This window comes from Ptychodera flava, unplaced genomic scaffold (assembly GCF_041260155.1).
Source record: "Ptychodera flava strain L36383 unplaced genomic scaffold, AS_Pfla_20210202 Scaffold_133__1_contigs__length_143213_pilon, whole genome shotgun sequence".
Lineage (NCBI taxonomy): Eukaryota > Metazoa > Hemichordata > Enteropneusta > Ptychoderidae > Ptychodera > Ptychodera flava.
Window position 1 is genome coordinate 40,625 of NW_027248315.1, and position 72,089 is coordinate 112,713.

General features: G+C 36.4%; 1 protein-coding gene across 1 annotated transcript; it reads right to left on the bottom strand.

Annotated features, from left to right (window-relative positions):
- Positions 1–13,766: 13,766 nt before the first annotated feature.
- Positions 13,767–23,137, bottom strand: LOC139126837 (prominin-1-A-like). Its single transcript, XM_070692769.1, has 9 exons — positions 23,055–23,137; positions 22,237–22,357; positions 21,441–21,507; positions 21,146–21,235; positions 20,533–20,750; positions 20,339–20,440; positions 15,773–15,836; positions 14,097–14,173; positions 13,767–13,847 (listed from the first exon to the last, which is right to left on the bottom strand). The coding sequence occupies exons 1-9, from the start codon at positions 23,135–23,137 to the stop codon at positions 13,767–13,769; spliced, it is 903 nt and encodes a 300-aa protein (XP_070548870.1).
- Positions 23,138–72,089: the final 48,952 nt, after the last annotated feature.

Consider the following 72,089-nt stretch of genomic DNA (forward strand, 5'->3'; position numbering starts at 1 on the left):
AACTTCTTAAATGATTTCACTAATCTACTTTCTGAGAATCCTTGCCTCACTAACTTTTGAGCTAATAGGCTGTGGCTTACTCGAAAGTCTTCATGTGAATTGCATGCTCTACTGTATCAAAGGAGTTGTGAAACATACACATCATAAGCTGGAGATGATGATATATTGCTTGACAAAAAGGGAAGTCTATGATTTCAAAATTGAAATCGTCTCTTTTGTCATACAGCTAAGTATATAATGTATTTGTCTAATTTCAAAAATACGTCTAGGTATGATGCCGAGTCTACACTTTCAGTTGTTTCTTTTATTTCTAAATCATCTGGGTAGATGTGGTGTAGATAATTGGATATACCAGGATTGTTTAAACTGATGAGATCATCAATATATCTGTGGGTGTTGTTAAATCGCTTGGCAATCCTTTTACACGCAGATTTCTGAAGTGATTGTATGAACTCTGCTTCATATGAATACAAAAATAAGTCTGCAAGAATGGGGCGCAGTTTGTGCCCATGGGAATGCCTGGTTTGCCTGAATGTCATGCCAGCAAACTTGATAAATATGTTGTCAATTAGGAAATATAGCATTTGAACATATCATTTCAACATCACTGTATTTGAGTTTGGCATCAATGTGTACGCCTTTAAGGTATAAGGCATTTAATTAGTCCAAACTTGACACTTTTCTAATGGAAAAAAGAATATAGAAATCTAAACTAACTGGGTCGACATTATCTCTGACGTAGTCTTCTATTTCTTCAGCTAGTGTAATGATACTGTCCCCATATGTAGCGTGTAAAACATCTTTTGCAAGCTGTAAAGAAGGAGAAAGGGGTCATGAATTTACAACTTCAACTTTTCATTAAAATGTAAGTATTGATGAAAGTGAGGTAACTGGTGTTTAAGGCATAAACTTGGAAATCATCAATATGATTGACTGGTCGTGAAGTAAATAAATAACAACTTGATTTTTAAGGACTGACCCTACTCAAGAAGTATTGTCATTGCCGCATGTAGCAGTCCAAATTAAAAAGTGAATAAATATCGGGAAATTTGGTTATACGACCGAGGTTACTTTTTACAATTTACAGCCTTCAACAATGAAAATTAACGTATCGACATTGTGTAAGAATCAAACGAAAATAACAATCATCAAATAGTATTTACTTGAATTTTATATGAAAATGGCATAAGCTGACACTGCACTGCGCATGACTACTCCATCTTAAACGTGTTCAGATAATTTATTTTTGTACCTGACTTTGTCGCAGAGATTAAGATATTCTACGTAAACTTTGAAAATGCTAAAGGAATTTGACAATTGAAATACCTCTGCTTCATAGGGTCCCCAGTTATACTATCCACACCGCAGCCTTAAAATCATTCAGACTGGACTCTGTGTTCTGATGACATGATTTCGATGTCGCTTAGGTCAATATCACTTGTCAAATCATCGAATTCATCGTCCTTTAAATACTGAAAAGGAGTCCATAATAAACAATAAATATGTCGACATAGCGACAGAAACAACAAAGATGTTCTCTCTCTCTCTCTCTCTCTCTCTCTCTCTCCTTCTCTCTCTCTCTCTGTATATATATATATATATATATATAATATATTCTGTTACTCATATATAATCTTAAAACATATACATATATAACGTGTTTTAAGATTATATATGAGTAACAAAGAATATATATATAATATATATATATATATATATATATATATATATATATATATCACTTGTCAAATCATCGAATTCATCGTCCTTTAAATACTGAAAAGGAGTCCATAATAAACAATAAATATGTCTACATAGCGACAGAAACAACAAAGATGCTCTCTCTCTCTCTCTCTCTCTCTCTCTCTCTCTGTATATATATATATATTATATATATTTAAAAACTATCTACTGTTGATTGACCAATCAGAGTGCTCAATTCAGGTGTTTTATTTACTCATAAAGCCTTGGTCACCAAATTCCAGAAACGAATGACAGCGCCATAGTAAGTACTGTCCAATCAAAAGTGACATGTCATATTCTGTAGACATTCTGGTACGTTTTAATATTCAAATTTGGTAACACAGCGGGAAACCAGCTGCAACACAAAATCTGCTGTGCCCAAGGGCATTTATATAATGTGCCCTAGGGCATTTATAGGATGTTCCATTACATTGGAAGGCTATTTCACAAATAAAAGTTTTAATTCATATCCTAAACATGTTATATTGACAAAGGGGGACGGTTGACGTAAACACATTGAAACGAAAATATATCAGTTAGGGGCGATAGTTTTTAAGTCGGATAAAACCCTCGTACTCGGGCTCTTCTGGTATATAAAGTCCAACCCTACGATAAAATGTCTCGGCCTGCGGCCTCGACATTTTATCGTTGGGTTGGACTTTATATACCAGAAGAGCCCTCGTACTTGGGCTTTATCCTATACATATATATATATATATATTCTGTTACTCATATATAATCTTAAAACATATACATATATAATGTGTTTTAAGATTATATATTAGTAACAAAGAATATATAAGATATATATATATATATATATATATATATATATATATATGTTTCAGATTATATATGAGTAACAAAGAATATATAAGAAATATATAAAATATCTATCTATCTATGTATATTCTTTGTTACTCATTATAATCTTAAAACACATATATGTATATGTTTTAAGATTATATATGAGTAATATATATATATATATATATATATATATATATATATATATATATATATATATATATTTCAGTTTTAAGAAATGGTATCCTTTCATATTCTGATAACTTGTAAAGGAGTTACAAACATACCTGGTCAAAGTCAGTGTATTGACTGATGTCGAAAAAGCTCTGCAGATGGAATGCTGTGTACGATGTAGCACCGTTTTCACAGTCCCTGTGAACAGTTTTGAAAATATGATGTATATAAGCTTTTGGCAGTGGTAAATACAATCTTGAGTGACTTTTATGCTGATATCGAACTGAAATAAATATGTGGAATAAAAGCGGCTTTCCTGTAGCCTATTGACCTTTCAGTGACTTTAAAATGATCGCATTATCGAGCGGGTCAAAAGGCCTACAGCAGGACTGTATTTTTTTTAAGTCTAGAGACGTGCTTACTTTCAGATAACAGTTGTTATGCATTTATACGACAAGCGGTGCATGGCTAAACTGGTCATGCATAAAGGTACGAAAACCTTGATTTCAAAACAGTTAGAGTGACTCGACATGTCTAAGGTCTTATTCAGTAATATAAGGCCTTCGGCCCATCATACTTTACATAGTATCAAATGAAATAAGTGACAGGAAAGTAGAATATCACACCTATAACATTTTTACATATCATTCAACTCCTTTCTCAGTCGCATTGAATGAAAAACATATGCAGATAAACATTGCAAAGTAGCTATATCATCAGTTGTCATCAATTGAATAAATTTCCTTTCAGAAGGTGGATTAAAATATCTTACAGGAATGTATTTCCTTCTCTGATTTTCAAAAAAAGGACAAATTAAAAGGAAGTGGTATTCGTCCTCAATTTCTGTTCTATCACATAGTAAGCAAAATCTTAAATCTCGGTCTATTCCGAATTTACGATCCACCTCAATCCGTAAATAATGGGAAGAAGTGCGAAACCTTGCAAGCATTCGCGCATGTGCGAGGATCTTCACAGAAAAAAGATACTTTTCCGGCTCAATGGATGATTTCAATTGTCTGTACCATGTCAACTTTTCGAGTGAACAAACTTCACTATACCACTTATCATACAGGTATTTTTAAATCTCTGACAAAAGTTTGCATAAAAGAATTTACATCATCTATTTCTTGTTTTTTCCCATACATCATGTAAATTACATAACTGCAACAATTTTTAATATGCTGTACCCATGTTGGTTTGGATCTAACACCTGATTGTTCAATAGTATATAGCATGTTGTAGCATTTCTTTGGGTATCTACTTGAAGGCATTTTCAGAAGTTTTGTCCAATATTTAATGCAACGTTTTGCCGTATATAAAAAGATTTGATGTCTACCACATTCCCCTAAAACTACGACATTTGGTGCATTTCCAGCAACTCCTAAAAAATAACGACAGGCATAATAGTGAATTCTCTCTAGACTGTCATGTCTTTCAAAACCCCAAACCTCTGACCCATATGTCAAAATAGGTAAAATCATAGTGTCGAATAATTTAAAGAATGTGTTATAAGGAAGCATACCAATTTTTCTGCTAACCTTACAAATACCCATTAAAGCTTTACGTGATTGCTGTGCTAACGTTTTAGTCGCCATCGACCATATCAGTCTACATGAAAACATAATACCTAAATATTTATAATAAGAAACAACTTGTACTCTTTTCCCATTGAAAAACCATTTCTCAGCTTTTGAAGAAAACCTCCTGCTTTAAATACCATAATTTTTGTCTTAGCTAGGTTCACTGACAATTTCCATGTTTTACAATATGACTCTAGACAATAAAGTAGACGTTGCAAGCCAACAATCGTATCTGAAAATAATACAACATCGTCTGCAAATAGCAAACAAAAAATTTCTATTAAATCTGGAAAAAGTTGGATGCCACGATAACCTCTATTTTGTATTTCACTAATTAATTCGTTTATAAAAAGGAAAACAGAAAAGGACTTAACATACAACCTTGGCGTACGCCAATAGGGCAATCAAAGTAACCCGTATCTTGATGTTTTACCCGTACACATGATTTCACATCTTGGTACATTGCATATAGAATCTTAAACATTTTCCCTTTGATTCCACCTCGTATGAGGATATACCAAAGTCGCTTGCGCTCCACTGAATCAAATGCCTTGGAAAAATCGACGAATGCACAATTAAATTTTCCTCTTTTACATGATAAATACTTCTGGACGAAGGACTGAAGAATAAAAATACTGTCGACAATCGAATAACCACCACGACTCAAAAAACCTGCATGTGCTCCGTCGATTTTCTTTTCCAAGTGCTTCTGACCAGAAAGTCAAACGACTATTCAAAATGGAAGTAAAATTTTACTGAAAATGCTAAGCAAAGAAATTCCCCTATAGTTTTCAGGATTATCAAATGAACCACTCTTATGTAATGGAATGATAATAGCTCTGGACCAATCCTCTGGAAAAGTACCAGAATCAAAAAGCCTGTTGAAAAGGACACTGAGATACGGAACCAAAAAGTTGCTAGTGGATTTAAAGAATTCGCCCAAGAGACAATCTGGCCCAGCTGCTTTCCATTTTTTAATTTAGATATTGCTTTAACAATCTCATCGTTTGAAAATAGGACGATTTAAAATTTCATAATCTATCTCATCGCAGTTTTCAAACATGTCAAACCCCGCTTAAAAGACTTTCTAGGTCATCGGACATAGCAAAATCATCTACAAAAGACTCATCGAGTGCAAACAGCTCACTGAAATAAACATAAAATTCCCTTGGCATAATATCAACTTGCGCTGGATAAGAAGATACCAAACGTCTCAAAGTTCCCCAAAATAACTTTGAATTAGAGCTGGACAATGACGTTAGTGTATTTCTTACATCATCGTTGTAAACACGTTGTTTGTTACGACACAGATTCTTAAACTGATTTCGTGATTCCTTATACAACTGTAAATCATTTGTACTGTTTGACTTTCTAAATTTTCTTAAAAAATAGTACTTACTACTCTTTAAATCAGAGCACTCTCTGTCAAACCAAACTGGTTGTTTTCTATACTTTGAAATATTTGTTGAAACCTTTTTTACCATGTCACATTTGTCTGCAGCAAACATAAATGAATCTACTATTTCATGGATAAAATCCCAATATTTGAGTTTGTATCTGCGACTAATTCATCAAGTTTGTCCTTAACTTCACTTGACTGGAAAACATTAAAAAGGAAGTTTCCTTTTCAGGACGCCACATACATTTTTTCAGAGCTACTGTGTTATGATCATGCACGCACCCGACATCAGACTTATCCATTGATTTAACAGAAAAGGACAAAGGAAAGTGATCGGATTCGGTGCGCTCTTCTACAGCAAAAGATGAAAGGATAGAAAACAGCTTTGACGATACTATAGTGTAGTCAACTACGCTCGTACCAGCATTTGCAACACATGTATATTCACCTATATTTGCGTCCATACCAACTCTGCCGTTTACAATATGCAAATTAAAAGTACAGCACAGAGAAAGAAGAGAGTGACCAAAGGAATTTACTTCTTTGTCTTTTGACACACGTTGCATATTGAAAAAATCTCTGTCGTACACATACGTACAATCGATAATGTGTTCTGTGTCATCATCTATTATATAATCCCGTTCTTCACCAGTACGGGCGTTCAAATCCCCAGTTATTATCAAATAAACCTCGGGTAATTTTGCAAGAATGTTACACAGTTCATTTTCTAATAATTCTACACCATTTAAAGAGGACAATTTTTCGTAAACAGTAGAGTACCGAGGAGAAATATAAATACTACAAAAAAGAACATCTTTGTCTAAATTAAAAATACCTCCTTCAAACAGAAGAAAAATACAATCATGGAGATTTGACTTAATCTGTTTGACATATTTTCCAAGGTGACTGCGTACAATTGTACAAACACCACCAGGGTGTCTACCAAATCTCGCCGTTCTCCCTCGAGCGTTATCGAAAATCTGAAAACCTGGGAAATTATTTGAAAAATCCCCATCTCTCTGTGCCCAAGTTTCAATAAAGGAAACAACATCAAAAGACGTAAAATAATTTGCAAAATCAAAAGAATGGAGCTTGGTCTTCAAGCCTTGAACGTTCCATGTCAAAAAACTAACATTATTTGGGCCATGGCGAACCCCTAGTCTGGGTTTCCCTGCATGCGGGACTGCAGACGCGTTCGCGGACGATTCATGCTTTGTCATTGATTTAGCTGTACCACCGTTTGTGCCTTGTCTTGAATCTCCATCAGTACGACTCTGAGAAACAATTAATCTGCCGTTTTTATAATATGCAGTCTTACCCTGTTTCCTAAGATCCGCAACAGTCCTCCGCTGGCGCTTTGTCAAATCGTTCCCTATTCCAATTCCGACTTCTTTCAATTTTTGTCGCGCGGTCAAGGCAAGTACTTTATCATCCCAATGATGGAACTTGGCAATTATTGGACGCGGTTTATCTGTCCAATTTACAGCAACACGGTGAGCTCTTACGATATCTCTTGAGTTCCATGATTTTTTGCCGACGTGTTGGTTTAGAACTTCCACTACTTTTTCTTTACATTGGTCGAATGTTTCGCCCGGATCTTCATTTATGCCATAGAGTCTTACGTTGTCTCTCCTGGAGAATGATTCGAGTCTGTCTGTATCGTCATCAAGCTGATCTAGACGCTCCACAATTTCGTCAAGTTTTTGAGATATGGCTGACATATCGAGTTCGGTCACATTTCGGTTATCCTTCAATTCATTTACTTCAGCCTCTATTTTACTGACAGACGTTTTCAGCTCTCTACATTCATTGCTAAGTTCAGAGCAGGAATTTTTCAACTCTGCCTGGGAAGTTTTCAGTTCCTGTAATTCGCCCCGAATTTCTTTGCGAGTATTTTTCATTTCGGTCAATATTTCAGATTTCAATAATTCCATAGCCTCGAGTATATCCTTTTCTGGCCCAGGGTTTAGTTCAATGTCACCTGATAATTGAAGCAGTCGTGTAATAAATGGCTGACTGACCTCAAAGCTAACAAAATCCGTCGCTGTACATCTAGATAACACGGAATTTTTAACACCTTGTTCTGACACCTGTAGAATGCATGCACTGAGAGGTGGACACGGATCGGTGAAGTTCGAATGAAATGGTAGAAAGCTTCTTTGTGCGGACTTCAGCATGCACTGACTCAAATCTTGAGCAAGGCATAGCTGTCCAGTTTCTTCTAATGATGTCCAGAACAAGTCTGTGCCAGATATTATTAAATCTGCACCGCAAATAATAAATGTACAAACCAGCAAGTAGGCCATTGTTCTATGCAGCATGCCGCGCTTGTATGGAGTCCTCGTCACGCCATTCTGCCCAGTCAAAATATTTCTCCAATTTTTCGGTTTGAGAAAAGCAGCCAATCCGACTTCTCCAACTAACAATATCTACACCCATCTTCGAACAACTTCTTTGGCGACTTTTGAAGTAAAAACTTCCAAAGTTTCCGAGAAAACGCAAAAGGTTTTCACGGAACGATGTGAACATGCAACCTGTCGATGTGACTCGTGTCACGTGACCATCGAGTGACTCGACATGTTTGGTTTCATGTCACTGTAGCGGGACAAATAAAAGTGAGAAGAGGCCAGAGTGATTTTCAGTTTTGAATGACTAAACACCAATGTTGTCGTACACTGCCCTGTAAAAAGTGACAAATACATAATTCCAAATACTTACTCAAGAGCACCGGAAACCGTCAACTCTATGCTACCATCCTTCAGTAACATTTCACCTAGGTAATATCCGTCACTGCCCATGAACCCATTTGGATTGTCGATTGTCTGAGGGGAGGATAGGTTTGAGCAATGCAAATTATCGATGATTTGCCAGTTCTGGTATGAAATAATTTGTTCACCGAAAACACGTGGCAAGTGCGGCAAAGTTTACCCCGTGCATAATAATAATAATATTTCTAGATTGGTCAATTCAGGAGGAATTCTATAACAGACAACATTGTCTCTCTCTCTCTCTCTCTCTCTCTCTCTCTCTCTCTCTCTCTCTCTCTCTCTCTCTCTGCGCGAGACTTTACTTATCTACTCAGTGGGCCTAAAACGTACACTATCCATAGGAACGTATTATTGTTCTTGATCGCATGATGGTCACATGAGCATTTCCATAACTACGTCTTATGAAACCTCTGATTTCACCTGGTAAGGAATATTTTCAATTTTCAATTCACTAGTTTAAAAGTTGGTTCCCAGTCATACATGCTTTCTTTGAATAGGATTTGTATAAAGTCTACGTTGACAATTTCACATGATGTTCATTAACCTGACTTATATTTGTAATAAAGGAGTTTATGGGATAATATACTCGCATAAAATTTACGTAACAATGCTAGATTTACACTCACAGAGTTAAGGATTTTCCCGCTGAGAAGAGGCTGGCATATAAATTTATTGATAGGTGCTCCAATTATAAATGGAATGACAGTCAGAAACATGTAGAAGCAGGCAAAAATGAAACAGAATCCAGCGGACCTATGGGGAAGAAATGGAGGATTTCATAGGTCATCAGTTTGCTCAATATATAGAAATACATTCCTATAAATGAACTCTAAAGAGATCTCAGATTTTCACGTGCCCGCATTAAGATTTTTTTCATTTACAAGTGAAAATTTGTAGTAATTATTAATTATAATTATTATGATTTGTATAGCGCCCTGGTATCCACTATAATAAAGTGCTCACTGGCGCTGAACAATGAGTGGAAATCACATATACGCTTTCTGGAAAAGTAGTGTTTTGAGTCTGGATTTGAAAATGGTGATACTGGGAGCAGTACGGATAGTGATTGGTAGCTGGTTCCATAGGATTGCAGCGGCATAACTGAAGGAGCGATCTCCATAGGATTTGAGTCTAGTTCTTGGTACTTTAAGTGTGAGGCCGTGACTTGAGCGCAGTGATCTGGGAGGACAGTTAATATTGACGAGTTCAGCAAGATATTGGGGGGCAAGTCCATGGAGTGATTTGTATACGAGAAGTAATATTTTGTACTGTATTCTGTATTTTACTGGAAGCCAATGGAGGTGCATCAGGATAGGGGTGATGTGATTTCGTTTCCTTGTCTGTGTGATGAGTCTAGCAGCTGAGTTCTGTGCTCTTTGCAGATGACAAATGTACGCTTGTGGCAGACCAAACAAGAGTGCGTTGGAATAGTCAAGTTGTGAGGAGATGGTGGAGTGGACAAGTTTTTTGCAGGCATCTTGTGATAAGTACTTCCTAATAAAGCTGATGCGACGTAGATGTGTGTAGATGTTCCTGCAAGTTCGAAGAATATGTTGCTTAAAATCGTGTGTTGAGTCAAATGTAAATCCAATGTTGCGAGCTGTGGTGGATGGTTGAATTGTACTTGAACCAACTTGAATATTGTTGATGGTGGAGGGAGAGCGGTCAAATCGTGAACGAATGTGAAGTACTTCGGTTTTTCCATCATTAAGTTGTAACTTGTTTAGTGTCATCCAGTTTTTGATATCAACTAGGCAATCCTCAATGGTTGTAACTGCAGATGAAGTGTTTAGTCTAGAGAACGTTTGGTAGACTTGATTGTCGTCGGCATATTGGTGGAATTTGAGATCATGATGGCGAATAATTTGACCAAGAGGACCTATGTAGAGTGAGAATAACAGAGGACCGAGTACTGAGCCTTGTGGTACACCGAACTTTAAAAGACGTGGTGATGATGAGTGACCATTGATTGTGACTGATTGGAACCTGTGTGACAGATAGGATGAGAACCAGTCTAAGACTGTACCTTGCAAACCGAGATCAGACAGACGAGAGAGGAGAATACTGTGATCAATTGTGTCAAATGTAGTCAAGATAAATCCCAGTTTCCCCTTTTTCTGTTTGTTTCAATTCAATTCAATTCAATTAAATTCAATTAAATTTAGATTCAATTCAATTCAATTCAATTCAATTCAATTCAATTCAATTCAATTCAATTCAATATAACTTTATTCATCCAAAACGTGGGCTATTAAAAAGTGTGGCTCAAATTCAATACATCAAAATATACAAAAATATACAAAAAGTACATGGACACAGAACACTACCAAAAACAATCACACAAAACAGTTTTAGAATCATTTAAAAGCCGCACAGCGGTGGGAATACATTACAATTTGCGCCGGTTTGACCTGCAAGCCGGGCATCTAAAATACCGACTAGAGGGAAGCATGTCGAATTCTGTCGATAAAATAAAGTTACTAGATAAAACAATTGAGCTGGCTTTTCTAAGTACTTGCTTATCATAAAATGATGACATACTTCTCTGGGGTATTCCAATTAATTTTGAGCTAAGTGACACAATTCTATCAAGTGAACTTTTATTTTTGACTCCAACAGATGAACGAGAATGAAATAACTCTTTCAATGAAAGTTTTATAAAAAAGGGTAAGATTTCTCTATCAATTATGAATGAACGCACTTTCCTTAAAAATGTAAACATTGTTGCCCTTTCTTCAAGATGCAAGATGTATCGGTGTTTAAATCCCATTTTACTTTGTTTATCAAGTATAGAACCAAGGTAGGTATGTAGAGACGATTTCAACTTCTTCATCATGAACAATGGTTGTCACAGGATTGCTTTATTGCCTTCTAAAATCTTTATCATATCCTTAGTTTTCCTAACATTTAAGTTTAGATAAGAATTATAACACCACTCAATAAACTCGCCAAGAGTGGGACCATAATGACATTCTGATCCCTGCAGAAGTGTGGGCAGAGCAGTGTCGTCGGTAAACTTTACAAGATAGCTACCTTCATGTTTACTTCTACAATCAACAGTGTAAAGGATATACAACAAAGGAGACAGAATGCAACCCTGAGGAGAACTGGTATTTGTTTGTATCAAAGTCGGCATGGAACCATTGACAAAAAAAAACTTTGTGATGTATTTGTAAGAACGTTCAGGATCCAGAGTACAAGTTGGCTACTAGTATCAAACTCTAAGAGTTTTTATGCAAGGATATGGGGTTGAATCGTGTTGAAAGCACTGGAGAAATCTGCAAAAAGATTCTTGCATGAGCACCTGTTTTTCTAAATGTTTGTACACTTCATTAAAGAATGAAAAGCTCGACACCTTCAACACCTTTTCCAGGTTGATATGCAAATTGTAGGGGATCTAGTTTATCTTCAACCTTAGTCAGAATAATGGACTTAATTATTTTCTCAAATGTTTTCATTACCAAGGAAGTAAGAGCAACAGGGCGAAAAGTTGCGTTACTTTTCTTTGGAACTGGTACTACTATAGAATTCTTCCACATGGCAGGAACAGTAATGTTGTCAAGAGAAACTTGAAGAGGTGTTGTAAGACTGCACCAAGTTGATCAGCACAGAACTTCAGGATGTGACCACAAATACCATCAGAACCTGGACTTTTGTTCACATTTAATGATTTTAAAGTTTTAGCTACTTTCTCTGTCTCAATAGACATCCCTAACTCAGGAGATAATGACTGTTTTAGATTTGAGATTTGAGATGAAAATCCTCTGTTTCAAAACGAGTGAAGAATGTGTTCAGGACCTTTGGCAGCGCCGCTGAGTCTAAGTTATTTAGTGTAACTTTTGACTCTGAAGGAGTAACCTTATTTACTGCTGCCATATGCTTGATACCTTGCCAAGTCGCACGAAGTTACCAGAAATAAACTTGATTCAATTTTGTTCTTGTAATCTAACTTTACTTGTCTAATCGCCCCTTTGACTTCTTTGTTAATAGCGTCTTCTTGGCTGACTTATCCTGAAAAAGAATCTCTTCTTTTTTTTGAGGATAAACGCGGGCCACAAGTTGTAGGTAGGTTATCCGCTCGTTTACACACGTTCACACAAGTTACTTGTAAGTTACTCATAAGTCGAAATGTGTCGAGATAATTGTCTAGCGTACCCAAAACGTATTTTCACCTATGAGTACTTTATGAATACGCTATGAGTAGGTCCATGATTGAAAATACATCGTTTCAGAGAAATTTATATACGTCGGCACATACTGGCTAAATCGGCAATGTGTGACAGAGCCCTCTTTACTCTTTAACCAATATTTATCATTTTGGAGTGTTCGCATTCTTGTACACTGTTGTGATAAGGCCGGTGATTTAGGAAGGACAAATACGCATAATCTACGATACCCTGGCACGTTGTTGTGTATACCTTACCAAACTGCCCAAAAAACTGTATTAGAGTCTTGTGTCTCTTAAGATTAGTTCGCTCTAGTATTTAATGCATTGACATTTAGGCTGTGTTACCCATAGCAAGATTATCAAACCAAGTATATTCTTCACTTCCATGGAAACAAGTGATTAGTGACTGACATGTATTTGTTACTTTAAATTTACAGCCTACAAAACTGCCAGAATCACCGAGCGAAGTTACCCACCTATTTAATTTGAGTAGACAAAGTACGACAAGATGAAAGTTGAAAACTACGTTAAAGTTTTACAGTCCTCAACAGTGTTCAACAGAACGTTGCCGGGAGATGATCGTCCTATGACGGAGTAGGAAGTTTTAACAAAATGACTCACGCCATGAGGAACAGGCCACCACAGTTCGATACGCCGGACCTATCAGTTGGACTTGCATTTGCTCTGCAGCCAAGGAGTCCAAAAAGGATGCCGATGATATTGAACACCACGACCAGGAGAACAACACCATGTAAGCCGTTCATTGCATAATATCTAAAGAAGAAATGCACACCAAATAAAACACCATAACTTATTTTCATACTCATTAGCGCGAGGAACGTTTTGTCTATTTTCTTGCATAATGGACGAGGGCCCGAGATGCTCGATTGAGAAACAATGTTCCTCTCTAATTTATCTACGCCACGATGAAACAAATTCTCTTTGATCACTCAGAAAGAAAATGTTAATTTTCGCTAACGAAACTTATCATAATACATAAGCTTTATCTTGATTCATGACAAGTTTTATATAAGCGAAGCATTGTCAATCCTCAACTCTCCCAAAACTTGTTCAGGCTTCGCACAATGAAGAGTCAATGTCGATCGTACATTTCTTACAAACAGTTTTTACCTATATTTATCATACTGTGCCAAAACTTCGGACATTCCACTGATGCTATCCTTCATATCGTCTATGCCGCCAGTCATCTGCAGTCAATAGAAAACGAAGTGCATATTCATAACTGCTGAGTATAACATGCCAAGATTTTTACACAAGGTCGCTGCATTGAATTGAACAGTGACATCCGGATAATATCAGTCCAGCGAACCTTGGACCATTGCGTGCGGTCACTCTACCTGATCTAACAATTCGAATTTTTTTTCCTGACAAGCCAGCAGAAACGACAGTATTTCATCTGTTTCGAGCGCCTTTATATTTAAGGAATATCAACTTACCCCAGATAACTGATCTGTAAGTGGTCCAATAGCGCCATCAATTTGTGTGAGAAAATCGCCAAAGGTATCATTTATTGCTAAACGAAAGTAGATGAACAGAATATGACTATCAAGTTATGCATTTAAATCACAATGAACATAAATCAAAAGGAGATGCCAAAAGTAACTAATTGTTTACTTAGAGTTTCTGACACCGAGCAAGAGTATTTACATATTTCATCAATGACAACAGATACCACATTACGGAGGGATAACTTAGGGCTGCTTTCACACAAAAAGGTAAAATTTTGGGAGTAGTAGTAGGGGGGACTTGCAAATTTTGCTCTGCCTGAAGGGGGAACTTGAATTTGTTTTGTTCCCTTTTACGTTTTACATTACACGATATTCACTGTGTCGACAAAGCCTGTATATACAAATATTTATTAGGTGATAATCTAATTAGAGTCCAGACTGACAGTCAGTTGTCAGTGATACAAATGCATGGTACACATACACAGGCTGTGTTAGCAAGCTGAATACTGGACAGTTCAACATGCTGTAGGGAGTTGAACAAGAACACAGTTGTATAAACTGAACAAAAATATTGTCAAAATTATCAAAGTTCATACAGCTACTGCCTACTGGCAGTGTCACTATCAGGTATAAACTTGCTACTGCAGTGTCACTGTCACTGCATACCTGAGCAGTGACAGCGATAGCAATGACTCTGATGTACATGGTAGTTGAAGAAGAGTTTGGGTCAAATGATGCTCATGACAGTGAAACATACTTGTACACAAGATCAGGCCAGAGAGCAACACATGGAAGCCAGAAGACTTTAAAAGTTATCGGGGACTTTGAATTCTGGCATATGAGAATAACCAAATATTAAAGGAAAAAGATAGGGTCACCATGCTTGATTTTCTAAATTTTCACAGTCCTCATTATAAAATAATCAAAAGTAAAACTTTGAACAGTAAAGACTAAAATAAAAAAATATATGACTAATGGAATTTATTTTTTAACCGAATTTGCCATTATTACACCCAAATTTCAGAGATTAAAACATTTACTTTATGAGATATTTTAACCTTCCAGTATTATCAATTTTGAATAACATCTAATTCATATATGTCGTGTACTTTTGAAACAAATTTTTGTAGGTCACTGTGCTCAGTTTTTTACAATATGACAATTAGCCAGAATTCACGATTTGCCTACTCTCACATGATCGTCATTTTGTATGCTCTTCGGCAGGAGCAATTGACGTGGCGTTGGATTAACTCAAGTTGGCTTAGACTTATCTGATAAATCCAAAAAGTTCAATAATGCGTTTAAAAATGAATCAATTTAAAAACTTGCCTAGGAATATTACTTTACAAACTGTGTATAACAGGAAGTGTTGAACATCTGCGAGCGGAACAGCGCGATATGTGTTTATTTATTTCTTCGCGAACATCTTTAGTGATATATGGGCTTGTGATAGTTGGGGGACTTGAACAATTTTGATCATATAGAGGGGGGTTGAAATTTTTTTGGGTATTGAGGGGAATCTGATAAAAAATAAGATTTCAATCGCGATTCCTCCAAGCCCCCCCCCCCCAATCGTTATTAGTGAACGCAGCCTAGATTCATCAGACATGAATGTTACTGTAGAGTAATGCCATATACAACAGGAAAGAAAAGTACGCACTTACTTGATATTGCCGAGCTGCTCGCGTTTTGAACTGTTTCTGGAATGTCATCAAATTGCTTTTTACCCTGCATGTAAGGAACAAAACGTTGGAAAGGCAATGAGTGAGAAAACCAGATATGAACTAAAAATGCTCACGTGTTTCATTATATATTGCAGTTATGTGTAAATTTTAACCTTTGCCACATGTTTGCAACTTCATTGAAAATATTATGATCAACGTAATGAACAATCACCGCCGATTAGGTCATGAAGTATACAAATATGTAATTAGCTGAAATAAAAATATCAAAGTTCTTTTACTGCTGTCATTGTATCACTACTTTATATAGCAAGTGTAATTACCGTTGGCCAAGTCCTTCAAGCCATATATGCTGAGCTGTGAAAGCTCATTAGACATGCAAATTATAAATTAGCTGACATGAAAATGTGAAATGACTTTTGATATTGTTTTAACCTGGTATAATCATCAATGTACATAGCATGTTTTGCCAACTTTGATCAAGTAAATCCAGTATATATCCCTAATAAGCAAAGTTCATTAAATATGTAAATTAGGAATTGGCTTAAGTAAAATGCTTAATGATTTTCAACAATGTTGTATCATGGTATCTGCAATATATGTAGCAAGTTTTGTCAACTTTGGTCAAGTTGATTCAGATATATATCTCTAATTAGGAAAGTTCATTAATATGCAAATTAGGAATTGGCTGAAGAGAAAATGCTTAATGACTTTCAATAATATTGTATCACAGTATACTTGATGTATATAGCAAGTTTCAACAACTACAATCAGGTCAATTCAGATAAATATCCCTAATTATCAAAATTCATTTAATATGCAAATTAGGAATTGGCTGAAGTAAAAATGTTTTTGATTTTCAATAATATTATATCACAGTATCTTTGATGTATATAGCAAGTTTCAGCAACTACAATCAAGTTAATTCAGATATATATCCCTAATTTGGAAAGTTTATTAAATATGCAAATTGGGAATTGGCTGAAGTAAAAAAGGTTAATGACTTTCAATAATGTTGTATCATAGTAGCTTCAATACATGTAGCAAGTTAATCAACTTTGGTCAAGTCAATTTAAATATATATCTCTAATTAGCAAAGTTAATTAAATATGTAAATTAGGAATTGGCTGCAGTTAAAACGCTTAATGACTTTCAATAATGTTAAATCATAGTATCTTTAATATACATACCAAGTTTGGTCGATTTTGATCGAGTCAAATCAGACATATATCCCTAATTAGGAAAGTTCATTAAATATGCAAATTAGCAACTCTCTTTCATGTCACCCCTTAATAATTCCCACTGCTGATATTCTTGGTGTGATCAACATTTGTAGCAAATCTCATCAAATTGAATAAAGACGTTTTTAATGAATATCAATTTTTTCTAAAATCATTAATTATGCAAATAAGCAAAAAGTATGCAAGCCACACCTACCAAAAACTAATCAGTTCTTGCCATTTGCTAACTGAATCTATGTACCAGATTTGATTCTGATCTGATAAGCCATTTTTGAGATATCGGACCAACAGACAGACAGACAGACAGACAGACAGACAGACAGACAGACACACGGACACACAGACAGACAGACATCGCTGCGACATATGCTCACGTGTGTAAACACGTGAGCAAAAAACCCATACATCGACAGTATTTCATAACTTTTTATGAAAGTGGTTTTCACAAAAATGTTGTGAAATCGTGCGAGTAATTTCGAGTGGACGTTGCCATTTTTTGCTCATGTGTTTACACACGTGAGCATATGTCGCAGCGATGTCTGTCTGTCTGTCCGTCTGTCTTGTGTCTGTGGTCTGTGTGTGTGTGTCTGTCTGTCTGTCTGTCTGTCTGTCTGTTGGTCCGATATCTCAAAAACGGCTGATCAGATCAGAATCAAATCTGGTACATAGATTCAGTTAGCAAATGGCAAGAACTGATTAGTTTTTGGTGGGTGTGGCTTGCATACTTTTTGCTTATTTGCATAATTAATGATTTTAGAAAAAACGGAGATACACACAATTTGATGAGATTTGTTACAAATGTTGATCACACCAAGATATATCAGTAGTGGGAATTATTAAGGTGTGACGTGAAAGAGAGTTGCTAATTTGCATATTAATGAACTTTCCTAATTAGAGATATATATCTGATTTGACTTGATCAAAATCGATCAAACTTGGTATGTATATTAAAGATACTAAAGATGATTTAACATTATTGAAAGTCGTTAAGCGTTTTAACTGCAGCCAATTCCTAATTTACATATTTAATGAACTTTGTTAACTAGAGATATATATTTAAATTGGCTGGACCAAAGTTGATGAAACTTGCTACATTTATTGAAACTACTATGATACAACATTTTTGAAAGTCATTAAACATTTTTACTTCAGCCAAATTTGCATATTTAATAAACTTTCCAAATTAGGGATATATATCTAAATTAACTTGATTGTAGTTGTTGAAACTTGCTATATACATCAAAGATACTGTGATATAATATTATTGAAATCAAAAAACGTTTTACTTCAGCCAATTCCTATTTGCATATTAAATGAATTTTCATAATTAGGGATATTTATCTTAATTGACGTGAAAGAGAGTTGCTAATTTGCATATTTAATGAACTTTCCTAATTAGAGATATATATCTGATTTGACTTGATCAAAATCGATCAAACTGGTATGTACATTAAAGACACTATAATACAATATTATTGAAAGTCATTAAGCATTTTCTCTTCAGCCAATTCCTAATTTGCATATTAATGAACTTTCCTAATTAGAGAGATATATCTGAATCAACTTCACCAAGTTGACAAAACTTTATACATATATTGCAGATACCATGATACAACATTATTGTAAATCATTAAGCATTTTTACTTAAGCCAATTCTTAATTTACATATTTAATGAACTTGGCTTATTAGGGATATATACTGGGATTTACTTGATCAAAGTTGGTAAACATGCTATGTACATTGATGATTATACCAGGTTAAAACAATATCAAAGTCATTTCACATTTTCATGTCAGCTACTTTATAATTTGCATGTCTAATGAGCTTTCACAGCTCAGCATATATGGCTTGAAGGACTTGGCCAACGGTAATTACACTTGCTATATAAAGTGGTGATCAATGGCTGCAGTAAAAGAACTTTGATATTTCTATTTCAGCTAATTACATATTTGTATACTTCATGACCTAATCGGCGGTTATTGTTCATTATATTATTGTTCATTACGTTGACCATAATACTTTCAATGAAGTTGCAAACATGTGGCCATGGTTAAAATTTACACATAACCACAATATATAATGAAACACGTGAGCATTTTTCAGTTCATATCTGGTTGGTATTATCAAAATAAATTTACGTGAATTCTTAAAATTCAGAGCAATGACACGTCTACTGGGGTTCGCCTATATCATGGTCACTTGATGCTACGACAATTAATTCTATTCACAATCCAAACTTTCTGACTGCTAACATTAACATTCTAAATAGCATTTCATTTTTCTTAGGACCGTAATTAATGTTCTTTCCGGGGCTTATAGAAGTACTAGCTCTTTGAGCGGTGTTTAAATCGCGCTATCTCAGATGGTCACATGACCACTTGCAACCAATCAGCTGTGTTCTCAGCATCACCGCATGGCTTGCCGCCTTTTCATTCACTCTGTTTTGTCATAGCTGAGGCTGCGGGTATTTTTTGCCCTCCCACCCACCCTCTGTAATAATGACGTTTTGAGATACTTTGAGCTCTCTTTGTACTTGTTCTCTGCCTTTACCTGCTATTCCTGTATTGCTTTTAACAGGGGACAGTAGATTGTAGTTTAGTAGTAGTAGTAAATTGTTAATAAAGCCTCCTTTGCACGAAACTTGGATATGTCTGTGACTGTGTGATTAAGAATTTATATTTAGGTGACGCAATTGGAACTAATTTGGGAGATTTGGATCATATTGTTCAACTTTCTCATAAGTGTAAGGTGCCCTATAGCTCAATTTTGCATTATTACAAATTATTCATGAAAAAAGTGTATAACTTAAAAATAAAAGCATTTGAGCTTACATTTGCATATTAATTCGACATTATTTCACTATTCAATTATCCAAAATTATTTCAAATCGTGTTAAGTGCAAATGCTGTGAATCTGTCAATGTTCTTCGACCATCGTTATTCGAAAAACACAATTTTGAATGAGAGTTAACTTGTATTCTTTTTCCCAATAACATTATTTGTTCATAATATTATTGACGGTCCCTCCCAAATTTTCATCGCTGTACTTGATGATATCCCAGGTTGATCCATTTGCTTCTGTTTATAGGTATGAAGGAAATGCTAACGACAATCACTCAAACTCTATTTCAAAAAGAATGCCGTTGTGAGTCACCTTATGTTCTATCTCTAGGCAAGACTTTGAAAGCACACTTTCTACTGTCATGAAATAAATATTATATGAAGTGATATTGGAAATACCAATTCAGTAACCCCATTCAATTTGAATATAAAACTTTGTAACGGTAATAGTATTTATCATTCTCACAGCTTCAGCTTCGTCTTTTGGCTTCGGGTCAGTATTGATAATCGTATCCAGTGCACTTATTTTGGTATCAACTTCACCTTTGGGATATGGTCCACTACCCGACTGTTGAATAAAAATATTATTAAGATTTATTCGTGTGTTTGCTTCACCTCAAAAGTAAGATATTATTAAACGCTGCATAAAATGATACTTACGGCATCAAGGTCAAGCAAACCATTACATTCGACGTCGGTGCCATCGGGACATAATGCTGGATCTCCACAAGTCCCAACAGTACAACCAGCCGCTGTGTACATATTGTTAACGGCTGCCTTCAGAGTGACTAGATCCGCGCAGAAAGTATCAAAATCAGTTTTAAGCTGTGCTGATTCAGTGTTCATATCTTCCAATCCAGTTTTTGTGACCTCCATATCTATACGTAATACGACAGGATAAGTCGGCTTGTCTCTTCACTATTGTTGTGAACGATGCATAAATGTTAAGTTCATATGTACCTCATTCAGTGAATAATCAACCCCAGCTTAAATTTGTATGTCATCAAATAGAAATACTGCAAAGAGGAAACTCATTGTGAAAAGCTGTCTTGGAATTTGCCTTACATTCGATTAATCAGACGTAAGTCAAATCCCTCAACCTAGACAATACTTTCCTTATCCTGGTAGTACACCCTTCAGAGGAGCAACAATTAAGGTTTGACAATCCCTTGACAAAGGCTTTGTGGTTTTTTAGCAAACTTTGATCCTGGCGAGAAACGTCTTCTCTAAATGACTATAGAAAATTCACAGAATTTAAAGGAAAAGTACTTACTGTCTACCATCGTGATCATAGCATCAATTGCTGGTTGGATCTGTCCTGATGCACTGTCATAAATAGCTTGACCTAGAGACCCTCCAACATCTAGAGCATGAAAGTAACTATGAAAATTATTTTTTTATCTGCATTAAGTTCAGTATTCATTACAATTGCAATACTGAGTCAATATTATACAAATGCAAACGAAGTCATCAAAACTTCGCAAGTTAAAATGAAAGATTTGGGTGGAAAATACAAGAGTTTACACAATGACAATCACACTTCGTTGCTTTAAAAATTGTTAACCCACCTGAAAAATCATTTAAAATTTGGCCAATTAGCCACACTGTCTGGTCAATAGCGACAAACGTCAGTTCCTGCAGGAGGAATATTCAAAACGACGAAAACATTTAACAACAGTGATATAATTTTTATGGAACAACGATTCTTATAAAGTCCTCTTGTCATACATTTCTCAAATCGACGATAGGTTGGTGAACGCTTTTATGAGCATTTCAGAAAGTTTTGAAACGCTTTAAAATTTATTTTGCATGTGAAAACTTACTTTTCACATGCAAAATTAATGGAAAGTGTGAAATCTTCAAAAGTAATAAAAAAGCTTTAAGTCAAAACAGCTTTATTGGGTCATACACAAACACAGAAGTCTCAATTTATAGTATGCTATGACTGTATTTTATTGCCCAATTTTTTTTTAACTGATGGTTTATTCCCCAATCACCATGTTTCTGGATGGGCATTCCTTAATTTTTGGCCTGGATCTTTTATATCAAGGCGTGGTACAGATCGACTTAAAATTTACAAGTTTATTTCCTAGAATGAATTACTTCTAAGTATGCAATTCGTATTCAAACGGAAAACATGGGGAATATCCATATTATATGCACTGCAGTCGAACGTGATTGACAAATAATATGACTGAAAGAGTTAAAATTAAAAATGTATGAAGCAATTTCGAAACTTATGGAAAATATCATGTTCCAAAAAGTCAGGGGAAAATATTAAGTATAACCTTACATGACGTAAGCTTATAGTTTAAGGGACGTCGACATAGTTTTAAAAATGTGATGAGAAAGGTAGGTTCTTACCTCAACAGTGTTGTTGACAAACTTTAACATATCATCGATGGTATCGACAACGTCATCTTCCAACTCACTGATGACGTCACCAGTACGTACATTCACGAAATACCCACACGCAACCCCGAATCTGTTGAGTCAAGTAGTCGTTATTCTAGGGGTGATTATGTGTTTTCAAAACAAGAGGGTAAGTACTCATGTTTAGTTCCGTTGTAAGGATAATTTGAGATATTTATCAGTATTTACATCTACTCTGCCTTAAATATTGCTTTGTTCAAAGCAGATTGCTCATTGCACACTCGTGCGATTCTGCTCAGGTCTCGAGCTTGTATTGACTCATTTTCATAGCCATATGGAGAAAACGAATCGTCGTGATCACGGTCCATTGAAAACTAATTTTCCAAATATAATTTATGGTAAGTTACCAGTACGATATAAAAGATGGTCCTTAAATTCTTTAGATTCTTATTCTCGATGTACATAATTTAGAAAGGGGAAAATGTTATCCTGTTCACCCCAAATCCTAGTAACAGGTCCACAATGGCAATTCTGTTTCAGATGATGGCCTCTTTAGCGATTCTTTTTACAACTTGTTGAAACATTGCATTTAACTTGCACGTGGTAATTACCGTCATGTATGTGCATGTACATGACTGGATAAACATACATCCGGGTTGACATCGAGCAACTTCACTCACAGGGATAATGCAAACAGACACATTCAGCAAATATGTATATCATCCAAATAATGTCGCAAAATATGAAAAGAGAGAGAGAGAGAGAGAGAGAGAGGGGGGGGGGGAGAGAGAGAGAGAGAGTCCACATACCCGAGGATACTTGTCACGCTGAGAAGGACAACGATGAAGGCGATCTTCTTGCATCCCATCATACTCGTCTCTTTCTGATGCATCTTTCCTCCACAGTTTCCACACATCCGACAACAGCAGAAACAGCAACAAACGATGGGGAAAATCAACAGGAACAGAACACCAATGACGATGCATATGACAAATCCCATGAAAAAGTCCGTTAATTTCTGGTCAAAAAACAATAGAAATGAGCCATTTGATTTTAGAGATTGACGAACATCAAGAGGCATTTGATTGGCCATTGTTGACCAAACCTATTTGGAGCTCTGGAAAGCAATATTTCTCTTCACATGAATCGACATATGTTTATATCTATCAAATTAAAGTTACGTTGTGAGGAAGTCGTCTACTAACACCATTACAAGTGCCTGGAGTGAAGATGTATCCATGCCGCCACCATTCAGTAAACTCCAATTGCCCCTGAAAGGTTCAAATATGATTATGTCTTCAGAGACACGTTCGGTCTTTATCATTTTAATCCTTTTCTGTAAATACGTAATTTATCTTGAAGCATCTTATTTAGCGTTGGTTTGCATAATTACGTGATACTTTGCAATCATTCGCATTTTCATTTGCATACATGACAACTCATGTAGCAACTTTCTCGGTTCTTACTGAGTTCACAGCTGTAAGTTGGGAAACTGATTTATTTGTTGTTGCGATGTTGGCTGTAGTTTAGGTGTAACAAAACCGATCTCAATTTTCGGGCGGGGGGATGCTATGGCTATCAAAATCCAACTTTCCGATTCTGAGTTTCGGAACTTTCCCTATGGTTATCAAGATTATTAAAAAATGTAGTTTTCGTGCTTTATTTTAATGTTTGTTTCCGCTTGGAATGTAATTGAAGTACCAAGGCATATGATAGGTAACTGATATAGGCGGGACTTCGGTTTGAACTGATTGCAAAGGTAACATGCCTTGCGTTGCTTGCCAAATTTGACCCTTTAACTTTCCTGGCTGTTTTGAAATATGTTTCGTTAAATGATGAAACAGTGGCAGGGTCAACTTTTATCCGAACCTTTGAACTATGTATGTTGGACCTATAAATATGCCATGTACTTTGAACAAAATTAAAAATTAGGGAGAGAAATGTAGGTTTCCGTTACTGTGTCGCTATGATCTGAAAAAAAACTTCTTTCCGCGCCCATGGGTTTCAACTGACCTCATGGAACACCAGGGAATTTTCATGCTTCCCTTCTCCCACTTACGACACAACTCCCGCCGCCCGCACCCAGTTGTTTGCCACCACAAAAGGCAATGTCCATCACGCCCTCTATGGCTGCGGGGGAAAGAATCTAAAGTTTTTTCAGCTGCAACCGAGTCCTGGTAGTTTTCTTCCTCAAAAAACAGATTGAAACTTCCCCTGCAAGCTGATAGGAACATAAATCGCAACCGAGATATCGCTTACCAACAGCATATTGCGCGTTATCCAGGCCAAAAGTTGGTGAGAGTTGCAGTGAGCTGGTGAGAGTTACATGGAAGTTGGCTCAAAATGTTAAGTGTTGATTTTGGCCTAGGTTACGCGCCATAAACAGTATCTGGCTCGAAGAGCTTCAAAGGCTATCCTGATGTCATATCCTCATATACCTAATCTCTTCAGTAGAATAATATCTTTAATAGAAAAAAACGAAGGTTGACTTGAACTCATACATAAATCTGCCGCCTCCGTGCGTTAATATTAGAGCTGGGGCTAGAAAATGTTAAGTTTGCCACTCGGCAAAACTTATAGATACAATTACAGATACGCGTGCTGGAAAGAATAATTGAAAGCACTTGTTCTGCAATATTGACTGGGAGGAAAATTTCACGTTCATCTATATTTTTTATTGAGGGTTTGGTTTAGTCTTTTTAGTGCAAGCAAATGGTCATTTGTCCAATAATCAGAATCCTTTTCTAAGATCCAAAATTGCATTCGGAGGAGGTTCTGCGATTGAAACTGTAAATGGAGCTAAAAAGTCAGTCGTTTCAGTTACACGGACACATCAAATACTGTCATTTTTAAGAAAGTCTCAAGCTGTTTCTTGGAAGACTATCAAAATGCAGTACATGTGTCATTAATGCTGATTTGACTATTACATACGCCATCCTTTCCAAACTGATTTTTCAACCGACAATGACGGTTTTGACAGTGAAATTTTATCTATAACATGATTGGAACTAATTTGGGATGATTGGATTTTCATATTTTTCAAATTTCTCAAAAGCGTTAGGTTCCCTATAGCTGAATGTTGCAATATTAGAAATTACTCATAAAAAAAAAAAGCAAGTCTGTGACTTAAAAAGAAAAGCAGATGAGCTTACATTTGCAGATCAAATAGACATTACTTCACGAGTTATCCCAAATAGTTCCAATCGTGTTCTATCGTATCGGTAATTTTCTGGATAATTCTGTTTTCTGAATGATACAAAGTCTAATTTTTGAAATGAGATCGAACCTTTAAAATGTGCGTTAAAATGCAGTATACACCATGCTGGAGTGAGAGAATGTCGCTCGAATCTGACGTAAGTTCTAATAGGGGTACATCACTTTCTTGCACCATTTATGCTCGGCTTCCAAAATTTCAAGGTCACGGAGTTCAAATCAGGTCGTGCTTTCAATACTTATTTTTTGTCTGTTGCGGTTGTCAATGGAGAACTCTTCGTTGCTAGGGCACGAGCCTGAGTGCGATCGTCTTATTTTAGTCCGTGGGCTCACAGAGAAACATGGAGAGTCGCAACGGGTATTGTTTAAGGCGTGAAGCGGTTACGTAACCCATCCATGTTCGCCTGGCCTCAGGTTGCTCTCGCCCTCTTTTCCGAAGAGTGCCGACCATGCATCCTCCGGTAATTTTCGGATTTTCGCCGACTGTTAAGCGAAAGTATGTTCGGCAAAGTTTGTGTTGTTGTTGTTGTTGTGTGGTGTTGAGTGGAATTGACGTGCTAGCGAAAACGGGAGTGTTTTGAGCTTCAGGAAAGTGAGTTTTACCGTTTTAAAAATTCTTCTCATATTTTATGAATATATATTGAGTGTGTTTGAACCAAATTTGAAAGTGTTTTATCGATACTGTCTGGTTTTACTCAATCGTTTACGGTCAGTCATACCGTCTTTTACACGTCAAGGAAGGACATGTTTATGAAACTGCTGGCGTGTTATGTTTGATTGGCGTGAAGCAGTGTTTCTGGTCTGAGAGCTTACAAAAGTAACTATGGGTTGCTACGCGACTAAAAAGTACGATGCCATCTCGTCGTATTTTTCGCATAATCTCGTGTAATTATCAACCACAAACAAGACCTCCAAAAAGTTTAACACCTTTGAAGCTCATTTTAATATGAAAAGCCAACAGTCTACCGAGCCGACCATGGAACAAAAGGCATGCCGTGTTTCCAGTCTGTCTATACTATTTGTCTGTGGTGGGCTAGAGGGGGTCTACGTGCAACCCTCCCACAGAATGACAAACCTGTATTTTTCAGAAGCCTTGGGATCCCTAGAATACGAAATGGAATTTTAACAGAAAAAAATATAGGGACGCAATAGCTGTTATGGTCATGTTTTGAAGGGAATCGCAAAATCACGATTTTGCAACCCAATTGCATTTTCGTCAAATCTGTCTTCTTGTAAGTCATCTGCTGAGCTTATTTTTTAACATAACCTCACTTGTTTGGTACCATTAGAAAGGCAATTTATTCTTCTTTAAGATGACATATTGTACTATGCAATATCTTCTACAGTTTTTGTGAAATATGACAAAAACTTACCCCATACCCCAAAGTTTAACATTGCAAATTACAGTAAATCTCAAATTCTACCAATTTTTTAGCTAGGCATAATAAAAATGCAATGCTTTGTATGAAATCTATTTTATTTGTTACAAGGACATGTCAGAAATATGACATAGACTTTTAACAGAAATAATATTGGGACTGTACAGCTGTAACAGTCATATTTTGAAGGGTACCGCAATATCACAGTGTTGCAGATTTGCATGCATTTTTGTTAAACCTGTCTTCCTATAAGTCATCTTGTGAGCTGGGTGTTTGAATATAACCGCACTTGTTAGGTATCATTAGAAAGATAATTTATTAGTCTTTAAAATGACATATTGTAACATGCAATATCTTGTATAGTATTCATGAAATATGACCAAAACTTACCCCATACCCCAAAGTTTACATTGAAAATTGCAGTCATAGCTAAAATCAAATTCTACCAATTGTTTTGCTAGACACAAAAATTCTAGCCATTTTTGCTACTTAATCTTTTTATTTGGTACAGGGACATGTCAGAAATATGAAATAGACTTTTAACAGAAACAATATTGGGACTTTACAGCTGTAACAGTCATATTGTGAAGGGTACCGCAATATCACAGTGTTAAACCGTCTTCCTGTAAGTCATCTGCTGAGCATGTTTTTGAATATAATCTAACTTGTTAGGTATCAATTATAAAGTTAATTTATTCTTCTTTAAGACGACATATTGTAACATGCAATATCTTGTATAGTATTCATTAAATATGAGCAAAGCTTACCCCGTTTCCCAAAGGTTACATTGAAAATTGCAGTCATAGCTAAAATCAAATTCTAATTCATATTTTGAAAGGTACGGCAAAATCTCCGTATTCCTGACTCGCATGCATTTTTGTTGAATCTCTCTTCTTATAAGTCATCTGCTGAGCTATTTATTGAATATAATGGAATATATTATGTACCATTAGAAAGATAATTAACTATTCTTTAGAATGACATACTGTAACATGCAATATCTTGTTTAGTTTTTATAAAATATGACCAAAGCTTTCCCCATACCCAAAGTTTACATCGAAAATTGCAGTCTTAGCTAAAATCAAATTCTACCGATTTTTTACGTAGACATAACAAATTGGGCAATTTTTTGTATTAAATCTGTTTTATTTTGTACCGCGACATGTTAACAATATGAAATGGACTTTTAACAGAAAAAATATTGGGATTCTATAGCTGTCAAATTTTAAGGGTACGCTTAAATCTCAGTATTACTGACTCGCATGCGATTTTGTTAAATCTGTCCTCCTATAAGTCGTCTACTGAGCTTGTTATTGATTATAACCTGGCTTGGTTGGTATCATTAGAAAGGTAATTAGGTAGTCTTTTAAATGACATATTGTAATATGCAATATCTTGTATAGTTTCATGAAATATGACGAAAACTTCCCCCTATCCCAAAGTGTATATCCAAAGATACTGTCATAGCCAACGTCGAATTCTACCGAGTTTTACTTAAACACAATAAAAACAGCAATGTTTTGTATTAAATCTGTTTTACTTGGTCCTGAAACATGTTAGAAATATAAATATCATTATACATTTACCATCGAGAACAATAGAATTTTGCGTGCGCTAAAAAGCCGTACGGAACGCCCGTTCCGTAACACGTACGGTTTCAAGGCGCCCCATCCCTGCGGCTGTATCTGCGCGTTCACTGTTGAACGGTTTCAAGGGACCCATTGGACGAGTGCCAGAACATGTCTCGCGCGCGCTCTGTAGGCATACGTGTGTAGTGCACACAAACTATCCAGAACTTGCAGAAGCGCGTCCGAGATAGCGTTCCACACTTGCGCTATAAATCGGAAGAAAAATTGTTGACATTGCACGAAAACGGTCATTACTCTGACAATTTGATGCCCCAGTCACGAATGTAAGATGTATAATAATAAGGTTATTACGAAAATACCGCAAAGGATGCACTCGGACATTGGCGCCGCGCATCGCCCTCCGCTTCGCGTCAGGCGATACGCTGTGCCAATGTCCCGTGCATCCTTTGCGGAAATTTCGTAGTCACCTCATAATCTTTTTAAAAAAAAAATATTGGGATGTTATAGCTGTAACAGTCATTTTTAAAGTATACTACAAAATCACAATATTACTGACTCGCATGAATTTTTGTTAAACCTGTCTTTCTTGTAAGTTGCCTGCTGAGCTTGTTTTTGAACACAACATGGTATGTTAGGTATCATTAAAAAAAGGTAATTTATTCGCCTTTAAAATGATATATAGTAACATGCAATATCTTCTATAGTTTTCATGACATATGACCAAAACTTAGCCTACCCCATACCCGAGGTTTTATATAGAAAGTACTGTCATAGCTAACGTATCAAATTCTAGCAATTTTTTAGCTAGACATGATAAAATGGGCACTGTTTGTATTAATCTGTGTATTAGTACTGGGTCTTATCACATGCACAAGCCAAGTTTGTCGTCTCCGAACAAAAAATACGAGATTTATTCTCTGGTCGTTTTACGTCACGACAACCCGCGTCTATGTCATCAATTTTGGTGCGTCGGACCTTTTTTTTGTCGATCTTCGGTGTGCTCGTAAATATGTAAACAAACAACATGGCGGCCGATGTTTCTCCCACGATCAAAAGTCATGTAATGAAATCGATATTTTCACAGACTACGACATTACTAATCCGAACAATGTAAACACAAGAGTGTACCGCCTGTATATTCCGAAGGAATTACGTGAATAATTTGCGGAAACAACGAACTCGAAGCTGGTCGCCTTTACCGTGGGTTCCGTACGCATTGCAAACAGGGTCAGGCGCGCGACGTTTACAGTGTTCGCGCCGTCGAGATTCAGTCGATATTTGTTCCCGAAAAATAGCGTATCTTCGTCTGTGATAAATTTCTAGGACTATGCTATCTTTGAAATAGAGTATAACTTTGCGGAAGGTAGCCTACGTGTAGACCGAGAGCTGTCATTTGCTCCACACACGAACGAACGTGAGCGCTAACGCACACGACGGACGACTGGAAATGATTGACAACTTGTGCACGGCGTACGATAATTTATTCCTAAGGTAGTTCAAAAGTTTAAACGCGGAATCGTCATGGAAAATTTATTTATTTTGCAAAAAATAACGAATTCTTGGCTTGTGCATGTGATAAGTATATTATTCCCTAATATTTTTCTTCGTTCAGCTCGGAAAATACTCGTGACGTAATGACCGTGTCACCACGAGTCGGAGGACGAGTGGTGACACGGTCATTACGTCACTCGTATTTTCCTTCGCTGAACGAAGAAAATATTATTAGGGAATAATATCTAAATGTCAGAAATGTGAAATAGACTTTTAAACAGAAAAAATATTGGATTCAGGGAAAGACACTTATTTTTTTATCCACTTGCCCTTCGGGCAAGTGGGGGGTTCGGTTCACTTGCCCGAATTGGAAAACCACTTGCCCAGTATAATTTACGTGTTTGAAAAAAGCTAAAACATTGGTTTTTCATTTCACCACTTTATTTTGAAAATTATCATGTTATCATGAGAAAATGTCAGACATTCTCATAGGGTTCTCCTCACACTTCTAAGAGTGCTGGATGGCTCATTTATATTAAATTAATTATCAAAGCCCACTAGCTGTATCATATAGCATTCTGTATGTGATTTTACTTCTGAACTAAAACAAGATTTTGGGAATGTGCTCTTTGAGGGGTTGGAATACAAGTATTGTTAACGGCCCAGTGAGACTGCATGTGCAATTTTGAACAAGAAAAATATGTGTGCCCAAACGTAAAATGGCACCCAATGCAAATATAGCAAAAACAGTGTACACCGTGCATATACCGGTATGCATTTGAATATTCACGGAAACAACAGAGTAGTCCAATGTAATGCATAGTGTTGAATGTTTTCAACTGGGACAAAAATGTTTTGTTTTCTTTGTAGTATGGTGGGAAATCAAAATAATGGTTAAAATGTAATTTACTTGTCCAATTTTTCACTAAAGAATGTTTTGTAAAGCTGCAAAAGACTATATCCTATTAATGGGTAGAATTTAAAGAAAACCAGAAAAAATAGGAAGCCTTTTTAGGTCAACAAATTTCAAGATTTACAGCTAGTGGGGCTTTCATATTCATAGAAAAAATTCTAACAGTTCATATGTTTGTATGTTTACTTTCTTAGGTCTTAATGTACAAATAATAACAGCCATTTTAATTGTACCTTCAAAGTATTTTTGCAGTTAAAAGTTTTAACTTATATATACAGAAAGAAAAAAATCTTAGCTATAAAGGAATGTTTTGAAGCTTCTGAAAAATAATGTACTTCTTGTCATGTTTTTACTGCGCTGACATCATACACAAGCCCTATGAAGTTTGGATTACCATTGCACTATACCAGTATCCTATGTTTTTCTAATAACCTAGGTGGTCTTTTAATGCTCATGCGCAGACTAAATAGAATTTAACCCAACAACCTAAGGCGTCGGTGGTTTTCTATGTGTCTTGAAAGATGAATTTCTCGATGTCAAACTCGCTCCAATTGCTTCTTGACAGTCATTTTAGAATGGGAAAATTCACAAACAGAGAGGTTGGTCGCCACGGACAAGTAACTTTTAGCTTATTGACCTGAAAATTAAGTCAGTGTTCATAGAAAATTCAAAGACTGGTACCCGTTGACACCAAAGCTTGCTCATGACTTTCATTGCATGCGGTCTTGCCACGATGCCACTCACTGTCACTTAACAAGTTAACATTGAAGAGTACGTTTTAGTAAAACTCCCTTTTTTGTGGTGATTTTTCACCACTGGACTTTATTTTTACATCATTATAAACGTTCATACAAAGCACAAAAACCGCTGTGTGTTTCTTTTTTTACCGTATCGACATAATGTGAGACACCGTAACCTCACAGTCAATGCAATGAACTTTGGTGAACGTACGCTCCACTAGCTGAACAGCTTTTCATATGCAAAATCAGCGTACGGTATTTAACCGGTGGTATTGTTTGAACTGCATTTATTGAAAGCGATTACATGATTCTTTCATCAACTCTTCATGCAATTTTATGAAAAATCTTATGGAAATGTTCACAATGACATAACATGAAAATTTTTTGTTGTTTAAGTCCGTGTTCCCTCACCAGAAATCGCTCTCGTGAATTCGATTTCTAGGTATAATTATTTTTTTTCACTTGTCCCGTCGGGCAAGTGGCATCGGAGGTTCACTTGCCCGAACGCGACTTTCACTTGCCCCGGCAATCGGACACCTTAGTGTCTTTCCCTGGGATGTTAACAGCCATATTTTTAAGGGTAACAAAAATCGCAGTACCCGCCAGACTGGCACACTTTTTTGTTTAATTATTCTTCTTGTAAGTCATCTGCTGAGCTTATTTCGTAACACAACCTGGCTTGTGAGATATCATTAGTAGGACAATTTATTCTTCTTTAAGATGACATATTGTAATATGCAATGTCCTTCATAGTTTTCCTAGAAATATGGTCAAACTTTACCCCATACCCCAAAAGTTCAAATCGCAAATTACGGCTTATCTTAAATTCTACCATTTTTTGCATACACAGGCAATTCTTGTATGAAATCTAATTTGTTTGTTACAAAAGTATGTCACAAGTATGAAATAAACTTTTAACGGGAAGATGATACTATTTAGTAGCCATTCGGATCATTTTTGGAGGGGGAACCCAAATATGGCAAATGTATGTGTTTCGGCAAATTTGCCATGATACTTGGGTACCCTTCCAAATATGATCCAAAAGGCTATCAAATCATATTATATTCCTGTTAAAAGTTAATTTCATATTTGTGACATACTTTTTAAACAAAAACATTTCATAGTTGCATACAAGCATTGCCTATTGTATACAAAGTTAATAAATTGTAAAAAATGGTAGAGTTTCAGATTCGCTGTAATTTGCTGTGTAAACCTTTGGGTATGGGGTAAGCTTTGGTCCTATTTCTATTTCATGACATCTAAACAAGATATTCCATATTACAATATGTCATTTTAAAGACTAGTAAATTACCTTTCTATTGATACCTTATAAGCCAGGTTATGTCAAAAATCAAGCTCAGCAGATGACTTACAAGAAGTATAGATTATAAAAAAGCAGCGAGTTGGCAATACTGTGATTTTGCGGGACGCTTCAAAATATGACTATTACAGCTGTAGAGTCAAAATATTTTTGCTGTTAAAAGTCTATTCTATTCATATTTCTGACATATCCCTGTACAAATAAAACAGACTGCGTTTACAATATAACTTTGGGGTATGGGGTAAATTTTGCGGCATATTTACAAAAAACTGTAGAAGGATATTGCAATGACGTCATCTTAAAGAAGAAATATGGTCTTTCTAATGGTACCAAACAAGTGAGGTTATGTTAAAAAATAAGCTCAGCAGATGACTTACAAGAAGACAGATTTGACGAAAATGCAATTGGGTTGCAAAATCGTGATTTTGCGGTTCCCTTCAAAACATGACCATAACAGCTATTGCGTCCCTATATTTTTTCTGTTAAAATTCCATTTCGTATTCTAGGGATCCCAAGGCTTCTGAAAAATACAGGTTTGTTATCCTACGGGGAGGGGGTGCACGTAGACCCCCTCAAGCCCACGGCCTATTTGTTTCCATGAGTCCAATCCACTGGCTTTCCGAAATCAACGGTATTCAGTATTCAGGTCCCGTATAATGTTGAGAAGGACAAGGTTGATCGAGTGGAGTTTTTAGGACAATAAACTAGCACGAGGACAACAGGAGGAAGTTCTCTTCACAACTCACTGTGCACAGACACGCAGAAAACCCTGCCCGATAATACAAGTTCACAAATGGTCAGGGATGCAGCATTTGTATTGTTATAAGAAAGTTCAAACTGCCGAAAGGTTTTTGAAAAAATTATTCCAAAACAAAGTCTGAACGGTGTTTGACTATCGCGCGTATAGCGAGGCTTTCATAGTGTTACCGTGGTTTGTTTGAATTTGTGAACGATAAGCTTATAGCCTAAATCCAACTGGCGCAATAAGTTTCGTCTGTCATAATCCTTTGTCACTGGCATACTCACCCGACACCAATATGGCCGAGATCTCGTGCATTTCGTAGCTCCATGCAGCCGAACACTTAACAGCAGAGCAGCGTGTACGGAGTCAGTATATTAGAGATAACCTTAAAATTGTCCCGTCCCAAAAATCTAACGAGCGCCCGCAGTTTATCATGCACGTATTTTCACGATTCCTGTGCTTGAATTTGTCATCGTCAATGAGGCCAAAGTAATTAAATTCTTTGTTTTGCGTCCCAACCCGCTTAGGTTTTAGGTTTTCATAAAAAAACACACACAGTGTATTTGAATAGGAAGTTTTAGGACATGGCCGCTTAGCTTTTTCGCACTAAAATTTTGTTACAATTTTTCATTTGCTGCAATCAAATTACATTGTGTTAATTTTCTTGTGTGTGTTTTTCAGCCGCTTAGACGCGTACCTTTTCCCATTTAGAGTGGACGCAAAACAAAGATTTACTTACTTGGCCTGATTCTGATTGTGCAATGATTGTGCAACAATTTGGATTTTTTTAAAATTAGACAAAATAAAGTGCCCAATAAGCTGTATTACAAAAGGGACGATTCTAATTTTGAAATTATTAACTTTACAAGTAATATTCCGCCGGGTTTTATGGTCTATCCACATTTCACCACTGAAATACTGAAGAGCTCGTGATTCATATGAAGACTTTTACGCGAGACACGACTCTATATATATATATATATATATATATATATATATATATTATATATATATATATATATATATATATATATATATATATATATCATGGAATCTATTCTCAGACTTAGTAAATATTTGCATGTTGCTTCAATCCCACATTTTGTGGAAAATTCCTCAAAATCATCAGTTCTGGTGAAAGTTAAATGAAAGGAGCTGCGAGGAAATATTTTGCAGCGTGCATGGTTGCCATTCCGAGAGTGTGACACCACTGGGATGATGGGAGTAGCCATCTGTGATGTCTCACCTCTGTTGCATACAGTGGCAGACATGTCACAACAGACCTAAATTGCTTCACAGCCTGATTTCACAGATTTATGATAAAATGTTTAATTTATTACCTTGTGACTACAATAGGCCATAAATTTTTGCATTGTATCTGAATAAGGTTAACATGTACATTATTGTGCTGTAGTTTGTATGATAAGAATTTCCCTTGTTACTGACTTGCCATGAAGGATGTCATTTTTGTCACAAAAAACAGTTAATTTAAATTACGAATGTCAAACAGGTCAAACGTACCATATTTTTCACCCTCTAGAGTTGAGCTTTCATTGTAAGAGTGTATAGAACAACAAAACTTTGACAATTATAAGTGGCATGACACTTTAACAGCCCTGGAGACTGTAAATATGCAGCTCCATCGATTTCTGTAATTAACCTCTTGCTCTGAACCAACCTCAGCTTGGTTGTTTTGTCCATTGAAACCATGCATGTACAGTGTATGGTCCTAATTTAATAATAATAATAATAATAATAATAATAATAATAATAATAATAATAACAAGGCCGTATTGCTGAAGGCAATGAGTACTTGGGCCGTGATATAGTAATTTTGAGGACAATATATACTAGTATTCAAATATGGACTCGAATTTACCCTGTCAATTAGGCATTTGATTAACTGGTTATTAAACGAAGCAATGGCATGGCAACTGGCAAAATATGTCTAGCAACTTTTGTGGAGTTTGAGGCAGGGGTTCTTTATTAATAGTGGAAATTGCTTAAACTCCTTAAATATTCAAATTACAGCAAATTTCTTTTGTTCTCGATGGTAGATGTCTAATAAATATTAATATGTGCACAAATAACATGTGTTTGTTTATCTATATTATGGTGGAGATGTCAGATCCGATCGTGACCACCCCCTCACAAAGTCTAATGGTGCGTCCCTAAGTGAATTGTTCTGGCATTGGGAAGCAAACTCAACATTACAGGATTTTATTAGAGCCAGTTAAAGGGCCTGAGAGGTAACTGCAAAATTTAAGCAACCTCAAGTTACCATTTAATTTTCGTAGATATTCATTGCTATCTATAAATTTTGCTTATGGCAGAATAGGCGAAACAAAGAAAAGATTTTTGTTAATTCTGCCATTTTCCAAAGCTTGCCATACTATTTGAAAAAAAGGGTACAAATGAAGGGGATTCCTGTCCCATCCTGAAGTAGGTTGCACCATGTTGTATTTGTAAAGATGGAAAGATTGCACGTGCACTATCATAATTGTATGGCAGTACTGTGGCCATATTTGGGAGGAGAACCGGTTGCCTTACAGAAATCTATCCATGTAGTTCAACTCAATGGATAATTATACTTGAATAAACATCGCAGAGTCAGAACATTTCCATGAACTAACTTTAATATAATAATAAAATCAAACAATATTCTCAAAAGTTGTGCAAAATTTGCATCAACTTAATGAGTGTTTGATATAACCTACTAATCTATGAACTGCTAGACAAACTTTTGAACTGTTAATCAAGTGTCAAACATAGCACCAGAAATCGAAGCACAATCTGGAAACCTTTTTGAAAATAACACAACTTGCGAGTTTTTTCCTGAGGTAACATTAAAAACACTGAATTAACTATATTATCAAACAACATGTGCACTTATTACACGTAACTCGCTTGACAATTTGGTTTAGAAAAAATACAAGATTTATCCACTAAACGATTGGTAACCTACACATGTATGAAACTATTGAACACATTTATCAAACATTCATTATCTATACAAGTTGAATAGTTGTTTGAATGGAAATTGTCAGTGAAACATGGTTAATTTGCCATTCTATATGAACAATGAGAGGAAGTGAAAAACACAACATAATTGGCTTTTAAGGTTATTTTTATGACAATTAGCAAAATGTCACCACAACAGATTACACTGCATTTTTACAATTGGTAGACTTGCTTTGTTAAACACTGCAGGATTATTGATTAAAATACTGTCAGGAAATGGCAGAGTTAGCACTAATTTGGTGTATCCAGACGCAGATTCTGAAGTGATTGCATGCATACATGCATGCATGCAAGCTGTTGTAAAACGAGTCATTGACAATGACATAGTCCCCACTTGTAATAGGAGTATTAGTCTTGATGGGGCAGGGAAATGTGGTCATTAAGAAGTATCAGTGAAGTGTACATGTTGAGATCTATGGGCACATAGGTCTATGTTGTTGTTCCCAATTTGAAACATGAGGCATGTCTAAGTTCTGGTTCTAAATCGGGAAAAAAGATCAGACCTCTAGCTGTACTGGCCAGCCAAGAAATACATATGTGCATAATAAATGAGGTACAAGATGTGACATCTTAGGGTCTAATATCTTATCAAAATTGAAGGGTATAGAACTTGTGATTACTGAGTTATGCATATATATGTATAATCAAGGTCAAAGGTCATCAACACTGGACAAAATGCTTGATATGCGCTTAGCATATTTACGTATATTGACGTATATGGAACACAATACTAATTGCATATGCAGCGTATATCTTTGTATATGGAACATTCCAATACGCTTATATGTGTAGCGTATTTCTATGAAGATCATGAGTATACGTAATGCAGATCTTTGCACACTAAGTGTACACTGTAGTTTTGCATTTTATTAGCATACGTACTGTATACTTAATGTATTTGACACAGTATATGTGTATATATTGTTGTATATCAAGCATTTTGCATTTTGATCTGTGCAAGGTCACGTGACGTTTGAAAAAAACGTTGTATTGCTAATTAATCCCTATATGCCAAGAATCAGACCTCTAGCTCTATTCGCTTGCCCAGAATTAGATATGTGCATAATTAATGAGGTAAAGCGTGTGTGCATAATTAATGAACAACAATATGTGGTGTCATAAGGTGTCCATTCATACCAAATATGAAGGGTGTAGCACTTGTGGTTACTGAGTTGTGGACAAATATGTATATTTGAGGTCAAAGGTCATTGAGGTCACATGACATTTTGTCAAAATAATTGTATTGCTAAGTTATTCCTATATACCAAAATCAGACCTCTAGCTCTATTGGCTCGCTCAAAATTGGATATGCGCATAATTAATAAGGTACAATATGTGGTGTCATAAGGTGTCCCATCATACCAAATATGAAGGGTGTAGCACTTGTGGTTACTGAGTTGTTGACAAATATGTATATTTGAGGTCAAAGGTCATTGAGGTCACGTGACGTTTTGTCAAAATAATTGTATTGTTAAGTAATCCCTATATACAAAAAATCAGACCTCTAGCTCTATTGGCTCGCTCAAAATTAGATATGCATATAATTAATGAGGTATAGGATATGTCGTCATAAGGTGTCCCTTCATACCAAATATGAAGGGTGCAGCACTTATGGTTACTGAGTTGTGGACAAATATGTATATTCAAGGGCAAAGGTCATTGAGGTCACGTGACGTTTTGTCAAACAAATTGTATTATTAACTTATCCTTATATACCAAAAAATCAGACCTCCAGCTCTATTGCTCGCTTAAAATTAGATATGCGCATAACTAATGAGGTACAATATGTGGCATCATAAGGTGTCCATCATACCAAATATGAAGGTTAGGCACTTGTGGATACTGAGTTATGGACAATAATGTATATTTGAGGTCAAAGGTCACCAAGGTCACATGATATTTTGTCAAAATGTCTGAGATATCTGCATGAACCGATGGACTCACTGATGGACTCACGGACAAACATGACCCAATCTATAAGCCCCCTGGACTTTATCCGTGGGGACAAAAACTGTGTCACTGCATCCTTTAGGCAATATGAATACGATGAGAAACTAAATTTTTATTTTCTTGGCCTTATACATGGGAGTCTATGGAGAACTGCCTTATACATGGGAGTCTATGGAGGTGTAAACTAAAAAGTCCTCTAACACGGCCAAATTTGATAGCATTGTGAAACAAATCGACGTGCATCTGTATGGGGTTGGGTACTATTTTTGTGCAAAGTTTGAAAGAAATTGACCAGGGCATGTCTGAGATATCTGCGTGAACGGACGGACGGACGCACGGACATGACCAAACCTATAAGTCCCCTCGGACTTCGTCCGTGGGGATTAAAAACAACGCAACAGTTATTACAGCTACACCGGCGGTAGGTTCATATCCAGAGCCCCGTATGGTCTGCCGCCGTCGCTTGAAAACAATCTCATGCACCCGGCCATATGGGCAGCTGGCCGGATGCATGACTTCCGGAGAAGGCGAGCTGTCACGTTCAAGCTCAGGATTATTTGTCGATCAAATTTCAGTAAATTTACCTTACCTAGATGAAATCTTGTCTATAGGCTGAAATTTCGCCGAAGTTTGACAAAATTACATCGATTTTTCAGGTTCATCTCCGACATTTTTGAGTTTTGAGTGCAGACAGAAATAAGTTTTGAGGCAACATGGCTGCGACCCCATGTTGACCCCAAGTGAAAATGTGTTCGCGATCAAATCTTCCTATATTTTTTCAGAATTTCAACAAAATCATTGCTTCTTACATCTTTTGTAAAATATAAAATACTAAAATAAAACTGCGATGTGCCATGTCTCCAGATTTCTAAAATATCGTTCGTTGACCGTTCGACGGAATACTCATTTCGCAAACTTGTGACGCAGTTGAAATTCAATACTGACCCCCAAATAATCTTAATGAGACGAGATCAGTCTAGACATCCTCCAAATTATCCAACCATTCGCATTGGAGTTCAGCTCGCTAGAGTATCATAACATTCTTCGGCCTTCTTTTAGATCGACCCTAATATCTCCCATTTAGGAAATAAATACACAAGCTACCTCGACAAAACTTCGTGCACCATCCAAGACCAAATGCACTACAAATCTGTCTTGACGTCATCATCTCCTTACATGGTAATCGGCATACAGTATTTTTTAGCAAAGGGGACACAGAACACGTCGGAGTATTCAGTTTCAAAACGTATTACATTGTGTGATGTTGTCAAAAAAAAGTCATGTTACTGCAGTGGTATAAATTACAAAACACAAAAGTTCAAATCAGTTTATTTGGACTGGCTTTACCCAACATTTCATATTGTTTCTTATGCCAGATTTGACCATGTGCTTACTGGCGACCCCTTTTCATGCAAATTTTGGGTCAAATGATGTGTTTCCCCTGGAAAAACAAACGTACGATTTTTAAATGAAGGAGGCGAAATTTGCCCTCAAGACTCGAAACCATCCCTTTATGGGTGTACCTAGCTATTTTGAACGAGCTTCTCGAATCTGCAGCTCTATTTCGAAATGATGGTCTGGTTTTCTCAGCTCAAGGATAAGTGTTCGCCATCGCTGTGGGCATTACTATTCTCAACCGGGGGTACAGTTTCCAGTCGTAATGTTTTTCATTGTGTCCGGGATATAAAACCTTTCCTTTTCAAACTTTCACTTTGATTAACACTAATCCACATCTTGTCAGTGATTAAACATGTTTCAAGTTTAAATGTTAAATTCTGGTCTCGAGCCCTCCTAATCGACCAAACCGAATTACCCCTCCCACTTTGGCTCGTCCAGTGGGTGTAGCAAGGGTCGTGCCATCGCCTAGGAAACGGAGGGTGCATTAATTGTTGCATTTCGATGCACATTTTGATTATATTCAGAAGATTTTGTGGCAAAAACTCAGATAGAGAAGCATTTATATTCACATCTCACTTATTCAAGACTGGCTGAGAGCAGCACTTCCATTCAGTTAACATCATTACGCCATTTATTATGCCAAGAAAGATGAAGCCAATACATTTTGCCCTCCCTGGTCTCAGCCAGAAATGGTTATACCTTACAGTTTTTTCCCACGGAATGAAAACAAATGTACTTGGGCTGAGGCCCAAGTACAATAATAATAATAATAATAATAATAATAATAATAATATTGGGTTCTTCTATAGCGCACATATTCACAAGTACATGTGCTCAAGGCGCTTTACAATTATTATTACCCCTGGTCACTGGACCTAATATGATACCACTCAACTCCCTGGGGAGCAAAACAACAGCTCACATGTGCAGCCAATAAGCATAGCAGAGCTAAACGCACACATAAAATCCTCTGTCCTACCAGATACCCATCACTCCTGGGTGGGGAGAAACAATGAGTAATAAAGTGCCTTGCTCAAGGACACAACACCACAGCCATGCCGGGGCTCGAACTCACCATCCTTTGATCGTGAGTCCACTGCTCTAGCCACTGGCCCATAATGCCTTATCTCTACCTTATGGCCTCTTAAGCTCCAGAGATTCTACTGAGGCTGAAGGGCATTTGACTCTCTCATGATCACTGGATAAACTAAAGAATATAAGTAATACGTTTACTTTTCTGTGTACTTCTTTAAATACATCATGGACACTGAGCTTGATTATTGGCAAAATCTTCTGCTTCCCTGGAATCACTATTATTTTTAACAAAATAAACCAAATTCTTGACTGACAGTTGATTTGTGCAAGTCAACAAATCTGCTCCCTAAATTTTTTTTTAAAACTTTTTTGTGTGGATTAATGGGTACATTCTATTTTTTAATGTGAATCAAACTTTCAGCAACTTTAAGCCTATAAGGAAGACAGATGAGTTGATCCCAGTTCCTGCTTGATTGTTGTTAGCTTTATGAGGAGATTGGGTATAGCCACTTGTTAAGTAGGTAAATACTAATGTCACACTTAAAGAGAACTGGTAAGGGAACTATTGAGAAAACTGTAGTGAAGTGAGTATGGATTAAGATTAAGATTAAGATATTAGACTATAAAACTGAATACTATCAGACTAACAGTCTATGTAATATTCCATATTATATAAAGACTACATAACGTTGTAAAATGAAAAAAAACAGGCGAAACATTAAATTCTCACCTTTTGTCAAAATGGTAATTTCAGTTCCAAGTAATTTACATAAAAGTGAGACTTAAACATTTGGCCTGTTTTTGTTTTGTTTTTTTCATTTGACAAATACATGTCACTTTTATGACATGTATTAATACAAATATTAGCAAGTTGAACATGCCACGGACTTTATGCATGAAGTAGCACAGTGATGGATAACTGATTAATTAACTGATGAATTTACTTCATTTTATCCTCATATCAGGTAGTATAGGTCTGTGATGAAATTGAAAAATACCTACAGAAAGTAAAATGTGCACGAGACCGCTCTTGTCTTTCTATATTGAACAATTGCTCTAGTCAATTCGTCAACATGCAACTAAATTGACTTGGAAACTCTATTCTTTACATCTTTGTACAATTTGTATGATAGTTTTTTTCTGTTATCTTCAGCTGATATTGTTGCTGTTTAAGAAACTTAGAATTCAGGTCACTGTATCAAGACACATAGCAACTCTATCAGTATCATGGGATGTACAGAGGCATTGTGGGATAGGTCATTATGCTTTGATGCAACTGTTGAGAAATGCCTTGATTATTCAGAGATGAGTCATTTTAAACAGATATGAACTGAATATGCTCACGTGTTTTACAACAGGTTCATTAATAGTAGTACGCATCACAGAACAATCAGATATCTGTTATAACACCATATGTAGCAGGTTTTATCAACTTCGCACAGTACTCTCAGAGTTTAATCACTGATTACAAAACTTTATTTAATATGCAAATGAGCTATTAATCAACTTGACACTGCTCAATGATTCATGGGACATCAGATCAACATTTGTAGCATGTTTCATTAAATTTAATGCTGTAATTTTAGAGTAATATCACTAAATATAAAGTTCATTAAATATGCAAATGAGCCCTAAATTAACATGACACTGTTCAATGTTTCATAGCACAAATAAATATTTATCAGATCAATATCTGTAGCACGTTTCACCAAATTTGGTGCCGTAAATTCAGAGTTATGTACCTAATTACAAAGTTTATTAAATATGCAAATGAACCCTTAATTAACTTCACATTACTAAATGCTTTACAACACAGTTAGATACCTGTCGGATCAGTATATGCAGCAGTTTTCATCACATTTGATGCAGTTATTTCAGAGTTATAGGACTAATTATAAAACTTCATAAAATATGCAAATGAGCTATTTATTAACTTGACACTGCTCAATGCTTCTCAGTACAATTGGACATTTATTAGATCAACATATGTAGCAAGGTTCATCAAATTTAATGCTGTAATTTTGGAGTAATATCACTAATTACAAAGCACATTAAATATGCAAATGATTCCTCAATTAACTCAAAACGACTAAATGCTTTACACCACAATTAGATATCTGTAGGATCAGTATATGCGGCAGATTTTATCACATTTGGTGTAGTTATTATGGAGTTATATGACTAATTACAAAACTTCATAAAATATGCAAATGACCTATTTGTTAACTTTACACTGCCAAATGCTTTTCAGTACAATTAGATATTTATCAGATCAATATCTGTACCCGATTTCACTGACTTGGGTGCCGTAATTTCAGAGTTATATACCTAATTACAACGTTCATTAAATATGCAAATGAACCCTTAATTAACTTCACACTACTAAATGCTTTACACCACAGTTAGATATCAGTCGGATCAGTATCTGCAGCAGATTTCATCACATTTGGTGCAGTTATATCGGAGTTATATGACTAATTACAGAACTTCATAAAATATGCAAATGAGCTATTTATTAACTTGACACTGCCAAATGCTTCTAAGTATAATTAGATATATATCAGATCAATATTTATTGCAAGTATCATCAAGTTTGGTGCAGGAATTTCAGAGTTATGTCACTAATAACAAAAGTTCATTAAATATGCAAATGAGCAGACAATTGACATGACACTCACAGTATCATCATAATGTTGTAAGATTGTCATCTGTGAAAAGTTTCATGAAATTTCGTGCAGTGTTTCTTGATATATGTCTACACTGTCATTACCGTCTCCATAGGGAAACCATTGTACGGAAAAAAAACAATATTGCATAACTTCATTAATATGCAAGCCACACTAACCAAAATCTAATCAGTTCTTGCAAGTAGCATATGGTACCTGTGTACCAAATCTGACTTGAATCCATTCAGGCGTTTTTGAGTTATCGTGTAAACAGACAGACAGACAGACAGACAGACGACAGACATCGCTATGACATTAGCCCACGTGTTCACATACGTGAGCTAAAAAAGGAACGCTGTCATCAAAGTTTTTGAACTTTGCTCTTATTTTTCACAATTAATGAATTTTTCCATATTTAATACCGAAATCAGGTAAAACTTCATGGTGCAAACTTTGAGACTAAAAGTGCAAATCACATCACCTTTTTTGAATATTTTATATTTGAAACAGGTCAACTTTTTTAATTACCAGAGTAATTTAAAAAATAAATTCAACATTTCTTCCTTTTTCTGTTTATATATGAATCAAGACGTTAAACTGTTTTGAAGTGAGGCTACTCAAGCTGTAGCCAAAGCAAAGTTTTGAAATACAAAAAACCTTAGCTGAGGCATGTCTTCTGTAAAATCTTAATACACATTTACTGGTGTACAAATAATGGTGTGTCGATATGTTCACATTCATGATACGGAATAATATCTAATATAGACCTTTTGAAAGTTTTTGCACACATCTTTTTGTCAAGCTACATTGACGAGCTGTGTCTAAAAATGAATACGGAAATTAAGACTTTCAGTTTTTCTGTCTATAGTTATACAAACAGTCCTATTGATAAGAGCTGATTTGGTGAAAACAGTATGTGTAGCTATCTTGACAACTTGCAAACATTAAACCCAATACTGCCGTGCTATTTAATCAATTAGATAAACATCTGCCAGTCAAAACTAAGGCATTTATTGTTCTTGATTCGAATTTCATATTAATAAATCCTGTTGCCACATACGACTTAGATAATATTGTGAAAAATGTGGGGGTTATTTGTGTCATGCTAGTGTGATAATTGTAGCATGTGATAGTTCGTACATAGTAATTTTAGGATTTTCAGCAAATCAAAACCTATGATGTTGTCTTTGTTCAGATTTCCAAAACATCAATCATATAGTGTTTGTTTGTGCCTCAATGTACAGACATACCATCACATGAAATCAAGCAGCACTTGACGATTTATTTATTCAATTAGAATTCCAGTTAGGAAGACTCCATGGCAACTTACACTAATATCAGAATTTTGTGATGAAATTAACACATTCTGAAGCAATTTACTGGACAGAAAAAAACATTTCATAATAATAATAATAATAATAATAATAATAATAATAATAATAATAATATTTATTGCTTTAAAAACGCCTTCCATGTAAAAGACATCTCAAGGCGCATTACATTTCAGTTTTAAAAATAGAGCAATGGAAAATGGTTAAAAATCACACAAGTAACTCTCTTTAAAAAGGTAAGTTTTTTAAATGAGACTTAAAACGTTAACATTATCACACATCGGAGTTTCGATGGCAACCTGTTCCACAGCCGCGGAGCACAAACAGAAAACGACCTATCACCGTAAAACACAGTGTTAGCGATCGGCTGGTGTAAAACTGATCGCTGCACCATCAGCAGTCGACCGAAGAGAGCGCCCCAAATCACGAACGCATACAAGCTCTTTTATGTATCTCGGCGGTATCGTTTAAAGCCTTGTACGTTAAGCATAAAATTTTAAACTCTGTTCGCTTATAAATAGGTAGCCAGTGTAAACTACGTAGTACTGGTTGAATGGATCTGCTTTCTTTTTTTTAGTACTAGACGCGCAGCTGAGTTTTGTATAAGTTGTAACTTCCTAATTTGATAATTCGGAAGGCCAAACATTAAACTATTACAGTAATCGAGTCTTGATGTAACAAACGCATGTACTAATTTTTCTGCAGAACTTGTATCAAGAAGATTACGGATTTACTGGATTCATGATCCAGGTACTAGAGTTAAATTTACCACTAATTCATTATTCAGAGGTGTCATGTTATTTAAAATTTTTATCAAATCTGCCAATTTATGTTTCTGGTTCAAGTTTACGAGAAAAGTTACAAAGATTTGTGTTTTTAATTTTATTTTATGCCCTGGTAATTGTTTGTAATTTCCTTATAACTGCAGGCTTTCTTGTCCTGTAACCACTTCTTATCTCGTTTTACTAAAATCTTCTTGTTAGTACGGATGCATATGGATAAAAACTGCATCATATCTGTGTTGGAGTTATAAATAAATAAATAGATAGATAAATGATAAATGTGGTCAGTGAATATATACGAAAAATGTTGTATGAACAGAGTCACCTGTACCATGGACCTTACTTCAAAGTATGAGTCAGCAAAGGTATCTGGTTGTTCTGGGTCTGAGAAGATTTTCTGTCAAAGGCATAAAAATGCCATGCCCAATAAATCTATTGTAATTCAACAAAGGGACACTTCACATTTTTTCCTCAGTCATTGTATTTCAAAATTCAAAGAACACATAATGAATTGTCTGGGCAGGTATAGGATAATAGATGTGCGTAAATGCCTGTGTCAACAATTGGTCATACACAAGCCCATTCACAATTCAACAATTACTTTCAAAGTGAGTCCCCGGTTACGGAGAAAAGGTATATACACAGTGAAAAGAGAATCGTTTTCTTTGGAACAGAAGAAATAGGTGTTGTCCTCTACTTCTCTCATAGAGTGAGGCTGATTCTGTTCACACAGTTGCTGGTGAGATTGTCTAGGGCAACAACCCATGATTCATTGCATCTCTACATAGCTGTATTCTACTCTTTTGTCTTCCGCTTGATATTTGACAAAATACTGATATATAAGAATGCAACATTTAACTGAACAGTCCTCTCAAAGTGGCAGAGTGAACACTTGTCTTTATATGACTCATGTAGTGACCAATACTTGAGAATTACTTTTTTCTTTTCAAACTTTAATAATATAGCCAATGACTGTAGGCAACAGCTAGTACACACTGCGAAGTCATATTCAAGTAATTTTATATCATGTCACATGTATGCTAGATCTAATGTTATATTTATATGAGAGCAGCTATAAATGTGCATTTCACTTCAAATTACAATTTGCGGTACACAGCCCAGCTAAATTGAATAATTGTTTGCAAAGCTCAAACTGGGTGCAGTTTTAATAAGAGCTTGTAAAATGTGTCATATGTGAGGCTGCCCTTACATTTACTCATGGCAAATCCATGTATAAAACACTGTTCTCAAATGATGGCAGTGTGCCTTTTTTCAATGATTTTTGTCAGCTTCAAGGTAGAAAACAATCAAGAAATGAATCCCATTAACTGCAAGCTAAAAGGTTGCATCGATTACATCCCATTCTCATTGTATACACACCACGCACACAGTCACTTCTATCAATTTTAAAAACATAAACTAGTAGTTCGAAATTTACTCAGCAAAGCTTGCATAAATTTGCATGCACCAAAAATGCATCAAAATTTTGATGCATTACTTTCACTTTGTGAGATCAAAGTATTATGTGAATGTCCACCCAAAGGTTTCAGGTCAAGAACTTAAAATCATACATTCCATACTTGTCCAAAGAAAGTAAGCAACAAGTCTTTGGTTCCTGTCACAGTAATCTACAGAAGTCACTAAAATGCACAATAATATCAGATGCAAATTTGATATAGTACCAGATTTCACTCAAATGGAATTCCTTCTGTGTTTGACTGAAAAGTCATTTATTTTCTACCTAAGACCATCAGACAACTTGGCCATTTTTTTTCAATTTACAAAAACATTATTGGAACTAATTTGGGGAAATTGGATTGTGAAGTAATGTCGATTTAATCTGCAAATGTAATCTCATCTGCTATTCTTTTTACATTACACACTTTTTTATGAATAATTTGCGATATTTCAATATTCAGCTATATGGCACCTAACACTTTAGAGAAATTTGCAAAATATGAAAATGCAATTATCCTAAATTAGTTCCTATCATGTTAAAAGCATTCTTTAATTGCAAGATGTCAGATATGTATTTCATAATCTAAATAATTATTATGCTTCTGATATTGATAGCAAATTTCAAGAATGGCATTAATTTTCTCCATGATAATCAATCTAACATGCATCAAACATTTCAAAAATTATGTATTATGAGACCAAGAGGTTACAAAATTTATTGCCCAAAATGTCTCCGGTAAAGAGTACTACTTAATGTATGTTTCACATTTGCCACAAGTTGTGCAAATAAGATCACACGGATGAAGTGTTTGTTTTCAGTCAAAAAAGTCAAAGCTAGAATTCCACCATAAATTATGGACCTTGATACAACTGATATCGGTGAATCCTTCATGCTCAGTCTACATTGCATTGCAATTGTCAGTATTTTCATTACTTTCCTATATGACACAAAAGTTTTCTATGCCTTATGTTCAGGAAGTCACCTCCATGACACAACATTGTGGAGAGTTCTAATATCATTGCATAAACACAGTATAATAATAGCATACTACTAGTATTATTTCTGTATATCCCTGCTTAATTGTTGGTCAGATATTACCATGGTAACTATATGTATATATGAAAAGAAAACCATATTGACTGCAATGCATTATCCTTTTGGAAGGAAGTGATCTGCTGTTTCAATGTATGGATGATAAATATGCATTAAAATGAGGTTAAAACTATTGAATCAACAGGTGGCATATCTCTGCAACCCTTGGTGATTACAATTTCATTTATGTTGACTTAAAGGTAGATTGCACCTTGGGGACAGATATTTGGACTCTCAAACTTATACAATTTTTTTCTGATCTATCACTTGTGGACCGGCTCATTTTAAAGCTCTTGGAGTAAGAAAAGTTTTTACTGTCTTATTTTCTCGAGAACTTTGTTTTTTATTTTAGAGAACACATGGATTGTGACCATTTCAAATATCAAATATCAGTAATTGTTAGAAATTTGTTTCTCTATATAGTTCCATACTTTGCATGGTGACCCCTGATTGTATTCTTGATTTGGTAAAGCAATGGTTGAAAGTTTCATTGAAATAAGGTTGATCAAAAGTTAAGTATTTCACTTTCAAGGCTCATAGACTGCAACATGTAAAATGTATTTCAAGCCCACTTCAAATTTCTGCACCAAATTCGCATCAAATTTGTTACTTTCATTTTGTGAGGTCAAAGGTTATGTAAATTTCATCCTATTAAAACAGTTCAGGTCAAGAGCTTTGTTGCATAATACTTGTCAAAAGTAGGTAAATAACTCTCAGCTTTGCTGTCTGTTATGCATATCTACAGATGTCAGAATTCATCATAAATCAGACGCAGATTTGATATAACAGATTTCATTCAAGTATTGAATTCCTTCAGTCTTTGACTGAAAATAGTCATTTATTTTCTACGTAAGACCAACAGAAAACTTGCCCGTTTTTCAATTTACAAAACGTTCATTCATTGAAAGATGTCAGATATGTACTTATTATTATGCTCTCATATTGCTCTTATATGCTCTGATATTGACAGTGGATTTCAAAATCATGTGTTATGAGGCAAAGAGGTACAAAAACCATTGCAAAAAATGTCTGCAGTAAAGTGTACCGCTTAAAGTCTGTTTCACATTTATCAAACAGTTGTGCAAATAAGATCCTAGTGTTTTTCCCCTTCAAGCAGTCAAAGCTAGAATTGCACTTTAAATCATGGATATTGACAAAGCAGATATCATGTGAATATAATCCCTATATTGAAAATAATGCCACTTGGGAAAATAAAGCTGGAGTACGTGTTTCAAGGAATGTGTTTTTCTTGGTCAGCTGTCTCTAGTATGACACATTTGCAAAAATGACTGGGTAAAGTGAATGCATCTGTCATATGTCAGAGAGTAAATGCCTACTTTATCCAATTCTTGATTTACCGGGTAGACAATCCCATAAGACTTATAACCTGCAAAGTTTATGCAGTTAAATCTTACCATATTTCATGTTCTTGTTTTTCTTGCAGGAGAACTAGAGGACTTAACTGAGAAAGGCCAATTTTGCTGCTTTTTATCCTTTGAGCACCAAAGTCACATTTTTCCCTTTATAAAATGACCCAGTCAATATTTATTTTGTCAAATTTTTGCAAACGTATATGCCATGAATGTGCTGTCTTTGGTCCAAAATAATTTTAAAATTACAGAAAAATTTCATAACAATTGTTTAAATGTTGCACTAAAACTTTTTGTGGGAAAAATTACAGCACTCTAAGGTTAATGTCATACAGTTAATGAGCAACTGTTGGACAAGAATAAACAGTTATATGTAACTCCATGGCCATTTCTTAGCTGCACATTTCAAGTGAACCCCACCTTACAAATATCCCATGATACCTCAGAAATATCTTCAAGCTGACAATTCTGGTTTAATTTATGATAAACAACAGTAAAATATCAAAGACATTTCCACCATCTCAGGACATCCACAGAAAAAAGAATGCTTTCATTCGTTTCAGGTCTAGTCATTAATTTGATTTCCAGTTTGTGAGACTTGCATTTTGCAATTTGCAGGTTTTTTTCGAATTACCATAGCCATTGTAAAGTTAGCCATATGTGATGATGTACATGCCTGCAGGATAGCTACATTAAAGGTAAAGACAACATCAATGTCAATGGAGATTCAACAAATGACATGTTGATAAATATTTCTTACATTTTAAAGTGTACATTGGATATTATCATGATCACTAAATAAGTTAGTACTCTCCAGAAAACACGCCACAGTCGTGGAGAGACTTTGTATAAATTGACAAAGCGCTTCAGCTACTAGAAAAGTAGTGATTATTTATTAAATTTGGTCACGCAGCTGTAGCTGTTGAATCGAGCACTATAAAATCAATGTGACTGTATAAATCTCAGCTCAATTTGACTATACTGATTCTGACACTATGACAATTTTGAGGTAACCACACTGGGTGGTATTTATTGTCACTTCATCTAATTAGAAACAGAGAAAAAGATTATAGGGATATTGACAAGCAAGGGGTCATCCAAACTCACAAACGTCCTGGCAAATGTAGGTCGTTGAAAAACACTTGAATTAGAAAAATGGTTCTGCCCAATATGCTATTCCCTGTCAGAATACTTATCAAATCAAGCTAGGATGGCAAACATGACTTTCCAAAAAAAATTGTCATAGGCATAGATTTTAATTTTCTAGAATGACTGATCAGAGAAGCCAGTTTCAACCTCTGGCTTTCTGTGATCAATACAATTGTAAATTTTAAAGCATTATAGCATTTTTATGAGACTCCGTAATAAATGTCCATTTGTTTTATTACCTTCATATTTGGCCCTCACAATCAAAATACAGCTTTTAGAAAAAATATCCCCAAATCATAGTGTTGAGAGTATATATATATATACATTGAAATGATACAAATATTGAAACATTATTATCATTTGCATAATTTATCACAAATACAATTTATTTTTGTGATTCAAGATATTCAAGTTTATCATGGAAATGTGATCGACCAAAATTTGACAATTTTTACTGCAAGACTTCTGTAAATATATTACTTGAGATAAAATTAAAAACAGGGAAGCCTACAGACTCTCTGATAGCAATAAACCAATCAGCTCAATTATTACCAATCAGCTAGGGATTGCTGGCGCAGTTAAGGAAACAATCATGATTGTGGTAATGCATGTTCATATTGTAAATTTTAGGCATTTAGTTCTGGTAAACTCATTTGCATTTCGTGCAAAATTTAAAGCTAATCTTCAATATTTAGAAGATATTGAGCATTCTGGCTTAAAAAGTTGTTTATAGTTAAGTCAGATAATGCCAAATAATGAATAATAGTGTTCAGTCACTTAAATAAAAATGAATTCATCATAAAAAATGACGGAACCTAGTTGCCATGGTTCCCAGACTATTGCTCTGTGATGGTGAAAGAAAATCACCCTCATGAAAATTTTAGCCTTCTCGACAAGATTTGCGGGAGTTCTCCAGAAAAGGGCCCGCAATGGTCCAGGAGCTATCCAGGATCATCTTTCCGGGAGAGCCCAGCATTGCTAACCACATTAGGTTTGCTGGATCCCTCCCGGAAAGATTAATGTCGCTCTGTAGAACAGGTTAGCTGTCGCTCTGCTGGACGGTTTAGCTGTCGCTCGGCTGGACAGGTTAGTTGTCGCTCTGCCGGGTGGGTAAGCTGTCACTCTACCGGGCGGGTTAGCTGCCGCTCTGCTGGGCAGATTAGCTGCTGCTCTGCAAGGAGGCTAGCTGCTGCTCTGCCATACAAAAATCAACCTACCTTCTGCACTCTGACTAACAGTTACTCCAACAACCTGAAACGTATCACTGCTGCTGAGAAACAGCCATAACCAACCATCACCTTACAACTTAACACCACTCTGCTGCCCAGAAGAAAAAGATCGAATGCAAGGATTAAAAATTTGGTAGGAATAAAATTTAATCCACCGTATTTTTAAAGCCAATCAACATGACCAATATAATAATACTTAACGTTCAAAAAATGTTCAAGTGTCCGTAAAGTCCTTAACTTCATATTGTCACAACGACGGACTATTTTGAAAGACTTGTACTTTGTCTGCTACAGCTTTGGTTATTGCTTGACGTGTCATCTTGAAGTTGTCCTATGCGTAAGCTGGAAAAAATATAAAAAAGTTCAAGTCAGAGATAAAGTTTATAAGCTTATGACAAAATTATTATGAGCTACATACATGTATGCAAGTTAGAATCCTCGTTGTGGTTGAAAATTTTGACTCTTTCAACAGCCATCAAACATTGAAGACTGTGAAATTTGCATGTATTCATAAAATAAAGAAACTGTACCCTCAATTTGTGAATGACAAAATGTGATTTGCATTTCTAGTCTAGTATAAATTGTTAATCTTGCAATTTGCTTCAAACTAGGAAAGTAGTAGAATCAATGGCATAAAACAAAATTTAATTTGCATGTGATTTATCCAGTAATTCCGTTAAAATTGTACAGTTCACTATGTAACATTCGCTTGGTTTGTGTACACTTCGTGGCATATTTACATGAACTTTCTAAAGCCATAATGAAACATAGTAAGAAAAAAGGTAGGTCTTTGTACTGAGCTTATATCTAAGTTGCTTATCAAAAGGTTGCAGCATTAAATGCAATATTGTATGCATATTTTGTGATCTAAGAGTTCATGTAGAACTTCAATGAAATATTGTAATGAAATATTGTAAATTAATCATTGATTCCCCTTACAATATGCCAGCAAAATATCTACAGGTTAAATATCAAGACATGTCAAAATAAGTTTATAAAAATTTTAAGATAAACTTCAATTTTAAGGACACAGACGTTCAGAATGATCTTATAAGCAGACAGACGTATATTGATGTCATAGGTCTGGAGTAAGTTTTGGAATACATGTAGGCAGGTACCACACTCGGTCAAGAGTTTGGAGAACTTAATTCGTATCCGACAATTCCTACATGTATTGTTCTTTTCTTTGTTTTATATCGTACATTGAGGGAAATTTGTAAACATGAGCAAAAGTTTTACCTTTGCCAATGCAAGAGAGAAGTATATTATTGTCGATAATAGTATCGGCATGTACTCCATTTTTTGTGTACACTGTACCACGGTCCCTCTATCGTTGTACACTCTATGTTCAACCTGACGAGTTACACCAATTTATTAGCTGTTCATTCATACAATTGTACAGTATTACTCGAGAATTGCAAAAACAGTAAAAAACTACGTCTTCACGTCGCAGAGAAGGCAAATCGAAAATTTACTTACCGAAGGTTAAACGATCGCCTAGATCCATGGGGATTTACAAGATTATTCCCTTGTCTTAAAAACCTCGGCGATTTAGTAACTGCACTGATCAAAGTCAAATGATGTTTTTTGAATAATTGTCGATAAGATAATTTGTAAGGTCAAACATTGTCACAAACGTGATGTAAATCCTATATTTAAAAGCAAGCAATTAAATGTTATTGTTATCAATTATTATTTCCTTCGTGGACTACGGCCGATTTTCGAGAGATTTTCGTTGCTGCCATGAATTAATTTTGAATTTTCTTACGGAATAATTTATCCTTGGCTCAAAAAGTTACCTAATGGGCAAGGAAAACATTTTCATAGAAATCTTTTGTGGTTGCCTATAGTGTACTCATGAAACAGCATTGTCAATCATCAGAAATACCCGTTTTAGCAGTTAATATAAACTCGATCACCTCAATCACACCATAGCAGCTTTTACTGTCTATGATCACACTGTGAATGAATTATTAGCACTGCAAACAAACGTTCACGTTCATATGTAATCGCTGTGGCATACGTATACCATCTGCAAACTTCAATTATTTTTATTTTATTTTTTTATATTTTGTGATAGACAATACCGCAGCAAATATTGTTATATGGTGTGCAACTATGCATACATGTAAGTCTGATATCCAAAATGCATTAAGTGCAGAGATGCTGCTCCACTCCTATTAGGTCGCCTTAGGTGCAAAATACCTATCGGCTTTGACACAAGTCTAGTGTTCCTTGAGATGGCCAACCTCAGTTAGCTAAGCGAGCTTAAGTGAAAGTGATAGGTTTGAAATTCTTGGGTTTCCTGTTGTTTGTTTTCTTGTTTGTAATGGGGGTTGCAAGTTTATACTACTGCAGAATGCGCCAAGGACAGGTTATGAATTTGAAGCTCTTACAGTATTGATATCAAACGCTAGACAGTACAAATTCTGAAATTGGAGAGGTTAATAGCTTCCATCCTCTTGTACTCTCGTGGAAATCGAAAACGTATACGCACTTTGTAATCTGTATCAGCCATGGTGATCACTTCCAGTGCAATGCCATGCGATGCAACCTTTCATCATAAAAGTAATTTTCGTCTCTCATGATAATTGCCTGTGCAATTACGCAATGACGCTTTACCTTGACACACCTTGTATGAACTGCTAACTGGCTTTACGACTGAGGAGTTCAATACAAAGGAAGTGGAATGTCGAAAAGGGAAAAACACGCCGTGGACATATTTGATACTGTGCGCCGGAGGAACGTTTGCCATGTGCAATGTATTAAATCACATGTTTGTTTGTTTGTTTATTTTACCACTGACGAAAAAATGAACATTTGTAAAAATATACAGTTCAGTGCAAATAAACAAAATGTATAAATATTTGTACAATAATGTGTCTGAAATATCTGAAGTTGAGTGGTGAGGTTGCCCCTCTGTCCCTCTCTCTCTCTCTCTCTCTCTCTCTCTCTCTCTCTCTCTCACACACACACACACACACACACACATACACAATTGTTAAGTAGAATTTAAATTTATACAGGTACTGAAACTGCTCGGGGTGGAGAGCACGAAGCGGTATCCAGTTATCCGATATTACATCGTAAATAACATAGCACATGCTGTGTATGTATCACAAGGGGCCTAATTTTTAGTGGGGTTAAAGCTTTGTGTCATACCGTATATGTCGCTCACATCCCCGTGATATTGTGTTGATCCAACCGTTCATCATGTCCCACACTGCGGGGAGTGGAGGTGCACCTTCATCGTACTCGTCGGGCGTCGAATATTCTTGCCCCGTCGGAAAGTCAGCCCAGTCAATGGTCCCGTTGCTCAATATAGCGTTTCCTGCTGCATCAGTCGAAACAAAAGTGAATGCAATGACAACATATACGAGAAGAAGGTGAACTGCGAATCTTCTGGAGTCCATCTTGGAAAACCTTCGCGAATCTAACCGAAGAGTTGACTAAGTCCCTCCCGGATCCTGTGTACGACCGAGCTCGGCGGTATTATTCCTCAATCTTCCTCAACACCGATAGACAGATTCCTTGAAGCAATTTCAGTCGATTCGCGCCGTTTGTAATCAAAACCCCTAAAACAGATTGCAAGTACGCGTCAAAATAAAGTTACAAGGTCGCTATCGCGCTGTTTTCTCTGTTGCACGGTAGTATAGCACGTGAAAGGTGAAACGATATCAAGCTTCGTGATGCGTGAAACGATTCCTCTGTTGATGACCGTTCTTGTTCAACTACAACGAAAGGTTCGATGTTTCACGGAGACTGTTTAGATCGATAAAAGGGTAGTGCGAAATAATGCGAAATCCAAATTTCCCCTAATATATTCACCGATAGAGCGTGTGTAAACTTGTAGCTAGCTCCCTGTCAGCGACGCTCACAACGTGAAATATATGTGACCTGCTCGTCAGTAATGGTCGAAACCATTTACAAAAGAGGGGTGACGTCACAGAAAGTGAATTTTCAAGAAGTGTTTTCTGTGACCGTTATGACTTTAATTTGCATTTTCGGACCATGATATAAATACTGTTTCAGAAAAGAAAATGAAATGCCGTGACTGTTTAAAAAGTGAGAGCATGCAAATCTGCAAAAGCTCAAACATATGACCCTTGCAACGTGACAATGACATCTAGGCCTACTCGAAGTCCTTCAAAGAGGATACGTTCGCACTGCCGCCAAGATTTAGGCCGTTTTTTTTTGTGTAGAAATGCTGATGGTATTATCCGTTTTAAAAACAACACCATTGTCGTTTCAGATTCAGATCGTATAACCCGTATCGAGTAGTTAAAGGTGGGAGTCCGTCTGTTTATGGCGACTGTCTCCACATGATACCGTGGTTACCAATGGGCGAGTGATGACGTCACAAGCATGGCCTATTGTTATGAAAGTAGAGGTCATATAAGGTCACTGTACAAGTCTTTCAAAGTTACAAACGGAGCTGCCATTGCTTTCATTCAAATAACACGTCAACTGCTACGCTCAAAGCTCTTTGCAGTTACATCAGCTTTGTAGTAGTGAATGAAGAACAGAATCGTTTTAGGTTTGTAAATCGTTTTAACCCTCATAAATCGAGCAATTCAGATAATTCTTGCTTGCCCTTACTGAGCGTTTCGGGTTTGATTCTTTTGTCATGTGGGCACGCTTTTTGTCCAGCTCATAAACAAAGTAACTGGACGGAAAGTGCTGACTGTGCATTAATTGTAGCCACGGGCCGTGCGCCGGCTTTTTCTGTCGTATTTGCTGTGTAGCGCCGGCCTACAAGGTCACATTCACGTTCATGTAAAACGTGTAGCCAAACCTGTCTAGTTAGGGACTGGACGTAAATTAGCAGGGGAGAGGGCCGGGGGATTTTGTAAGAGAGTGACCAAAAATTTATGACCCTCCGCAAAAGCAAGGCTGAAAAATTTGTGACCCTCCCCCAGTTTCAAAAAAATAGAATATTACAAATTGATCGAATCTTCAACGATCAAAAATTGAGGTGGGGATTTACAACACAGGGCAATATAGTTGGATACCAGCAAGGGATGTCTGCAAATTTTTGTTGCTTCTGCTTGTGACAAGAACAAGTCTAGATATGGATGTCAGCATTACTTTCAATGACATGGCGTCAGTCCATTTGACCAGCGCCAGGGTAAAACTAATCTTGTAGAAAAAATCTCGACAATTCTATTCTACAGATTATTCAGTACTTTTAATAAAAGGGAAACCCCTGATTTCTCTGCCTACACAATATGCATTTTGATTGTTATGATAATGGTTTAATATACTGTTTAACTCTTACACTGTTAAACCTTTTTACCCTTTCACCACCATGGTTTGGCCCAATCCCATTGTTATCAATGGTGAGTGTGGACCTGTTTACAGGGAATTGGGGGTGAACAGGTTAACTTAGTAAACCAATCACCAGATAAAGGAGTACTGGTATTCTTGTTTCCAGTGTGGTATGGTTGGATTGTTCTGGGGAACACCATAGGATAAACTCTATGATTAAATTAATTCATTGTTTGATTTTCTGCACAAGTTTGATGAAATGCTCTATTTTCCACTTTGTCAGCACACTTGTAAATGTGGAACAAACCACAAAAACAGCTTAAGACTTCACTGGACACAAAAAATGACACCACTGCTCAAGTGTCATCAAGCTAGGCTGACAAACTGAATCAATACAGAGCATATCATGCTAAAATACCGCAGCTAATACTGAACAATTCTGAAATCTTATGAATTTATATAACTCTGACCTGCAAAGTAAACAACAAAACAAACATCTTGTCCATACACCATTGAAATTACAGTGACTGACAGGCAAAACTAACAAAACAGCAAACATGGAATTTAGCCATTTTCATTGGCCATTAAAGGGACAAAGTCACTCATTTTTGACAAAATTTTGGTCATTTATAATCATTTCCGTTAATATATGTGCTTTTCTGCTGCTCACTGAAATAGGCTTAATTGCAATCTCTGGTTGTCACAGCTCAACTCATAAACATGCATGGATATAACATGTGGTCACTTAATAATTTAATTTAAGGTATGTACCAAAAATTGTCACAGTAAATTTCACATGTTAATGTGCCTTATAAAAAGTGAGAGTTGAATTGCAATAACCAGAGAGTGAGCATATTTCAATGAGAATAATCTATCAAAAGAAATTTTAATGGCAAAATAATGTCAATAATGAGCAGCTTTGTCCCTTTAACTTGGTACATATTATCTACTAGTGATTCTTTTAATTCAAGTGTCAAGCAGCATGACCATTGCACTGTTGAAGTATTAAAATGGTGGCAATGAATATTTTTATAATTGGTGCATTGACAAGATAGTACTGTAAAATGTTGACAAAAATAGCTTTGTCCAAAGTATCATAATATTAGCCATTTCTGAACAGGGATGTAAGATTACACCACCATGTGAACTCACAAATATTTCCAATATGAAAGTGCAGTCCTCTGCTGAGTGCCGAATCATGTACCGGTATGTTGTACACCATGGAGGTAGACACCAAGCATAGCATTATGTGAAAAAGTTAAAGTCTTGGTACTAGATGACCACTAAACAAGATTGGCAGTCCGCTTGTTTCAAAGCTATTTAAAAACTTCTTTCTGGGCCACCGGTATACGGCCTCCTACCACAGGCTGTATAACGCTGGTAACACAGCCCTGCCATGCAAAGCTAGGAGCTACCACACTCTTTGGTAGTACCGTGGTATCATATATTGCTTTATGTAGCTGCATTCCGAAACTGAAGGGTTTGCCTTTTTTCGAGTTAAGCTTTTAGATTTTAGGGTTTGATCAAGTTGACGTCCTACCTAAACAGCAGTCCAAATATTGAGGTACAACGGCAATATTGCCCTACGCTAGGAGGATATGTGTACTACCGTCGCTACGCAAATACTATTTACCCCAAAGAGCTCTCTCTATACGGGTGCATAGTATAGGCCTTCGCATTGCGACTGTGGTTGCACCTGTGTGATGAGTATGCCGCGTTGTTGGAGGCAATCAAAGCAGCCAATAGCTGAATACTCTTACCATTCTCGTAGGGCTTAGACTACTACACCAAGTCAATGGCATATATCATGTAAAGTAGGCAGTAAATATGTGCCCTTTCACTTTGGCTTTGAACTGCAGATGTGGAATGTTATGATTCAACAGACTGTCCAATAATTCCAATAATGAATGCCCAAATTGGCTCATAATGGAATAGAGCACACTTATACTCCATTAAGAGTGATTGTGATAAGTAATGCTCTTCAAATGTTTTTCTTTTTCTGAGGAATTATAATTTAATATTTATCAAAATATCAGTGAAATTCATAATTTTGGAATGTATCACATTGACAATTGAGGGAATACTGGAAACACAATGTGACACTGATCTTCATAACCATAAAAATGATATATAGTCATGTACAATGTATTGAGCAGTTCAAACTCTACATGGGAGGAAATATGTGAAAGTACAATGTATGTTTAAAATGTGTTCCTTGTACAGATATGGAACTACATGTGTGCATGACCCATTATTCACTGGATTTTATAATATTCCTGATAGACCTGTGTAGTCAGAGAACTGAAAATACCTGTTCATGTGCTCATTGCACTCATATCAAATCCAGTTTTACAAAATGTACTATGTGTTCCAGTAGACAATGAGAAGTTTTGGTCATGTTGCCCTGTTTGTGGGGAAAGGTCAACAGAAAGGCTATGCCTATTCAAGCAATAATTTAAGCAAACAATTCAAAGTATGGTCATGGATTGAATGCTATAGTGTGAAATTATGGTGTTTTAACATTGACAATACTTTGTCAATTTTTGTGCCTCGTTTCTTTGCATTTTAAACATATCACAGAAAGCAGCCTAGATAATAGAGGATAGACTGATCCTGATTTGACACAGAAGTGGCAAACACTATTTCATGACCAATCAAGTCTCCATATTCTGAAATGACATTGGGATATCACCATATTTAATCAAGTTCAATCTGAATACGTGATTACATGGCTGATTCATGTATAATTACCCACATTAAATTTCAACAAATGTCATATATCCTGCCTTCACAACACAAATGAACACTATCCATTCCAAAGATAGTTGCCACGTGGTAAAGCCAATATACACTTGAAAAATTCCACAAGTAGCCATACCAATCAGATAACTGTAAATATTTAAGTATACTAAATCACTTTTCTGGAATCAAAATTATTAATTATAACACCAAAGCTTACTCTTAATTTCAAACAATAGTATCTCTAAAAACTAAAATTCATGTACCTATAAAATGACTGATGCAGGGAGGAGCTTGGCCTTAAACTTAAAGGGAAGTGGCATATGAAAGAGAGGGAACTTTTGTTGATCAACAAAAAGTGGAATGAGAAATAATATTGTAAAATAGTTATAGGTTCAAGATTGACTACATCAGTGGAACAATGTAAGATATTGTGGTAATATCCAGCAGTATTTTTTGTTAAGGGCGGTACCAAGGTAAATGTTACCGGGGTTCTCCGGTCATTTTACCAGGGTTAGCCTTGGTATATCAGTGCAGTCGTACTAGAGGACAACAGAAATTTTACCAGGGTTCCCAATGTTCCCCAATCTTAGCAAAAACACTGTCCAATGTTTATCAACTAAACACACTACATGTACACTGGGCAGCCAGAGTGCCACGGGTTAGCTGAGGAACAATAGATTGGACCATAAAGCTCCAACAGTGCTCTTGTCCCAAAAGGCTCCGTGACAATACTGCCAAAATATGGTATCCAAATTAAATACGTTTTATCAATCCAAGGCCATTGTATCTGATCAGCTCATCTGCAACCCAATGGAATCAATAATAATAGATAAGTATATTAAAATATCTGAAGAACAAGCCAAAGCGTTATTGACGCCCAAACAGGCGAAACCTGTGTTTCTGGATGAAATGCGACTATTTTATAATTACCATCACATTATAAGCAAAATGAACAGTCCACAATCCACTCAACAATTGTAAATCCTGGCCAGGAACATGGCCTTTTTCAAGCTCTTAGCCTTTTCTGGCGATAGGGCACATAACCTAGGCCACCGAAAAACACAAGAGATTCTGTGTTTCCCTGACAATTCAGGGTTTCTCTTGAATCATACGTTTGGCAAAACACTCCGAGGGTCTGGGTCGAACCTCTTCACAATTAAATGTTGCCCAGACTTTCTCATGTGTCCGATCAATACATTAGAGGCATATGTTAAGCTTGCACGCAGCCTTGATAGTCAAAGCCGTGTCACAGAGCGATATCATTCCGCATTATGCTAATTAACCAAAGTATAAAAGCAGAAGCAACATGTGGTCGTCCCCTCCCTTGCAATAGACCAGGACAGTAGGGCTATGTGCTTAAACTGGGCACTTAGAAATTCAGATGGCCAGTCCCTCGGTGAAAAATCCAGAGGGCAGTTTTCTCCCACCCGCCCTCCCACTTCCGAAGTACTGCGGTGATATACTTCGCTATGGATGCGCCTCCCAAAGACCGTACCCAATCCTATAACAATAGGCATATCCATGAGCGAAGTGATATGGCTTTGAATACATAGTTGTAGAGAATTTTGCCTAAAGTGTATTTGTTATTCTGGCATGCTGTGGAGAGTAGAACAGGACACTACACTTGATGCAGTGAACAAAACGTACCGAAAAATCGACTAGAAACTTGCGCTATTAAATGTCCGTTTTATACAATTATGTTAATTATCTCCAGTTTTCGTGACCGGTGGGGAAGTCACCCTGTTTCTGAAACTTTTCTATGTGATCGCTGTTTTTCTGTTTTATGAGATGAAGTTTTCCTGTACGGGAACATATGTCAAAACAGCGCTCATTTCCTGGAAGATGAACACACACACAGACACATACACAGCCACGCACACACACGTCGGAAAACCTGTAAAGTTTTATTTTGAGGGGATTTCAAATTATAAGTCAGAAGAGGGAATTTGAACGCGTTTTGAGTTTGTTACTGGGCATTTGAAAAAATCGTAGACCTTCTTTGGATCCCACCCCTCAAGAGGTGTTTGTGAATATAGCCTTATTGTGTAAAGGCCAATTCAACGCAGTACACTATGTACATTCTATCTTACTATCATACTCACGTATCACAGGTCATCGCGCCGATCCCTATCATTGGCTCATTATCAATATCAGCCAATAATTCAACGCGTATCTTGCGCGAAACTTTATCTGCTTACATGATTATCCATAGACCACCAGATTGCATTCCCCCCTCTCTCTCATAGCCACATTACCGCAGCCATTTCAACACCCATCACACTGGCGCTCACATCGCAAAATTGAGTTGATTTCATTGACGATAGTTGATCGAAGCCACGTTCAAGTAAGTAATATGGAATATCATTTTCATTTTTGTGTCGTCCACCACGGTCCTGACGAACCGCACATAATCCGATCAGTGTCTGATTCGGCAGTGTTCTTCTTTTTTCGGCCAGAGGGTTTATTGCCATGTACCTGTCAGGTGTACGGCATTTTCCGCAGAAGCTACTTCAGCTCTGTTGTAGTTAGAACTATTCAAAGATGTTTGTTCCTTTGTGTTGAGGGTTGATTGTTTCCTTTCAGTTTTGTTTGCAGTGCTTTAGAGAATTTTATTTACCTTCAATATATATTGTGCAATGCAAACAATTTTCCGAGTACCCATTTGACGATACTAGAGTTTCCACGTTGGTTCGCACAGTGACATCAAAAAGTACCAACGATGGTGTTTCATCTAAAACGGCAGATGTCCATACCTATCGGCAAGTTTACAAGCTGTAGAGATCGAAAATTAAATCGCTTATTTCATCAACCACTTGAACAAAAAAGGGTAAACGAATTCGTATTGGGCATCAACATATCAGGTCCTTTAGCCCATGCACTTGAAATCGTAAGCGAGAAGCTTAAGATATATTCACTCCTAAAAATTAATAAACGACTTTTCACTTGCTGAAATAATAAAAAGAGGGAATGTGAAGGTTTAAACCTACCGTATACAATGGATTTGCGGAAAGGGTACCTTACAAAACAAATGGCACGAGCGTGTCCTTGTGTCGTTGTGTGAAATAACATGCCGGGCACCTTTTTGAGCAATTACATATCGTTCAAATATTAATGCATTTCAAAAACTTGCCCGTAGCTGTTTTATCTCACGTAATAGACAGTATCCATGATTCATCCATGAAGTATAATGTTACGAATGTTTTTCATCGACACCTGTCTTCTTTTCTCACACACAAAAGTTTACGTTCTGTCAAATGAATCTGCAAATCTTTATTAACCAAGATTTTTGTTTATAAGTGAATTTCCAAGGAGACCAATTAGCTACAAGTTTCAGAAAGATAATGTTAATTTGATAGGAAAGGACAGAATTATATGAAAACCTGTAACCATCGCATGGTAGTGTCGAAAAGTAGAGATGGTGGTGTCGGAAAGTAAAGATGGCAACATAACCGCTGAAAAATATGTGATTATGTGGAACTTTATGGGATAAAATATACCACATTGATACAAATGCCGGTCACTAAGAACAAAGATGATGGCTGTACATGTTGCAGAGCGTTGAGTAAGTATCTTTCCCTATTTAGTTACACGATGCATCATATGACCCTGGGCATCAGGTCTTCCAAATGTTAGATATTGAGCAAACCATATTCTGTGTTGCTGAATTCCATATGAATGGAAGTATAAACAAATACATTTTATGTTTAATCTTGTGTGCTCTTGAATGTTATTCGAGGAATAAATAGTGCATAACATCACAGTTATATTTTCAAGACAGACTACAAAGAATTAGGGAATATAATTTGTTTCCCTATCTGACATGTGTCACTGAATGATATCATTTTATTTACATTGTTTCAATTATACACATAGAGAAATGTAACAAACAAAATTATTGCAAAGTCAGTCTACTGTCATAGTTTATTATTATATTACTATGCCCTGTCCATCACATTTTAATTGGTCGAGCTGAACCACGTGACTGCCCACAAATACACAGTAATGGTATGTTTACATGCCCGTGAATATGAATAATATCTTAAACATAGTAACTTTACAGCTAAAACGAAAATTGTGGTTTGTACAAAGATCATAATCAATCACAATATAAGATGGAGCACTTGTAGGCCAAGTTTAGACAATTTTCAAAAAATCTCCGGATTTGCAAAATGTTTGCACTACTCACTGACAAGTTCTGGGCCCCGTTGTCGTTCGCAAGGAAATTTTGACGGTTTGTTTTGTTGTTTTTTTTTTTTTTTTGGGGGGGGGGGGTCGTTGATAATATGATGGAAATAACAGGCTCCGCGCTGACCATTGATGTTTATTTATGGGCTCGGGCTGAGGAAAGCCAAATTACCGGGCGAAGTTTACCCTCGCCCTTGCCATTTAAATAAACGTTAAAGGTATACTGTCACCTGTTCCAAATTTGCCACAGTTACCACTGAAAGAGAAAATCTAACCAATCACAGATTTTAAGCGGGTGGCCGCTTTTTAAAAACAGCGCCCTCACATGGGCATTGTGAATACCAAGGAACGCCCCTTTGACCATATATGGGCGTATTTAGATTACAGGTGACTGTATACCTTTAATGGTCAGCGCGTCGTCCGTTATTTCTATAACGTTTGCATATGTACAACTGATACGATGGAATTGCACTGTAAGCATGACAAAGATAGATGCTGTTTTGATAGACTTCCCTACTACCATTTACTTGATGGATTGTTTCTCCAACGTGACACTTGACTTATTATAGGCTCTTGGATTTACTAGTACGGTCTAAAGTCCAGTGACTCTCAAAGCGATTGTACTCCAACGTGTCACTTGACCTAATATATAGGCTCTTGGATTTACTAGTACAGACTAAAGTCCAGTGACCCTCAGGGGTCCCTTAATTATGAAGTAAAACTTCAACATAAACACTATTTCCATAAAATTTCAAATGAGAACATATCATTTTGCTTTACTATGGCAACCGCTGAAGATGTTACCGCATTAGTCAGTTATCTATTTTGGAATGTTTCAACATGACGATGACAGTCACACAGTGAACTGTGTAGAGATACGATTGTATTAATAGCCAACATGATAAGTAAATTCAGGGGTTTATCAATGTATAATATATGGCAAGCTTGTTACTAAATATAACGATACATTTGTGACATTGTTTGCAGCTATCTTAAATTCTAAGAAACCCTGTCCATTTTCAACACAATATTAGTTCATGGTGCTTGTGGTCTGTGTCACCAAGTATCAACTGCGGTATTCAAGTTTGTGAAGTCATCATCAATGATGCCTACATACAAGTAAAGTGTGATAGGTATGTAGTGGTTGGTAGTGAGGAGTGATTTAGTGAAATCTACTCAGCTAACAGGGGAGGTCCGAACATGCGTGATGATGGACGGTACCTGTAGGAGAGCCCCAGTTGCCAGACTAAATATTAGCACACCCTTCTATAAAGGTGAGGTTGATGCATTGTGTATGCAGACACTAGTATATTACTTTAATCATAGAAAATATTGGCAGAGCTAGAGAGCCGGAAATCTAGACTTGCTCCAAATCAGTTGGCGTATAATATATTGGAATATATTGGAAGAATAAAACTTTAACACACTGCCGCGTTAGTGAGGAACGGCTGTTGCCTAGATCGTGTGGTCATGGTGAACGCGTTGACCCAAATGATTGACCAGCCAGTAAGGGACTGGTCAGTTTCTTCGTCGGAGGGTGCAAAGTGACTAAACCCTTTGTTCCACATTTGAAAACAGGGTTGCCCCCTTTTCCAACTTTCAAAAAGAGAGAGTGACCCCAGAGACAAAGAAAAACAAGAGGGTGAAATTGTTGACAATTGAGTTCTGGTATAGGAATTTCAAGTGTTCAATTTTAAAATATAAATACAGTATTTTGAATGAGCTGTGAATGTATTTCACACGTTCTACGCATAATAAGATGTCCAGAACTGTTGTTCATAAATTGATGTCAATCACCAATATCAAAGAGAGAACAGAAGTAAATCAAAAAAACTTCAGTAGGTAATTAGACTGTTGCCAGTCATCATGTTAAGTGTTTATGAGGCCTGTGCTTGGCTAACTGAAAGTCTGTTTTATTTCTGGGTAAAGCTTAACATATTTTTGGGGAACACGATTGGAACTAATTTGGGATAATAGGATGGTGAAGTAAGGTCGTTTTAATCTGCAAATGTAAGCTCATCTGCTTTTCTTTTTAAGTTACACACTTGTTTTTATTATATTACAACATTCAACTATATGGCGAGTAACACTTTTGAGAAATTTGAAAAATATTAGTTCCAATCCTGTTGGGGACACTTAGCTGTATCTTTTGACAATTTTTCGTGATTTTTATTCTGTATATGAACAACAGAAATGCCCAGACGTCGGTTTGTTAACATAGCATACACATGCAAAAAATAGACATATAGGTCCAATAATCGGCAAATACGTAAATTTTGGTTTACACTGAAAATTCCCCTTTTGCAGGCTATTTCAACAAGCTTAACACTGGGAATTGCAATATATCTTTAACCCATTTTACAATCATGATGGACTTCTAAAGAGGAAAAGAGGAGTGGAAAGGTTCAGACTGACACTGTAGTTGATATTACACAACAAAAATAACATCGAATTCGTATTGACATAAATGGCAGATGCTCTTTCTGAAAGGAGAACTAAATTTAACTCAACGTTTTCATTATTATTTAGGTATAAAAGTTTATTTTCAGCGACAATGCATTATTTTAGTTCTCTGAAACCATTCTTTAATAGTTGACCTTGTACTACCTTTAAGGTATTGAATATGAATTTTGGTTTTCCCTGTTACTTTTTTAATGACAGGTTCAGAAACTTTAGAAAGGAAACGATCACTATCAATTAAGTATTAACAAAGTACAATAACGCCATACCAAAACAATGGACAGAAGCCCTAGAGAGATATTTTTCTAAGTTGTAGCCAAAGCTAATGTGCACAGTGTCTGATAGGGTCGTTCCTTTTATCCCTGAAATCGTAAAGCAAAGTTAATAAAGACAAATAGTGCTTTCTTGTGAACTATCATATTACTCATAAAAAACACCTTTTATTTGAAAACCTGTGACAGGAAGAAAACAAGTTGCATCAGTGAGAATGAAAAACATCTTGTCATTTTTCTTCTCTTTCTAAAACATGTCACTGTATTAATGTATTGTGAATATTACTGTATGTTCTTTCTCATACTCAGTTCTCATAGAGCAAACAGTCAAGGATCAGGTTTTTTCATGCTTTGTATATGAACTGCATATTTCATTTTGATTAGTACGCTTTGTAAAACAGACTTTGAATTTGCAAACATCGAGATATATCTCCGATATATATCTATGATATATTAAAGTAACGCCCCCGAAGGGGCGTCAAAAACTGTAAATTAATGATGTAATTTGCGGTTGGTATGATGCTTGGCATAACAGAATTTCAGTTTGCAAACATTTAGATATCTATGATATGATACAGATCTCTGATATAGTACGCGCCCAAAGGGCGCTCCGATAACTGCAAATGAATTACGCAATTCGTGATTAGTACGATGCGTTTAATTAAGCCGGTGTCTTAATTCAAAAACACACTAACCCCCCATTGAACAATTCAAAGACATTGTAACGCCCATCACCAAAGTCGCAAACAGAGTGCCCCAATGAATCTACCCCCAGGCAGGAGAAACTGACCTGTCCCTAACTGTTGCCGCGTAAGCTAAGAGACTTTGGGGCCAGTCTGCCGGAAATCCGTATCCTAGTCGATGTGTCCACCATGAGAGTTATAATACGGCTAGTTTTCAAGCGGGTTCGAACTCATAACATATGGCATCAGTCGCCAAGCGGAAAGGCAACATACAGAACCGCTCGGCTAAATCCCCACTCTCGAAAAAGAGTGGTTCAATAGCCGGCTAAGTTCAACTGTTACATTTTTCTGACTGCGACTGCTCTACACGTTGTAGAGTTCGTGAAGCACTCACGCACGTACGCTCACTATCACACATCGCACACACAAACTTTATCGAAGCGAAGCAATGAATACATCGCTTTAACTGGGCGAACGACAGTCTCGGGGACAATTCTGTCCACCAGCAGAGCTATCAACCCAGGGTAGAAAATACGGCTAGTTTTCAATCGGGTTCGAACTCACAACATACGGCATCAGTCGCCTAGCGGAGAGGCAACAGAAAGAACCGCTCGGCTAGAGTATGCATGCAACGAATGTTGGAATTGAATGAAGTGGTACAGCTGTGCAGAATAAGACTGTGGTAATAGCCCCCTTGGGAAGCCAGTTCGTCCTATGCCCTATGACCTATGTCAGGGTGTGGAAAGGAAATAGGTTTTGTAGAAGCGCTCAAAGAAGCCAAACAAACTGACCCAAGCTTGAAACAATTTTGAAATTTGGTGAAGTCAGGTAGGGAGGGAGAGAGTAAGTGGTGCGAGTAACGTGACCCGTTTCATAGTCAACGAAGGGTTGATTTACAGTGAATTTCAATGGTCAAAGGTAGAACAGGGACGGATGTTTACACAGTTAGTAGTGCCCAAGAAATTTCACACTGAAGTAATGAGGCTTGGACACGACTTTGAGCTAGCTGGCCACTTAGGTGCAAAGAAACTTCTATTGAAATTCTTACAAAATTCTATTGGCGAGGTTTACATGCAAATTACCTGTCACGTGATAGTTATGTAAATAATGGCGACACTGTGGTTAACAAAATGTTACCCTATATCTAGGCTTTCAGAAAATGTATAATTTACGGGGGTTCTGAGCTAAATTAACCACCAGAGAATTGTTAGATTAAAAAGGTCAATTTCTTGTTTTGGAACCTTAATGCCTTTTGGCCTCATAAATTTATCTGTGACCTTTAGTCGGTAAGTTGTAAGGCATAGGAAGGGAGAGTTGGGTACATCATGGATGACATATCCTGATACACAGTAAGACTTGGGAAGACCATATTGACACTAAAGTTGAAGTTCCCAATCGTCCGGATCAGGCAGGGATAACTTCCGAGCCAAACAAATGCTTTGTGGAGATGCAACAGTTTAGAGTTTGTAGGTCATTTTTAGGGGCGAAGGCTATTACAAATTGTGCTTCACAGTTAAGTAAGTTAGTTCTTGGGAATGCAAAGCTATTACACAAAGTTTAGCAAAACCTTGCTATAATTGCAGACATCTTTAAGTGACCTAACAAGGACAGGTCAACCTGAAGTGATTAACTGGGGAAACCGCGGGAGGGATGCATTCACTGATTTTTTGAAGAATGCCTTCAGTCGGTTACCCTGTGCTGAGACTTCCAGACTTCACAAGCCCTTCATTCTGAGAAGAGATGAATCGACAGTGCTCCAGTGACTTAGGCTAGTCTGAAATTGTTTAGGCGAAAAACAGCATATTTTGTGGTAGAGTAAGAATGTTTGGCATTAAAATGGAAATGCGTAAATTCCGACAGTATCTCTATAGCAAAGAGTTCTTGATTGAGAATGAACGCCAGCCACTTATCTAGGCCTACCTGAACCTTGCCTAAGTATGAAATGGTCAACTGATTCGAATGGACATTCAAAGCATACAATGGACGTGCTGATTGGAGCCGTACCTTTGACCTAACAAACAAACGTGAAGCCCGATACTGTACAGAGTTCACATTGCACAACAAGGTGCCTAGATTTCTGGAAAGAGCCACGGTTGAAGAAATTCATAGTTTATACCTAATTGCCTAATATACGCTAAATATCTGCGTATTAGTTCCCGTATTCATTGACCGAGTAGAACAAAATGTAATTTTCGTTCCCTTTTTTCAATTGTGTCTGAATAGCCTCTGATGAAGGTCGTCCGTGTACGTCCAAAACGTTTGGAAGAATAAACACCTATTGTGTAGCAGCAGATGGGTCTTGTAAACTATTTTTCACACCTCATGTATCCATTATCTACAAGTACCCGCTGCAAATTTCACATATGGACTGTGGTTGGACTGACCCACTTGATATTCACCACTATAATATCAATGTTTGGAGCCCCTTTCACTATTGACCAATATCGACCTGGAAAGAACTTCAAGTCGTCGAATAATTTTCTTTTTCAAAAAGAAAGCTTCGGAAACGCTAAACAGTTACAAAAATACTATTTTAACCGACAAGACAAGCCCACGTTATACTTTGCGAAAGCAGTTTATCTAATGCTAAAATTAGAAACTGAATTGAACATATGTGATTGTCACGCTATAAACATAAATTTCAATTTCGGCATAAAGGCATGCATAGATATCAGACAATCCAGTAAGAGATATATCGCCTTTGGCCGGTGAACAAACTAAACTGCAATAGAAAAAGGCATGGAAGCTTATAAACACGTCACAATTTGTTGACCTACATTTCAGTAACTGTTGGAGATAGGTAACTTCTCAATTAAAAACCTCAATTCGAATGACACCAAGAGACGCCGCTAAGTTTTACTCTTCCTATGGCTACAATAGGAATCGTGTATAGAATACCAGCTCATCTATATTTGTAAAAAGCTTTATTTCAAAATCATAAGTATTAATTCGAAGCGTTTATGATGAATGTATAACCCTTTTTGATGTTATAAAAAATCAAGTATTTCTATTCTGGTTGCGGTACAGTGCACGTTTGACTGATCAGGCAATTGATACTTTCGATCATGTATACCATTCCATGTATTTTCAGGTATTGCTTGAGCAAATATGAGAACCAGAGTATACCTTACGAAAGCTACAGGAGGAGAGGGCAATATATAAGATTTGCACTGCAGCATAGTAATGGTTTTACTGAAAATGGGACTTACTAGGTTGTCCGATAGCACTTGTGTTTATGTTTATTGCAGACTTTGAGAACATGTGAGAGTGATAGGTAGCATTGTTGCGTAAACGGTAGGGAAGTTTTAGCATAAAACAGTTTCAGGAACTCATCGACAATGTGAATGTGAAGACTGAAGATAACACTATCAAAGATTCCAAGATACCGCTGCGGAAACAAGTCAGCCCTCAACTGAGAGCTGCTACCCAGCAGAATGGTAATCAACATTTGACGCAAAGTGATGGGCCATGAAATAAAATAACAGTATGCAAATACTGGTCTCAAATGTGCTTATAATGACGATGCCATAATCGCTTCTTGTGACTATGAATATTTCAGCGTCAGTAACAGTAACCGCGCCAGCTTTACCAACAATTACTACAACTACATCAGCATCAGTGTCGACTGAGGGGCTTCCCTTGCGGCCAACACTCACATCTGCAGGGCCCGATCTGATTCATGAACATACTAAGACTTACCTGATTACAACAATGGTGATAAGATATCTCCCTGTACAGTGTAAGGATACTCTTGTTATCATAACCTGCCTTTTGCCATGGACAAGTTTACTCGTTGTATTACAACTGTATAAGTTTTGGCTTACATTTTCTTTTTTCCACTTTCAGTAGAAGTTGTGTTAAGCTCAGTTAATGAGATTTTTGAAAAATATAGGAGTTTCATACGGGGACCAAGCGGTGGAAAAAGGCAGGCTACTTCCTGTAGTTTAAGTGGAAAAAAGGTAAAAGTAAGTGACTCATAGAGGGGATTTACATAATATTATTGGATAAAGTCAAGAGCTGGAATAACAGGCAACTAGAAATGCCTTTCATTTATATGAGTGAAGATTCTGTATTCACATTAACGATTACATCATGAAACGTATTCTATATATAGTGAGTAAGGCAATCTCCGTAGGGCTCCCGATTGACTCGGTAGAGTAACTCAGTTTTGATAGGGAGAATATTTCATTCTCACGAGTGAAATATTTTGAACTTACAGAGTGCACAGCATATATATGGGACATCTGGTTGCCTTATTATATTAAGTGATGGTCTGATTACTACATAACATGGGAAATGGGAAGGAATAAATATTTTGTACACGAATAGAGAAGATGGCTACGCTGAGCGAGGCTAACGAGATA

Coding starts and splice junctions, on each gene's coding strand:
- LOC139126837 (XM_070692769.1), bottom strand. CDS start 23,137: ATGCATCAGAAAGAGACGAGTATGATGGGATGCAAGAAGATCGCCTTC. Junction 20,441..20,532: donor GTTTGCTTGACCTTGATGCC/GTAAGTATCATT, acceptor TTTATTCAACAG/TCGGGTAGTGGACCATATCC. Junction 13,848..14,096: donor TTACAGATCAGTTATCTGGG/GTAAGTTGATAT, acceptor TATTGACTGCAG/ATGACTGGCGGCATAGACGA.